Source organism: Chelonoidis abingdonii, chromosome 9 (genome assembly GCF_003597395.2).
Source record: "Chelonoidis abingdonii isolate Lonesome George chromosome 9, CheloAbing_2.0, whole genome shotgun sequence".
In the NCBI taxonomy this organism is placed as follows: domain Eukaryota; kingdom Metazoa; phylum Chordata; order Testudines; family Testudinidae; genus Chelonoidis; species Chelonoidis abingdonii.
The window spans coordinates 10,715,288-10,786,272 of record NC_133777.1 but is presented as its reverse complement, the minus strand read 5'-3'; the positions used below and the strand labels follow the sequence as shown (position 1 = coordinate 10,786,272).

Genomic DNA, 70,985 nt, shown 5'->3' with positions numbered 1-70,985 from the left:
TGTGCAGAAGGCTCAGGTAGTGGCCCGTTGCAAAAGGGAAAGATCCAACTGTACTGGGGGGAGCTGAGCCTTGAAACAAGAGGGCTACTGAAAGAGAGTGGATCCCCTGAGCAGGGGTAAGACTCACAGGCAGGGAGGCCTGGAATACTGCATGAAAGGGAGCCATACAGACCTGAGTGAAGGGCTGCAAGGAGACTGGTCACTCTCTGCCTGGCAGGGTGGCTTGGAGAGTGGGGTCCTGGATCAGGGACCAAAGGAACAGTGAACAAAATGCTGCTATTGACTCCAGGTGGGTCACTTGGAGGTGCTGTCCCTGGAAAAGGGAATGGAAAATGCTGCTGTATTTGCATATTCTTGCTGTGGTTGCTAGAGAATGGTTTTACTACAAGATTTTGGGGGAGTGATATTGATGTATATCAAAAAAGAATGTCCAGATGTGGGCTTTGTACTGGACACTAAGAATCTATATTCCTTTCATGGATGGAAGAAAGGGGAAAGTGAGGCAGGCACATCTGTTGTGTCATGGCCTGAGGTAGGAGAGTGCGCCAGATAGGGTTGCCCTATGACACCATGGTTGCACTGTCAGAGCTAGGAATTGAAGGCAGATTTCCTGAGTCCCAATCCAACACCTTAACGACAAGACTATCTGTCCTCCTCTCTCTTCACCTAGCACTTTAGTTTTCTAGTTTTTTGGCTGGAGAAGCCTATACACATTTGGAAAAGGTTGAATTTGTGCACCTGTATTGCTAGCTTCACCCAGCCTCTGTCCATTGAATTCACTGCGTGCCTCTCCTTGTGAAACTCTAGTGGTGGACAGTACATTTGCCTAACTCCTTTGTGCTCCATTTTATAATCCAAGTAGGTATCAGTGTGCACTGTCTAGGACATATGTGGGTGGGACACCGAGTTAAGCCTGCTGCAGCCTTTATGTTTATTATTAGTGTTATTTGTGTTTCCGTAGCGTCTAGCAACCCTAGTCATGGCTCAAGCCCCATTGTGTACGTGCTGTACAAACAGAACAAAAAGATGGTCTCTGCCTCAAAGAGCTTAACATCGAAGTCTAAGACAAGAGACAACAGGTGGATACAGATGGGGGCCTACCAGGAAACAATGAGACAACATTGGCCAGCATGACAGGCAGCAGTATCAGCACACCAGCGGCCTAGCTGTTGTCAAGTGTAATGGTCTCTATATTAACAGAAGAGCTAAAAACAAGCCCCTGGCTTGTTTTTTCTTCTTCTTTGTTTTCTTGGAAAATGGATTCTCCAACCAGAGACTGGGCCGAGTGTGCTAGGAAATCCAGTTCAGCTTGTCCTAGCTTTTCTCTTAAGTGACCAAAGACAACCCTAGGAATTCCATCAGGCTCTAATGGCGCATGGGTGAGAGATGAATCCCCAGTGAGCTCCGGGGACAAAGATTCGGGTTCCGACTCTTGCAGTTGCAGAGCTGATACTAAATATGGGCAAGCAGTGTAACCACAATGGCACTCCTTTGTCAGTGGCCCCCTGATGCGATGGGGATGGGCCTGGGACTGAAATCAGTGTGTTTTTCCTTCACTCTTGCTCTGCGCTATTTGTTAGACACTGACAGTGATCACCTCACTCTTCAGGAAACAGAAGCAGACCCAACTCCTGGCCTGAGCAGCCTGCAGTGTGAATGACAGAAAACACAAAGTGGGCACCAAGTGACTGGCAGACTCAGAAGAGGGGTCTGGTCTACAGCACTTCTTTGGGGGTAGAAAGTGTCCATGGATTATAATGTGTAGGTGAGCTAATGTCTGTGGATCTCAAAGACAAAGCCCCCAACCCAAAGGCCATTGAAGTCAATGGAAAAACTCTTAATGACTTCAGTGGACTTTGGATCAGGTCCAACATGAGCTTTGAGAAGGTATTTGAAAACAAGAGGAAGACAGCCAGGCAGGCTGCGACTGGAGGGAAAGCCAGGTGTGGCGGGACAGCAAGATAAAGGCACAAAGAGGAAAAGCAGGGCAGGGGCTGAGGGGTGCAGTGCTAGAGCAAAGGGAAAGAGGGAAGAAATACAAGTGGGAGCAGAGCTTTGCAGGCAAGGATGAACTTGCTGTGGAAGGAGAAAGGAAACCAATGGTGGGATTCTGCATCCTTTTCTCCTCAAGGGTGTGAAACCGTATAGGGAGAACAGCAGGACAGGGAGCTGAAGAGTTTTATGGTTCTGCATACTCACGGAAAAGTTAGATACAAATATAACTCTTTTGGAAGGCAGCAACATAACGCTACTTTTATTCTTAGACTCCAGTATGATAACACACAGTAACTAAAACCAGAGAAAGACAAAGCAGGCTGCTCCATAAAGCAAAAAAGTACAATTCACCCCACCTTGCTTTCTGCTGGCTCTCTGCAGACAATTGATCGTACACTTCCCTCAGAGTCTCCTAGCCTGCAAGCAGCACCAGAACCTCCTATACACACATTACACACACACACACACACACACACACACACACACACACAGAGTTAAAGTGACAGCTTGCAATTCCTACACTGTCCTCAATACACCACAGAGAGGAAAAGAAATCGCCCCATTGTGCAGTCCATTTTCACACTGTCTCTGAAAGCCTCAGGACAGCACTGGCTTTCCAGATACATCGAGTGGTTTCTCTTCTCTTCTCCGTCCCCCTTTCCCCTTCTATCGCTCTCTCCTGTTACCATTCCTCTCTTCATCTTTCCCTTCTGCCTTGTCCCATTTCCCTCCCATCACAGCCTCTGTGCTCTCTCCCTACCACTAGGGGCTGGCACTCTCCTTGCCCTTTTGTCCGCAAACGGAGGATTTCACTGAGAGGCTCCCGTGCTGTGCCTGTACGTTGACTTGCTGAAGCCATGAGGGCAAGCTCCTCTCCCCTCAAGCGGATGGATCAGATACTCATCTTTCTGGCTCACATTCCTCCGCTGCTCTCTTCGGGGACCCCCAGGTTGCAGTAGCAGATGGTAGCTGCAGAGGCCCGTTGACCTGTTAAACTGCCATCGGTCACTGCCTTCGAAACCCAGTGAGCGCAGAGATCTGTGTTTATTTGTCTAACACAGTAGAATCAGCTCATTTTCTCTAGGCCTGCTCCGTTGGCAGGACTCGGTACAGAGGCGTTCATACTTCTACATCTAGATCATGCAGCTTATTCCCAGGGCAGGGAGCCTCTGTTCCACAGCCAGACTTTCCCTGGCCTGGGAACAGTCTGTGAAGTTCAGCAAGGAAACAGGCTTCACAGGTTCATGGTAGCTATGGACACCCCATCTGTGACCTCTTTCTCCTCCAACCTCTGCCACACACACGCAGCAGGGATTAAAGGAGGCTGCACATTGCTGTGTATGGGAATGGACTGGAAACGTCCTCTTTCTCCTGAGTGGTCTGTTGATATGTTCCAACGGCCACCAGTGTATAGGGGATTGCTGTCACAGGAATGTGATATGCTGTGTATCAGCAGCTGCAGCAAGCTCTGGGGAGGAGCAAAGAGGGCATTTGCCTTTCCCCCCCATCTCTCTTTCCCTCTCCCACCCACCAAACTACATCTAACCATAAAGGATGATGTAGTGTCTACAGGCAGATAATCAAAAGGCATTTGTCAAATGTTACAGTAAAATGGATGTGTGGGGAACAACAATGAACTCGTGGTACTGCTGTGAAACCGTCAAGTGATAGGTAAAGCACCTGTGGGAACGCAGAGTTGCTCTGTGATATGTAACAGTAAGGAGGAGGTCACAGAGCTAAACATTGCACTGTATCTTAAAAGGGAAAGGATAATATAGCTAATAAGAATTTTTCATTATTCATGCTAAATAAGGGGTATCAAATCTCAAGGTTCAGGGTGTCATCTGAATTTTCCAGCCCCTTCAATGTTCAGAATGGCACAGAGGCATTATGGGGTCATTTTCTTTCCTCTGAAAGATGCTAAGGCAGGAATGTACTAGACCTCATGGTCTACTACAACAGCTCCTATGTCCTAATTAGAGCTGGGTGAAATTTTTTGAATGGAAACCTTTTTCGCTGAAGAATGCAAATTAGAGGCCACTGAAACTCTTTGAGACTATGTGCTGAATTTACCAGATGGTTTCAGTCAAAGGGGAAAATGCTCCAAAAAAACAAAACGTTTGTGTCAACATTTTGAAAAGAAACACTTTGATTTTTCGAGTCGAAATGACTCTACCTTTTGAAATTTGCTTCCGTTTCATTAAAGTTGGTTAAAGGGTTATAAAAAGGCAAAAAGCAAATGAAACATTTTGTTTTGGGGCGAAAAAAATGGTTTGTTGGCCTTGAAACTACATTTTTTTTTCAACATTTTTCAGTTTGCAAGAAAAAGGTCAAATATTTTGCTTCAGGTCCAGCCCAGGTGAATTGTATAAAAATGGTAGTTCGCTTCAGGCAGGGAAATGAAAAAGCAATTATTTGCACAGCTCTAGTCCTAATATAAATGTCCTAATTCCGGTAAGATGTGGTAACTGACGATTCCTTCCATAGACTCCCCTGTCTTGTTATATCCCTCAGTTGACTCGTCTCACTGGATTTAGTATTATTGTGATAGTAGGGCTTAGAGCTAGGTGCTCTGCGCGCACAGGCCCTGTCCCAAAGAGCTCACAATTTAAATAGACAAGACGAACAAAGGGTGGGAGACACTTGGGTATATGTTGTATAGGCAGCTAAATTCTCTGCTAGCACAACTCAAGACCACAGCACTGAAGTCAATAGAGCGACATCCGTTTGTGCGGGCTGGGGATCTAGTCCAGGGACTTTGCTCTAAGAGTAGATTTCGCACAGATCCTGGGCACTGGCTGAAGAAAGTGCAGGTTTGAGGAAGGTGGGAAATGGGACACATTCTGGAGCAGTGGAGGCACTGACATGGATTCATGAGTCAGTCATACCCAGAGAAACCTGAGTGGGGCTGCAACTCCATTTGCCAGGTTGCAATGGTATTCTCTCAGATTTGGCCCAGCTGCTCCTCCATCAAGACAGAGGGGTGCCTGGACAAACCTGAGTGGTGCCCTGACCCTGTGCGCCAGGTCGCAACACCTAGAGCAGGAAGCCGGGCCCACTCCAGCAGGACAGGAGCCACCACTGGGTGAGTACTGGACAGGTTCACTCTCCAGTCCCTCCTCCCACCCCCCAGGGCCTCACTTCCACAGTGGGCCAGAATTAGGGATGGGGTGAAGGGAGCTGCTGGGAGTGATCGCTGCTCCCTGGAGTACACCACCACCTTGTGTGGAAGAAGAGCATTCCATAGCGTCCCCTTTGAATGGGGAGGCTGCATCCATCCCTGTTCTGGAGGGTGTTTTTCAATCCTTGCCTGCTGCATGGAGAGACCCAGGCTGAATTTGGAATATGACACCAGCATGACAAAGACTGTCAGAAGGGGAGTGATTTTTCCATTGAAGCAGAAATGCTCTCATAGCTGCAAGCCAGAGGATCTCAGTGTCTCAGTTTGTTGCTTAATTAATGACAAGGTTTATATGGTTTTCTTTAAATAAATAAACCAATAAATTCCCCCTCCCCCGGCCTCCCCTGGGCTAGTGTGGTTCTGCAAGCCTCCTGCTGTCCTTCCTCCAGCCCCCTCCCCCACAGGACACTCTAAGTGGCCGCCCTCCTCTGCCGGCAGATGTGGGCTTCCCCAGGGCCCTAGCCCACATATCAGCATTGTCTGCTGTGGGAAAGGCCAAACCTGCTGCAGCGAGGGCCTGGCAATGTTTACAGCTTAGAGGAGGGAATATCCAGTGTCACAGTCAGTTCTGTTAGCTTCAGAACAATGGCCCTGCCAGTGCACCACATCTCCTTGTTAGCTGCACCTTCAACGGACATGAGAAGCACGTCGTCCCCTTGCTCTGTCTTTCATAGGTAGGAAGCAGCCTAGTAAATAAACAGCAGCTGCTGGTGAATTGGATATAATTGGATCTCAATGGTCATTCTGCATTCTCAGGAAGGCTCATTGATGGCATCCAGGTGGGTAGAACTGAGGCCAAGTGCTCATTGAATATAGAGACTTGGGGACAAACCTGGTGTGAGTCTGGAGTAACTATGCTGACAGAAATGGAGTTACTCTGGAGTGACCCCAGTGTTACTCAGAGCAAGACCTGGTCCTTAGTGGCGTAGAACAAATTCTATTATTTTTTTACAGAGGTGGGCCAGACCTACCAAACTGAGACCTGGGTCTTGAATACCCCAAAGTTCAAGAGTGTTTGAGTCCTTGGTTTGAGTTCAGCCCTTTGTAGGCAAACGGCTTGCTAGGAATTTCAGCTCTGGATCTGGAGTCAGAGACCACCCTGCTCCCCGAAACTGTGTTGGTTTTCCCATCTGGGTGTTTTGGTTCAGGCCTATCTCTAGTTTGCTAGGACTTAAGGTTTCCCATTGCACCTGGTTTCATGTAGTTAGACACTGGGAGTGCAGTGACTGCATATGGCAGTGCCATTGCCTTTGTGTGGTTAGCAGTGGCTCATGTTGTACATAGCATTGGATGTTAGGATCTGTTTTGTAGAGACCACTGATTGTCTGATATAGCCCACCCTTATTGGGGGAATGGACTCTAAGATATACCAGGTATTTTAGACTCTACACAGTGGTTTAGCAGTTCGAGCCCAGAGTTTAGCATCATCAGCTCCTGGGTTCTAAATCTACCACTGTCTATGGCATTGCCCAAGTCATTTATTTCATAGGGTCTCCAAAGCTTTTCAAAAAGTGCTGTGTGATCTTTAACTTCTTCATGCCCAGCCATCAGCATAGGGTGAGTGTATCACCAAACGTCAAGTGCAGCACCTCCCTGACTGCTGCACCAGCACTGGGTACCAGCCTAATCCCACTGTGGAGCTTGAACACATAAGGCGACCAAATGGTCCCAAGCGAACTGCAGGAACATGGATTAAAATGGGATTTAGGGTGGGGATTAGAACCAGTTGATTTGGTGATGGGATCACACAGTAGCATTTGCTAGTGTCCATTAATCCAAGGTCTCACTCTTGTGTGGCTCCAGGAGGTGCAGTGAGTGAACATACAAAGCTGCCGTTTGAGGCCTGGGCTCTGGTTACAAGTGAAAGGAGTTTGGGGGTCTCTGTCTAGCCCTGCTTAGTAGATGTTTGTCCCCATCACCCTTTCAAATGTACAAGAATTCCCCAATCTCACTCTCCAAATTACTGAGACGCCTACAGAAAGGGGATTCCCATAAATATGAATAAAGAAAGGCGATTTTCCATCCCACATGCCAGTGCTCTTTCTGGGCCTGTACAGAGCCAGCTGTCTCCCCATTCCTCTGCATCTGATCATTCTCCTGTTCCCTTCCCGATACCAAGGTGCACCTCGCTCTCACCCTGGAGCTGCATACAGGGCTCTGCTGCTGCCTGACAGAGCCCTTCCTGGCAAGAGCATGAAGCTGTTCCCCTGACAAGGGCAATGAATCACCCTCTCATTCCAACAGGCTCCCTCTCCATACCACACCTGCCATGCTTTAGTCTGGCCTTCCCCTTAACAAGTTTTTCTCCCTCCTTTTGTTAGTGGCTCTTTTCAGCCTCTGTGAAAGGGGCCTATTGGTAGCGTGATGGATTGCACCTTATTTCAATATCAATGCGGGGGGACAGACTCTGTGTGGAAGGCAGCCTGTTTAGCCAAAGTTTGTTAACAGGATCGCCCCCTCGCCCTCAGCTCCCCTCCTTCACCACCACCTCTTCCTTTACACAGAGAAGATGGGAACACAGGGCTGTGACTGATTCCATCTTCTGGAAACCACTTTTCTAACGGCAGGTCAGGGAACAGAAGGGGTGTGTGGGTGTGTGGAGCTTGGGCCGAGGGGAAGCGGGCGGGGTGGGGGAAACTGGGCCTCTTAACAAGATTTACTGAGGATTGTCCAAAATGAGTGCAGGCAGAATGTTAACATCAAGGCCTTGTCTGTGGAGTATTAAGTCCAAAGGACCCCCACTGTTGCTATGGTTTCTTCTTTTCCTCTGCTGCTTAAAAAAAAAAAAAATGAAAGAAAAAAATAAGTTAATCCTTTCTTTTCTCTTAGCCTTTCATCCTTCCCCTTCCAAGTCAGTTGCTTTTAGTTCTCTGTCAAATGCGGCAATCTCTAAAGGAGTCAGAGGATGCCATAAATTCAGCCCTCTCTGCATTATCCCACTTAGCCCACCACCCCTTGGTTACTACACATTGTCCACGGTTTATGGTCCTCAAACTAGGTCAGTTCCCAAGAGTGTTCTTCCCCCCACCGTGTCCCCAGGGCCAGCTTTAGGAAGTGTGGGGGCCAATTCGAACATTTTCGGTGGGGCCCTGGCAGGGATGACTTAAAAAAAAAGTGGAAAAAAAAGCCTCTCATTTCTTTCATGTATTATTTACTTTCCATAACTATATGAATAATAAAATTATATACATTGCATCATATATGCTATTGATTGGCTATTAATGACCGCACCGTTTCAATGTGTGGGTCACCCGCCTCTCCCTGGGGATTGCCCATGTGTTGGTTACGTGCCTCCCTCCCTCGTTGAGCAGGGGTGTGCAGGGTTATTGCCTGGAAACTGCAGGGCAGCAGTGGACATGGGGCTGGCTGGAGGCTCAGGCAGGGGGCTGACTGAAGGTAGGTCTGGCATGCAGGCAGGGCAAGGGTGTGGGGCTGGTTGGAGAAAAGGTGTGGTGGGGCGGGCTGGCTTCAGGCAGGGGGCAGGGGGGGTGCAGCGAGGGTTGCAGCGGCTGGAGACAGAGAGTGCGGACTGGTTGGCTTTCCGGGCAGGGGGTGCAGCGGGGTTGACTGGAGAACATGGAGCCGGGTCAGGGGCGTGCGGGCTGGGCAGAAGTGTGCAGAGCTGGTGCGGGCAGCAGTGTGTGTGGGGCTGGCTGGCTTTGGGCAGGGCTGCAGGAGTGTGTGGCAGGGGTTGGCTGGAGACAGGACGGGGGGTTTGGTAGGGGCTGGCTGTGGGTACGGGGTGCAGAGCTGGCTGCGGGCAGGGGGGGCCGGACTGGTGTGGGCAGGTCACGGGGTGCAGCAGAGGCAGCTGGAACCCCAGCCCTTTAGGTAGCCCCCAACCCCCTTCTACCCCAGGGACCTTTTAAATAGGCGCGGGAGCGCTGGGGAATGCATGGGGGAGGCGGGGCTCCGGCGGCTATTTAATGGACCAGGGTGGCAGAGGCAGCTGGAGCCCTGGGCCCTTTAAATAGCCCCTGGAGCCCCTCACTGCCCCAGGGCTCGGGGGGCTATTTAAAGGGCCCAAAGCTCCAGCCGGGGTTGCAGGGCTTCCCGTGCTCTGGCCGGAGCTCCAGACCGGAGAGTGGGGCTTGCTGCGCTCCAGCCAGAGCCGCCGGGCTTGCCGCACTCTGGCCAGACAGCGGCAAAGCCCCGCGACTCCGCTTTCCCGGCCAGAGAGCGGCAAAGCCCCGCCGCCCTGGCTGGAGCTCTAGCTGGGAGAGCGGGGCCACGCCGTGCTCCCGCTGGCGCTTCACTTAAAGGAGCGGGACCATGGAGCAGACCGCAGCCGGGGACCGAGGTAAGTTAAAAAAAAAAAAAAAATTAAAAAAGTGCCTAAGGCGGGGGGCCCTCTTAGGCGCTGGGCCTGATTCCCCGCAATTGGCCGAATCGGCCTAAAGCCGGCCCTGTGTGTCCCTGGTGAATGAGGCAAGGAAGAGGGGACTCTTACCATGCAAGCTTCTTCATGCAATACTGTATATGCGGTCTTCAAGCTGTCTCTATGCCAACCTCACTGGAAAGAGATGCATGCTTTCAACGAGACAGAATGGCGGCACATTAAACACCACATTAACATACACGCATGAGAGTATAACACCGGTCAGTGTGAATTGCGTGTCCTTTTCTGTGCTGATCCGCAGACAATCTGAGTCTGTTTCAGCCCTCAGCTAGAGAGCTGGGCTGTCTAACTCTAGCTGCTCTCAATGCTGGAGCCCCTGACTTCAGTCTCAAGTGTGTCAGCCAAGATGGTGGCCACCACAAGAGCAACGTGAGACAAGCTAGCCAGTGCTAGGGTAAGCAGCACCCGCAAGGCATTGAATAATCTGACCTGTAAGGTCTGAGGCCTGCAGCCACATTAGGACAGCAGCAGCCATGAGCCGAGAGGCAGAAAATCACATCCTCACATTCCATCTAAATTATATCAAAACAATGTAATATGGAGCTGTTAAGAAGGTACCCCGCCTAATAGTACCCACCATCACCAGATAAGAAAGGAATCTCTTAAGATGTTTAAAGAAAACTTTGTTTGATAGCAGTTTGTCCGGCAAGGAATCACTTATCAACAGTTCTGAGTGTGAAAGAGCTACTTCTTTATTTTTTTGCCTTTATGGTCCCTACTTCTCTATTGTTCATCTGTCTGGTTTCTGATTGTTACATAACTAATTTTGCAAGGTGTAAATCAACTAAGGTGGTGGGGTATGACTGGGTAAAGAATTGTTTCACAATATGTCAGGATTGATCAAAGAATTATTTTGTAAGACTTTAGTAAAATGATGCAGGACTCAAATTTCACTATATAAAATGGGGTCCAAAAGCAAGTTCTTTGGGACCAGCTTCAGGACACAGCCCCAAGATCAGAGCTACTTGACCTCAACACCCTGCCAACCACACTGTGCAGAAGCTGGAATCTTAGGATGACCTGATCCCGACTGGCCATCAGGAAACATTTGTCTGCCTTATTGGGAGGGGTGAGCATTGTGTGCTTAGGGCGCGCTTTCTGTTTTGGTAATTGTTAATAAATAGAGATTAAGGATATGACTGTGTAAGGCTCTTTCACTGGTAAAAGGCCCTGCAAACCTGCAGAAGAACACTCCCTGAGCCTAAGAACTGGGTATCTGTGGGTAATTAAATCAACCAGATTACATCCTGAGCCCTAGGAATTGGGTATGGGTGGCACTGGCCCTAAGCCCTAGGGAACTGGGTACGGGTGGGGGGTGCCAACATCAACCAGGTTATGCCTTGAGCCCTAGGAACTGGGTAAAGGTGGGTGCCCTATAATGTGCAGGTAACAGACCATTGCACAAACGTACAACAAGCCCATCACAGAGCTGGCTCAGCCAGAATTCATCTCATTGATGCCAATGTCATAGACTCCCCATCTGCTTGGCTCACCCGGCAGTAGCGCTAGACCTGCTGATCTATTGTCTCACCAGCTCACCCTAGGCTACTACAGACAAACTCAGTGCCTCTCTCCTGTACCTGGAGCGTACTGGCAGCATGAGCGCTGAACGATAATTCTACCAATGCCAGCATCTCACTCCCTCAGCAGGGGCTGCAGGCAGAATCAGATCAGAACCTGAACCAAAAGAACTGAGAACCCCACGGCGTGAAATAATGAAGAGTATTATTAATTCTGCAGCCACCCATTCCTGGCCTTAGGACAAACCCCCTTGAGCCACTCAGTCTGACAACACCTCAAGGGGCATTTTGAATCATGTCTATATCTCTGGAAAATTTAAAGAAACCTCAAAGCCCAGGAGATGCTTTGTCTCCCCTCCCTCCCCTGCCCCCCAACAGGATTTAATTCAGTTTCATGTCACTGGTGAGAGGAAAAGGCAAATAGAGGGAGAGAGAAAGCAGCACAAACTGTAAAAACAGTGAAGGAATCCTCAGGCTCTCAAGAGAGCACAAGCATGGAAATGAAGTTCTAAATTAGGGAAGCACCAAGGGAAAAATTACACCCCCCCCACACTGAGGTAGAGAAGTGAGTCCCTCCAGACAAGGTCAAGATGATCTGAAAATGCTGAGCTGCCAGCTGGCCCTTCCTCATCTGCAATACCCTCAAGTTTCTCCCACTAGGGATCCTGTTTTATACTGTATCTTTCATCTCATTTGCTAGCTACCCCAGTTTTCTCCTTAGGATTCTGTACCAAAGGCTGCTCTCAGGCACACTGGGGTAAATCTCCAATAAACCCACTTATGTCTATCGACTCTATTGCCTTAAGCGGATTTCAGTGGAGTTGCTCCAAATTTACACTGGAGTAACTGAGATCAGGATCTGGCTGATAAAACCTTGCCTGTAGAACCTCACTGTACTAGGCAATTTTTTTTTTTGGCATCAGCACTGGGTTTTGATGCCCCTGAGCATGTTATGGCTGATTTAATCCTATTGAGCTCTTGGGTGTGCCATCTCACAGCACTGAAAGGTCAAACCCACACAACATGGGCTCTCCTCATTCCTGCTGTGCTGAGGGAGGCTCTTCTACCTAGTTCACCACCAGGGCTCAATCTTCAGATTTAAATCCAGTTAGAAGTGAGCCAGCTTGGCTTTCTGGGCCCATTGTTCTTCTCTTTCACACCGGTGGCTTCAGTGGCATTACTCCTAACCAGTGTCAGAGAAGAACTGGCCTCATTGCTTCTTGTGGCGGAGGCAGAGCACAGCCAACCAGGCAGGTTTCATTTTGCCATTGTGCCTGGGAGCTCCCAGTGACTGCACACAGCCCTGTTTATTGACACCTGTTTTAGGTGTGCCTGGGCAGCACCAGTTGTGCCCACTCCTGGTTTGACCTGCATGGTGGATCTCCGTGGCTGTATGTTCCCGAGCGCTCCAGGTTCCAGCGATCAGAATTGTGCAGCACTGCAGTGTTCCATCGCTGTTAAAAAGCACAACGGCATGAGTGGTGTAGGAAGGCCCCACAGTCTGAGAGAGAGAGTTGACTTCTCTTCTGTTTAGTAGCAATGCTCCCATGCTCACAAGCGTGTGCCCAGGTTAGAACAGGGGAGGGGAGCCAGGAAAACTGGGTTCTATTCCTGGTTCTGCTACTGATTTTCCATGTGACCCTGAGCAAGCCGGTTAACAGCCTTGAGTCTTGGTCGCCCCTGGGGATAATCATCCTTGAGCCTTTTGTCGTCTCCAAGCCAATGGCTTTTGGGTCTATGGCAAACACAGAGCTTTCTAGCCAGAGGGTGCCATAAATTCAGCCCCTTGCTGCTTAATCCCACTACCCTCTCTATCCCATTTGACTGGGAGCCTTTGCTACTGCACATCTTATCTGGCTTATGGCCATCAGACTAGGACAGGTCCCAAGAGTCCAGGACCTGGAGCAGCAGAGGGCCAGGGCTGTAACTGCAAGCCTTCAGAAAGGCTAGCTCTTCTGGTGCCTTCCTAAATCAGATCCTCAGTTGAAAGTTCCTCTGTAATGGCAGGATGCAATGAAGATTAGGGTCAAGCAGAGCTTTAAGAGCTTCATTAGTACGTATATGGCCACCATCACCATAGTGCCTGAGCACCTCACAACCTTTAATGTAGCTATCTTCATGCAGCAGAGCAGTGCCACACAGGGAGCTCAGGTACAGTGACATTGTTACTGGGCCAAGATATCACAGGGAGTCTGTGGCAGCCAGCAGAACAGGGAACAACTGAGCCCTCAGGAGCTCCAAACCCCAGGCTAGCATCCTAACTGCTGACCAGCCTTCCTGCAAGGAAGTAACTGCCAGCTTATCTGCTGTGCTATGACCAGACCTGCTATGAGGGGCTGCAGCACAGAGTGGAATGTGGCTCCTCACACTAGTGTGTTTCCTTGGGGCTGATGAGGTGGAGGCTTTGTTTAGATTGTATTTGGATTCAGTTTCAAGGTTGGGATTGAGCAAATGTTTGAGGATCTGCCAAACTCTTACTTATTATGAAGGAGAGCACTCCGACAGCTATTATAAAGCAGAGCCCTGGGGCTGCTGGTGTGAAGGAGCAGCTGGGTTAGCAAGGCATTGCATCACTGGGGGAGGCGAGGTTTCTGTGGGTGGGGTCCCTGTGGCGGGCTGTTCATGCCCCGGGGTTACTCTTTATTGCAGTGTCTGACAGATGCTGGCAGGTAGAGGCTGGTCAACAGGATCAGCACTGTCTAAAACACAAACAGCACTTCTCCTCTTCAAAAAGGGGAGCTGCAGGGCAGGGATGGGTGAGCATGCTGGAGTCTTCCTGACAGCTGTATTTCCTGTGCCTGTGCCAGGTCCCCCACCTCAGTGTTGTTGGCAGCCTGAAGACCCCTCCATGCAATCGCTAGGCTAGAGTCTCTCTGCTGCTGTGCTCAGGATGAAGAGCCTGTGTTTGAGTAAAGTCTTGGGTACTGCCAGAGATGTACATCCTGCCTTGATGTGCAGGCCATGCAAGGCGAAGAGAGTTTGCTGCAAGGAGCTGGAACCCCCAGCACTCTGTCCTGTTTAAGCTATAGTCCATAAGGTTAGTTAAATGGATTCCACTGGCCACAGGTAATTTAGCTGAGACCAAAAACATTTATACTACGTGTGTACTTTCAGATAAAGAGATTACAAGTCCAATTCTGCATTGTCCTAATGCAACATAAAGGGGGCCTTAGAGGGACAGGTTCTCTCTCCTTGGGAATGCCCCATCAGTAAGCAAGTTCCACAGCCAGTTTAGAGACTCTACCAGGGAAACTGGTCTTATTTATTTAGTCTAAATGTAATTCTTTTTCTGTTTAACCCAGGCCCTTATGCCACGTTTCTTGCAACTGCATCCCAGCTCAGTTTACATGTACAGCAAAGCTGTGTTGCACTATGTTGTACTAAGCACTTGAAGGACTTCTAGCAAATTCTGGCACTAAGCAAGAACCAAGAAAATAATGACAGAATGGAAGTATCTCATAGAGAATTCCGTAATATTTTCCTGGACACTTTTGTGGCATGAAGGGCATCAGGGCTGTGGTTAATTAAGCTGCTCTTTCCATGGCAACAAGGCTGGAATATGAGTGCTTACTTTCATTTACAGTGGAAGCCGTAGTTTTAAGATTAACTGTGAATCAACACCCCCCCTCACCCCGCCCCCTCACAAAATGTCTGTGGTATTTTCTACAGCAGGAGAGGGAAGAAAAAGCCTCTTGTCATTCCAACTGTCCATTAGTATTCAAACTCCTTCTCTGTTTTTATTCAGCTGCATTCAAACCAGGCATCAAACAAGCCTCAGACTATTATGTGATGAAAGCTTTTCCTGTGAAGAAAGCTGCTTGGATCTGCCTTGTGTTTTCCCAGTACATCTCCCCAATGAGGCATAAAGACAAGTTAAAACAGGCGAATTTCAACAGGGCCCAGGAGGATGATGCTGAAGAATTCACCATCCGGCCAATCTGCTGTCTTCCCCTGTCCTTAACAACACTTACTGAATCCTGAGATGATCATTTCATTTCCACTGATTGAATCAGTGGCTCCATCCCCTATGTGTACCTGCCTGGCTCATGCCCACCGGGCTCTGTTGGGAAGGTGGGCAGAAGGGATTTCACACAGCTGGGACTGAGGCTGAGTGTGGGGCGGGGAAGGGTGCCAGGAGTAGAGACAAGGGGGTATTGCTGAGCGAGTGGTATCAACAGCGCTCTCGCTGAGAGTGGCCAGCAGCGCTTTGCTGCTAATGCTAGTTAAAAAGAGCTTCGAGGAGAGAGCAGGATTCCATTCCTGACTCTGCCATATATATGCTATGGGCCTACTCCCTTCCCCAATCTATGTACAGAGGTCACCCATGGATCGGAGCCAGGGCTCAGACCTGTACTGTATGGGCTCCCTTCCTGGGATGAGCATGGGATGGGAATTTTGCCTGTGTACAGACCACAGGATTTGTCTCCATTGGCACAGGAGGGTACAGTATGGGGGTGTATTGGGATGTATTGCAAAGCCCAGCCCTGCACACAGAGCACTGCCCTGCTGTCCATGCTTTCATTTAAAAACAAACCACATTGTCTCTAGTCCTTATGGTTGTAAAGTGAACCTTGCAAACAAGCCATGAATGCAAACAGATGCAGTGATGTCTGCCTGAGTCTGCAGACAGCTGGAAACAATAGCTCTCACACAAGTGCAAATGGCCCATTAGTCTCAAATGGGTGTTAACCCTGAAACCTAAAGATGTTACTCACCATGGCAACATTGTTAACTACTTCACTGCTGATCATTTTGGCAGAAGCACCCAGCTAATCTGTTTCTGCACAATTCCAAATTGCCTCCTATTACTCCAGAAACTCCAGCTGCCCCTACCCAGCTGCCAAACCTTCCAGCTTCATCCAGAACAATTTTTCCAGTGTAGCAATTTGCTGCCAATACAAACATTATGCAAACAAGTGCACTTAGGAAGAAGGAATCCCATGCACTGCTACAGGCTGGGAACCAACGGGCTAAGCAGCAGTTCTGCAGAAAAGAACCTGGGGATTATAGTGGACGAGAAGCTGGATATGAGTCAGCAGTGTGCCCTCGTTGCCAAGAAAGCCAACAGCATATTGGGCTGTATTAGTAGGAGCATTGCCAGCAGATCAAGGGAAGTGATTATTCCCCTTTATTCGACACTGGTGAGTCCACACCTGGAGTATTGCGTCCAGTTTTCATCCCCCCACTACAGAAGGGATGTGGACAAATTGGAGAGAGTCCAGCAGAGGGCAACGAAAATAATTAGGGGGTGGGGCACATGATTTATGAGGAGAGGCTGAGGGAACTGGGGTTATTTAGTCTGCAGAAGAGAAGAGTGAGGGGGGATTTGATAGCAGCCTTCAACTACCTGAAGGGTGATTCCAAAGAGGATGGAGTTCAGCTGTTCTTGGTGGTGGCAGATGATAGAACAAGAAGCAATGGTCTCAAGTTGCAGTGGGGGAGGTCGAGGTTGGATATTAGGAAACCCTATTTCACTAGAAGGGTGGTGAAGCACTGGAATGGGTTACTTAGGGAGGTGGTAGAATCTCCATCCTTAGAGGTTTTTAAGGCCCATCTTGACAAAGCCCTGGCTGGGATGGTTTAGCTGGTGTCGGTCCTGCTTTGAGCAGGGGATTGGACTAGATGATCTCCTGAGGTCTCTTCCAACCCTAATATTCTATGATTCTACGATCTATGGCACTGAAAACTGAAACAAATTGAATGTAACCTCACAATAAACAAGCTAGGGGGCACTGTGCTGAGTGTGTGATTCATTTTCACCTCTAATTAATTAAACACCTCCATTTTCAAAATTCAGATGAAGGTATTGTGGCATTTCCAGTCAGCCCAGAAGCTTGGCCCCCCGCCAAAGCAGTCAGCGCCAACTTGTCAGGGAGTAGACAGGCCCTTGATAACAAGGTACAGTCACTAAAACCCAGCAGAACAGGTGAGTTTGCAGAAGAAAGGAAAGGGTGGGACCTGACAGGCTGTGACAGTGACAGCCCTTAGATGGGAGGATGTTCCAGGCATGAAGACTGGCAATGGAAGCAAAAGGAGCTCTAGGGAGAAGGCTGGGGCTGGCAGGTGGAGAACAGAGCCCAGGGCAGGGTTATGAGATGCCTTGGACAGCAGAATGGACTCCAGGCAGGTCACTTAGCACGCAGTTTCTGGAAGCACCTTCTTACATTGGGTGTCCAGCCTGAGACTTTCTGGGGCCTGATTCTGAGCGCTCACAGCTCCCATTGACTTTGACTGAGTTTGGGGGACTCAGCACCTTTGACAGACCCCCAGTGTCTCAATCTGGGCACCCAGAAACTGTAGAACTCCAGCTCAGTGGCCACTCGTTGAACACGTTGGCCTTGCCCTCTCTGGGCCACAGCGTCCATGCCTGTGAGTAAGGCTCTTGTGAGGCACCGTGATATCAGTAATGTAAGGTGTGCATGGGCAGAGGAAGCTCCCTGAAGCTTCAAGATAAGAAGAGACGCCTGACGTTGGAATGTTACGCCTGGCAGCCCCAGATCTCACGGCCCCATTTCTCAGTGATTTCTCCTCTTCCCTCTTCCATGGAGATCTCGGCTCAGTGTTTCCACTTGAGAGGTTAAAGTCTGAATAGGCCAGGCAAGAGCTGGGGAGGGGGACAGCGCAAAGAGAATACATCCCATTGTTTTATCTTGAATGTAGGCCATGTGTTCCACTAATACCCTATTCACTGCCAACAAGCCCACCACAAGCTGCATATTCAGTCTTAGATTAGTGCAGCTATCAGGACACATTTAGATATGGACGATTTCCTCTGCAGTCACTGCAATGGGGGAACAGACTGTGGGAAAACACTTCCCAGGAACTAGCCCTTTTCTTGCCCAACTTTGCCCAATGCTGGAGTCAGTGCCATTGGCTAATCGGATTCCCACAACACCAAGTTAGACAGAAGGGAGATCATGTGACTCTCCAGGAGGCACATGTCTGCTGGAGAACTGTGTGGGAAGCAGCAGCATGGAAGGAGCCGGCAGAAAGGGCGAGATTTTTCAGGGTTCAGTAGTCAAGGCCTTTTCAAACAGGACCCTGAGCCTGAGAGGCTCACATCCCACCTGTAAGGTTCCCTGGAGTGAGACTTGGGACCGCAAAGGCCTTAGAGGGACTTCGTTATCTGGTGAAAAGGAATTTAGAGGGGAAAGAAGCAAATGAGAGAGAGTAATAGAGCTACTAAAGAGGGCTGCCTGGTTGGCTAGGGGGCTGCATAAAGGAATTAAAAGCCTTTCACCTGTAGGTTACTGGTTTGAATTCAAACCAGTTCAGGAACAGTCAAAAGTTTCCAACTCCCTGGTAAATACTTAGTGCCAATTTGACATGAGTTGGAGGTCCCAGCCATACATGTCCCCTGCCCCTAAATGGTCCCTCTAGCACAAAAGAAAAAAACCTAAATCTTGCCTACCACAGTCAATAATATAGCACGTATAGTTAACTAAGCCTCACTACACCCTCCTCAGACAGGCACTTTAGTGGTATTATGCCTACTTTGCTGATGGGGATGGGGAAAAACTGAGACACAACAAGGTTAAGTGTCTTGCTCAAAGCTACTCAGCTCATCAGTGGCACAGCCAATATTCAGTCTCAGCAGTTCTGGTTCCAAGTCACATAGTTAGTCCACAAGCCCCTTCTGTCTTTTGCTGCATGTACAAGGGCTAATGGATATGTTCGCATAGTATGCGCCAGATGCAGCTTTGCTAATACATGCTTGGGAGCCAGGATGTATAATTTAGAAAAATCAGCTGTTGAACAGTAAGCTAGCCCCAACCTTAACTCTTGTGAACCAGTAATATCTGTTTGATAGGACACAGCTATTTGCTATATACTGAAGATCTGCTTTGCAGGGGAATAGTTGTTTGCTACTTCAGGCTGTATCAAGTAACACTGCCATGCTGTTCAGTGTTCATCTCAGGTAAGGGAGCTTCTAGGGCTGCAGGTAAAGGGAAGATCCTGGTGAACGTAGGCTTACTAGTGAAACTAACCAATCCTGCAAACCTCTGCTCACAGGAGTAGCCTCTGCTCAGGCAAGTAGCACCGTTAAAGTCAATGGGCTTGATTACCCCATGCCTTACTTGGTATTATCGTTTCTGCCTGTGCAACGTAGAGGGTCCATGCGAGTGCATCACAATCGTAGCATTTTATGCAGGTGTAAATGGCTCCGTACGGGGCAAGGCCGTGGAGAATCAGACCCAGTGGGATGGCAGGCTCTGGCCTTGTAAGAGGAGAGGGAGTCCCTTGCAGTGGTTTGTATGGGTCACTCATCGTGCGTGGTGAGAGGAAGAACACAAGGAGAGAGAGGCAGCTTCTGTATCACAGGGAGACATTCCATCAAACTGGGATTTTCACATACCCCTTCAAAGTCTTTGCTGGCCCAGACAGAGCCCCCTTGATCCCCCAGGCAGCAGGCAGGCAGCTGACATGTTCAGTGTGTTTTTGTGTATGGTAGATGCCTGTCGGAATGACAGCGAATGTGAAAAGTCGCAGAGACAAACTCCGATCCAGAGTGTGGATCCACGGGGAAATCAAATAAGGCCAAATCAGCACCCAGCGCCCCCACGCCAGACTTCATTGTTTCCAGCTCTCACTAATTGGAGCAGAGCTGCTGGCTGTACTCTCTGGGGTACGGGTGACCCTGCACAATAGGCAGGGGATGGTAACAAGCAGACAGATTGGGCTGGACACCAGAGCAGCAGACAAATTACCACAACAACCAGGCTCATCTTCTCGCCCATCAGATCTGAAACACCTGGCGTCATAATCCTCGTTGCATTTCCAGGTTCTACGATGCAGCTTTGCATGGGACGGGGAATAGCTCCCTTTCCAATTCATCAGGACTTGGCGGATAACAAGGTGCCCGGAATGCTAAGTGATTTGCCATGTATGGTTGCAGCAGGGCCTCCCACCTCTCGCTCACCCCAGCTGTGCCCAAATTCAGACGTTAAAGGGCACTGTGCCATGTACTGGCTGTCTTTGAGTGAATGCTTATGAATTGCACACAGGGCTATGGGCGCTACTAATGGGACGTTCTACAGGGCTTTTCCTGCAGTTCAAGTGAAGGGATCTGTTTTTGGAGCTAGAGGATGAAGGTTCTGGTCCTGCCTCCCCACTGCATATTCTGATTGTGTTGCAGAATCCTTGAATAAAGGCCCGGACAGAAGGAGCTGCACTAGCTCTTGGAAATCAACCTATGAGGGGAGTAGGAGTGAGTCAGATTTATTTTTTAGTGAGCCACCACCAAAGTGAAATCCCATGTTACAATGCCCCTTTCCCATCTTCCTTCATCTCCTGCTGTACTGTATTGGCTTTAGATCCTTTCCCCTCTTGAACAATTGGGCGCCTGTATCCCAGTGGTTGTGTCAAAAGAATGGATAATAACAGTAGTCACTAATAATGATGCCTTGCAGGGCCATAGCACCTTCAATCTGAAGCTCCCACGCTGAGCTTAGCCTCATGCTGAGGTAGGGGATTAGTATTACCCACATTTTATAAGTGGGGAAACTGAGGCACTGCACTGTTAAGTGACTGGCCCAAGGTCATGCTGGAAGTGTGTGGCACAACCCTGAATAGAAGTCAGGTCTCCTGCCTCCCAGGCCTGTGCCTTAACCACAAGGCCCTCCTTCCTCTCTGGGCATGGCATTCAGGATGGCTGTGGAGCCACATGCAGCGAGCAGTGGCAGTGAAGAGGTTAATGTGCATGTGGTGGGGAAGGGAGTGTTCCCATGAACTGGGTCCAGGGTTTCTTCAGCCCCCTTAGCAAATCAGAGCATCTGGTCTTAGGATTCGTTGCTGTTTAAGCAGCCCTTCCCCCAACCTGCTGGTACTGTACACAGGCGCCTGGGAACCCTGTGCATCTCCCCAGAGCAGATGGGCCTGTCCTCCTTCCATGTGGCAAGATGGGGGGAGGGTCTGGTGGAGCATTTTAACTGATGCTGAACTAAGGCCTTTGTTAAGAGATTCCACAGGAGACGCTGCTGGGCCTGAACTGGGAGAGGTGGGGAGGCTTCAAACCCCATTTTAAAAAACCCTTCAAAGTATATTTTTAAAAGTCCTTTAGGCTCCGGGCTGCCCCAGTGAGGTGAGCTCCTGTCTCAATGGGAGGCAGCCCTGCTGCCAGCTGCTCCAGCCACTGACTATTCATGCATCTGACTCATCATGCTCGTGCTTGTCACAGTCCCTTTTTCTTATGGTTAACAGTAAATCACAGCTGTGCTGTCTGGAAATGCTCAGATCGTGTGACTCTGACTGCAGAGGGCTGAGATCCTGACTCTGGAGTGCTGTACGTGCCCAGCAGGTTCCAGATAACATCTTGTCATCGGAGGGGGCGTGGCACCCTCAGGCTCCTCTGGAAAGCCCAATCCTATCAGCTGATTCCCCTGAGAAAAGCCTGTTCTCCATGAGCTCACTCCCTTGGGCATGTCTTAGACACACGGAACCATCTGTGCCCTTGGCCATGTGAGTATGGTCCATGCATGTGGACAAAGGTCTATGTGATGCTGCAGAAAGATTTATGGCATGATGCTGTATTGCTGGAACTGGAGCTGAACTCATCAGGTCAAAGCTCAGCCAGCGTGACTCTTGGATTTTATCGAAGGATTCTCTTTGCTGTAAAGAGAGGCTCCTGGGCTGGTAGCCCCTAGAAAGGCAGTATGTCACAGCAAGACATCACCATGATGTTCCTGTTCACTGCAGGGTTAATCAAGCAGGTGTTTACTGTACATTGCATGGTGTTCTTAAGCATCTGTACCCTGGACTGGACCAGACCAGACTACATAATCCTGCAAAATCATTATGCGGAGCCTTGCTATGAGACACTAAAGAACTGATAAGATCTGGGGACGGATGACAGGGGGTGGATCACTTGATGATTACCAGTTCTGTTCCTTCCCTCTGAAGCACCTGACATTGGCGACAGTCAGAAAACAGGATACTGGGCTAGATGGACCTTTGGTCTGACCCAGTACAGCCATTCTTATGTTCAATCACGTGCTGTTTCGTGCCCCATTACTCAAAAGACTCCCCCTGCTTTCTAATGAAGATGACACACTGACTGGCTCCCTAGGTAGCAGGTAGTTCAGCCCCTTACGGAAAACAAGATGTAAAAATTACCCTTCATGAGCTGCAGCCTCCCACCCCCAAGTAGCTCTTAGATATAGCTGACTCTTGGTTCTTTGTAAGAAACATTTCCAGCATGAAAAGGAAACAAACGCGTTCCCATTTGCACATCTCCTTTCATCAGCATGCGCCCTCATGCCCCTTCACTGGCTTTTTTCCCCGGGATTGCTCACCAGTTCCCAGCATACATTTCTCTTGCCCCAATACCTCCAAGGGGATTGGAACACATCAGTGCTCTGGACCAGCTCTCTTCTGCATCCAGTCTAATTAAGAACTGACCGGTCCCATTGTCCCAGCATTCCAGAGCCTTGTACAGCAGCTCTCCCAAAGGCCACTGAAACAAAAGAGCTGGTGTAATTTGCAAGAGGCCGTCTGGCTGATTAACAATAACATGGCAGCACTTTCAGCTTTGATGGGGTTGGGGCACAAGGGAGAATTCCAGGCCAACACAAAGAATTTGAGACAAAAGGTGCAAATTCATTCCCAGCATCCTCCCTGGAGTTGAACCTCAGTCAAGCAAGAAGGGCTAGCTGTCTCCTGAAGCTGGAGAATAAGCTATTTTCTTATCCCCCTCTAGAGAGAGATTCAAGCTTCCTTATTTATCCAGATCTGGGCTTTCAGTTGCTAACAAAATAGCTGTGGGCCTCCTCCTCGGCAGCTGCAATGGAATTATTATTACCAGAGATTTAAGCAAATCCCCACTGTCTCTGCATAGAGTAAACCACTCTCTCACCAATTCTCCTTGTGAGAATGGGCAGCTCTGTAACAAGCTAATTTTTCCTCTTTCCATGTCCCTGTTGCATTGGCTTGCATACAGTTGGTGCATTATAGCGGCAGGCACCAGGCCATATGCTAACTTTCTTTCTTTTTCTCCATCTGTTGTGAATATGCTTTGAAAAAAATCCTACACAATGTTGAGTCTGAATTTGGTGGTCATAAAGAGTGTCAGATTGACACACCTGGAGACCTGCTGCCCTCTCTCTACACAAGGGGGGACATCAGCCAGGCAAGCCTCCCCTATAGATGGCCACACCAATGTGCTTCACACTTGATCTGGGGGTGGGGCGGGCCTGGAGGGCTGAGACAGAAGCTTCCATGTGTTGAGCGAAAGGAATGGTTTGCCAATGTGGACACAGGTCCACTAGAAACAAAGGCAAGGAGGAAACTCACTCCACATATCTCACTGCCTAGCCACCAAATGCTTCTTTGGGTCTGTTTGTCATCTCAGTTCAGTTTGACAATCCAAAATGTTTCCACTTGAGTCAATGGCACCCAGAATGGAATGTTTTGTTTTTATTTTTCCCAATGGAAAATTGAAACATTTTGGTGAAATCCAATCCCTTCCCCCCCCGCCCCCCGGAAAACTTCAATTTTTTAGAAACTATTTTCCATCAAAAACCATTTTGAGGGAAATTCCTGACCAGCTCCCCTCACTAACAATCTTTAGCCACCCAGTTCCACTCTCTCTCTCTTTCTTCCTTTTTCCTGGCATTTCCCTCAGCTTGTGGTTAAACACATTCCATGCCTTTGCTCATCCTGGAGCTGTGATTAGGGTACAGGGAAATACTCAGCCCTTTTCCTTTCTGTTTGCAGAGATTCTTCTTCCTCCCTGGTGCCAGTCCCTGCATCTCTCCCTAATATCCAACCCGCCTCCCTTTCATGTCCAGCACTTTTGTCCCAACTCCTTTCTTGCTTTGAGTTTCTCTCTGTTTAGGAAACAACTTCTTCCTTGGGTCCTTTTCGTAAGTGTGAAGAAAGTTCACTGGAATCAGTGGTTCTGACAACGCCCTTCATAATCCTTCCTCTTCAGGTCTCCTTGCTTGCAGTGTAAATATTTAGCAGGCGTTATAGTAGGAACAGCTTTATCCTCCACTCGCAGTGTGTTTTTTCCTACCTTGGCTCTAAAGGGAGGACACTGCTAGCCCAGTCCCTCCTCTGAAAGTCTGTTTGCCAGAAGATGGGATCAATTTTCCAGATGTGTTGGAGCCGGAGGGAAGTGGCTTTATCCAGGGACCTGCCCATTAGGCACGTATGCATATCTCTGCCAAGGAGCCTTTTTCTTGCACTGAGGATGTCAGCACAGGAGCTGGCCCAGTTTGCATCAGTCAGGACCAGCTCCCAAACCCCTGTGTCAGGTCTACATCTGCCCTGTGACCACACACTCACATGCTTCCCAAGGCAAGTTGGCAGCTGTGAGCAGGAAGCACTTCTGAGCCAAAAAGGGCAGCTTCTTATGGAGCAGAACCACAAGCTTCTTCCAGTCTCCTCCCCTCCCCTGAAATATTCCAGAATAGGGTAGAATTGCAGATTGATCTACCCTCTTCTACTAGCATAGGCACAGCTTCCCCCTCCCTGCCCCAAGATGGGATTGCCGACCCTTTGACTCTGAGCCATGATAACTCCTTCAGACCTATCACTTCTGGAAGACAATAGTGCCAGGACAGAGGTCCCACTGAGAGCCTGCTCCCTCCCCAAAGTGTGTGTGCCCCCAGTTTCCCCACTAAGCCTGCACATGGCTCAAAATGCTTAATTCACCTAATTCCCCCCCGCCCCCCCCCGGGTCCTGTACTAACATAAAAGTGTGCCTGGGTGTGAGGTGTGGGTGCCGTGAGACTATCTGATCATTCTTGAAGATACAGCAACACTCCAGCTTGGTCTGAATAAATGAAAGGAGAGTAATGTGAACTGTAACAAGGGAAAGTGCAATCGGAAAGGAGAACCATGATGATAAGCACAACACGGGGAACTCATTGGCTAACAGCTGTGATGCAGGAACAGCTCTGGGAACAAAGGCTGATGGGAAAAGAAAGCTGGGTGTTCAGTGTGAGTCTATGGCTAAAAAGGCAAATGCAGCCTGGGGACACACAAACAGGTTCCTCATATACAAGGAGGTAATTTTCCCCTCTCACACAAAGCCAGTTAGGCCACATATTAGAGAACTGCATATTCTCTGAGGCGCTGGGTTATAGAGGGGAGAAACTGGGGAAGATGCTGAGAAGAATAGCCAGGATGGCAAAAGGTTTGGAAAGTGCAGGCTATGCAGAAAGATTAAGGCTCTGATCATCTAGATACTTGAACACGGATTTAACTGTAAGCACATGGATAGCCCCATTGAAGTGAAGCTAAGCATGTGCGTAAATGCTTGGCTGGATCAGGGCCTGTGGAAATTAAAAATGTGACTGACACCCTGAGAAGCAGGATCCTGAGCGAGCCACATCCTTCCCTGCCTTTTGTGGGGTCAGTAGTGCCACTGTCAGCACTACAGTTCCTAGCCTCTCAGGGCAGTGGGAGTGCAAAGAGTGAAATGTTGTCCTCCAGGTGTTCTCTTCCCCCTTACAAAACCCTGCTGGGCTAAGCATCCTCAAACCCAACATTGGTTTGTGGAGTATAATTATTTCTCTTTTTATAAGCAAACATAGAATGTGTCTCTGGCAGACTTGCCCTTGGTGTGTGCATGTACTGGATGTGTGTGTATATGTTTGCATGTGGCATTGTGTGCTTGTATGCATAGGTGGTGGGGGTGCTGCCACACCCCCTGGCTGGAAGTGATTCACATTTTTATACAAGATTTACAATTTGGTTCAATGGCTCTCAGCACTCCCACTATACAAATTGTTCCAGCACTCCTGCTTGCATGTGTACATAACTGTTTGAATCTGTGTGTCTTACATATACAGAAAAGAGGGCAGGAAGAAGCAGATGTTGATACATGGCTACATTTATAGTGTGTGTGTGAGGGGGGAGGCCATCTGGGTTAAAAGAAGAGAGTTATCTCTGGCAAAGTAAAGATGCTGATGCTATTCTCCATTGTCTTAACCATCCAATCAAAACCTGTGCCTCTATATTCCCACAGCTGCCATACAATGGAGACACAGCAAGTTTCTCTGGGGATAAAACCTAATCTGAGAGGTACTGAGACTGGGAAAGTTCTTCCTAAAAAAGACGCAGTGAAAAGCTGCCGGGTGCCCTGCGCCAGCTGAGACCCGATATACTTGCCTGAGGTATTATTCCTGTCAGGCAGGCATATTCTGAATGTTACACTTGTTTCCAAATGCCGGGGTGGGGGGCAATGGGGCGGGGAAAGGTTGGGAGGACACAAGGCTCTAGTAAGCTCTTTCTCTCCAGACCTGACAGTCAGCATTAAAGGAGAAAAGTAAAATGCCAGTGAGGGGGGTGGGGAGGGGAGATGAGGAAGTGTGAAGAGGAAAAAGCTTGTGGTTGTGACATGCCACAGTGAAACTGGGTCACGGCTCTAGCGACACTCAGAAGGGACACAGTGCACTTTGGGGTGGCTGTGGTGTATGTCTTCACCACCAGCTGTTTGACCCCAGCTGTAGGATAGGTGAGCAACCCTGTCTGCATGTAAGGGAAGGGGAAATACTTGAGTGTGGATATCAGAGGCTGCCAAAAGAGGAAGAACAAGGCTGGATTCACTTCTCTTTGCTGCTACCGCCTTCCAATGCTGCCTTATGGTTGCTCGCTATTGCCCTGTTTAATGGCACCTGGGCCTGGCTGTGAACCTCCTTTATTCAGGTCTGACTTGGGGCCTCAGGCTGCCGATCTGTCTTTGTGACTCCTGGGATGTTCCTGGGGGAGCTCAATGTAGGCCAAGCCCCCTAGAGGTCCTCATGCAGACAGCCTGCAATTGCCCACTTCCTTTTGTAAGTCACAGAATACAGCCGATTTGCACACAGGGCATGGCAGTGAAAGGGTTAATCTACCTAAGGCCCCATTTCTCCAGTACCGCTATCCTTCTGTTCCCGTTTTGTTTGGTAGGGGGTGGGACACGGGGGGGTGGGTATAGTGGGGAGAAAACAAATGAGCATGGGTGGCTGAACTGATCATTCTTGCATGGAAAACATATTTCACAATGAGCATAGATACTGCCCACCCCAGCCTTTAAATCCAATTCAGACCATTAACCGGTGGATTTATGACCTGGGCCCTACAAATACATGCATTTAGGGAGTGACAACAAGAATTTTCACCATAAGCTGGGGACATATCAGTTCAAAATGACAAGAGAAGAAAGACCTGGGTGTATTAGTTGATCATAGGATAACTATGAGCTGCCCATGTGATGGGGCTGTGAAAAAGGCTAATGCAGCCCTAGGATGCATCAGGCAAGGTATGTCTAGTAGAGATAGGGAAGTGTTAGTACCATTGTACAAGGCACTGGTGAGACCTCATCTGGAATGCTGTGTGCAGTTCTGGTCTCCCATGTTTAAGTAGATGAATTCAAACTGGAACAGGTGCAGAGAAGGGCTACTAGGAGGATCCAAGGAATGGAAAACCTACCTTATGAGAGGAAACTCAAAGAGGGCTGATTGCTCTCTATGAATACATCAGAGGGATACATGCCAGGGAGGGAAAGGAGTTATTTAAACTCAGTACCAATGTGGACAGAACAACAAATGGATATAAACTGGCCATCAACAAGTTTAGGTTTGAAATTAGACAGAAGCTTCTATCAGAGGAGTGACGGTCTAGAACAGCCTTCCAAGGGGAGCAGTGGGGGGAAAAAACACAGCTGGCTTCAAGACTGTGCAGGATACGTTTATGGAGGGAATGGTATGATGGGACTGCCTGCAATGGCATGTAGCCAGTCAACAACTGCTAGCAGCAAATATCTCCAACAACCGCTGATGGGATGCTAAAAGGGGAGGGTTCTGAGTTACTACAGAGAATTCTTTCCCAGGTATCTGTCTGGTGGGTCTTGCTCACATGCTCAGGGTCTAAGTGATCACCATATTTGGGGTCAGGAAGGAATTTTCCCATGGGTCAGATTGGTAGAGATGGGGTGGGGGTGTCACCTTCTTCTGCAGCATGGGGCATGGGTTTAAACTAGTGTAAATGGCAGAGTCTCTGTAATTTGAAGTCTTTAAACCATGATTTGAGAACTTCAAAGTAACTCAGCCAGAGGTTAGGGGTCTATTACAGGAGTGGGTGGGTGAGGTTCTGTGGCTTGCGATGTACAGAAGGTCAGACTAGATGATCACAATGGTTCCTTCTGACCTTAAAGTCAATGAGTCTAAACACCTTCTCAGTGAGGAGTGACTTCCCCTGCAGGTACAGTGCAGTGCATACAGTCTATACAAAATCATATATATAGTGGTGCCCCTCTTTGGGATGGCGGAGGATGATCACCCTCCCTACCTAATGGCTGGAAATGTGTAACACTTGGTGCATAACAGGTTGGAACTGCCAAGGCAGGGATTTGTAATGGGGTGCTCTATGTCAGGAACGATCCCCTGGATTACCTAACAGCCTAGGAATGCAGAGAGGGCTCTCTGTGGGTGTAGGCATGACAGGCTGAATCTGCATGAAGAGGGGTGTTTCTAAATGTTTTCACTGGCCTGGATGAAGGGAATAGGAAGGCACATGATAGGAATACACAGGAGACATCTTAGGTAAGACATCCTCACAGGGCCCAGCAATGGGTTCAGCTACAAGATTACACCAGTGGCTTGAGAGTAATGGATCATAGCTGGTTTCTTTGGATCTGTTACTGAGCAAACATTCTTCACCCAGCAGCCAGAGAGGAAATAAAGGGCAGGTAGCCACAGTGACTGTGAAAGGGTTTACAGGATTCTCCAAGGGCACAGGTTCACCTTCTGTCTCCCTCTCCTGACTTTCTGCCAACCTCAGTCTACCAACCCTACCCAGGCATAGTGCATGTGGAGCTCTCAGTTCTGCTTCCCTCATAATGCCTGGACATAATAAGCTCACCAGACAGCAAGTGTGAAAAATCGAGACGGGGGTGGGGGTAATAGGAGCCTATATCAGAAAAGGACCCAAAAATCAGGACTGTCCCTATAAAATCAGGACATCTGGTCACCCTATGACATAAGCAGAGAAAAATCTTCTTTTTCTTCTCAGTCCTTCTGTTTCAGTCTAGTCCTCACTCAGGGGACTGCTTTAACTCTTACACCTCTTATAGGGCTACACTTTGGTTTCTCTTCTGTTCACTCCTTCCTTATTCCTGGTGGAGGGATCTGTGATTAGCTAAATGAGTCATGTGGATGTTTGGCTGGTCAGTCTCTGTCTCGAGTCCTCTCACAGATGGACAGATGGTTCTTCCTGTTCCCATGATTCCTGAAGCTTGTATAGTTCCAGCAGGAGCCTGCCATGTGGAACTTTATCAAAGGCTTTCTGGAAATCCAAACAAACACTTTAATGTGTGCAGCTACTATCAGCTGTGCATCTGCTTCAAACAGCCTTGGAGAAAGGCTCCTCACTGCCCTCTCCTCACCATCCTCTCCTCAGTCCAAGTGGAGAAAAGCAGATCAGCTCCATGTGTCCATTCACACATGGTCCTCTTTACCTCTGTTCTTCTCCCAATGCTTCCTGGGAAGCAGTGCTGAGCTCGTGCCCAGGTCAGCCCTTTCCAACAGCATTCAGAAGATGCAAGAACTAAGGATTTTCTACTAGCTACAGGATCTGATTCAAGGCTCACTGGAGTCAATGCTGGTCTTTCCATTGATTTCAAGGGCTTTTAAATAGCCACTGGAAAAAGTATCATTCGGTGGAGGGCTCTAACGATTCATCTAGCACAAAAGGAGGAAGAGCAGCAAAAGGTTAATGAAATAGAGGAACAAATCTGATCAAGCGGTAATCAGCACAAACAATCATAATGCACACAGTCTCCTCCTGAAAGGATTCCTCTTCCTACAGCTCACTGAAAAGACACATCTCACAGGAAAATGAATGAGTCTTGAGAAGCTCAATCTGGTTTTCTGGCATGTGATCCAAGAGGGATGATGGGTCTAATATAACTGCAAGGAAAAGATATAGTTGTTCTCTATTGGCTTCATAAGGGGAACTTCTGAAAGGATGCCAAACGCAGAGTAGCAAACCCCAAGACAAAGGCGCTCGGGATGTATTTACCCAATGGAATTCTACATGGTAGTGAGACTGCCAATGAGGTAATGGTGGTGGCATTCCAGGATGCTTCTTTGGAAGGAGACCCATGATGAATCGCTTTTGTGGCTAGAGTGGACTGTGCTAGAAAACCCGTCGACTGTGCTGTGACTACTCAAATAGGCTACTGCAGAGCTAAGTGGTGAAACAGCATTGCTGAGCCAAGTATTGGCCGTTATGTTGTTGCTGTTGATGGAAGACTTCCGGCAAAGAAATGACAACCCAAGAAAACCCCTTGTCCTTTGCCAAAATGTTTCAGTAACAACCACAAAGAAAATTTTGATCCTTCTTACCAGATCATTACATTTATTTTGGCCGTCTTATTGGATTTTGTACTTGGGACTTCTGTGTTTACTAATGTCAGTGGAGGTTCAAATGGCCAAAGTGGTAGCTCAGAGGACTATGGGACAATAGTGTATTTAGCCTTGACCTTGTGCTTCAAACAGAGATTTGTGGATGCTTCTTGACTTAGCAGAGCAAGAGCAGTCTGAACATACAACTGCTACTGACCAGACAACATGGGCAGAATGCTTCCTAACTGCCAACCTTAGATGAATCCAAAATAAATAGCAAACCTGATTCTCTGGAATATCAGGAACCCAAACAAACCATCTGACCCAAACTCATTTGGCTTTATAGTGGATTGTAGACCATCCCACTAGCGTCCCTTGCAGTCCTAACAGAGATTTAGCATAGCAGAAACTGTGATCTCACCATATGTTATGGATCATACTTAAATTCACAGCCAGGATGGCAGCTTGTCTTTCTCAAATTCATTCTGACTCTGGTCCATGTCCCATACTGATATTCAGTCAAGAGAAATGGCTGTTTTGAATGGCTTCAAATCCACATTCCCAAGGACTGAGACCCTTAGTGGCTATCACTCAGTATCTCTGTACTAAAGTCAGCAGAGCTACACAGTTTGACCTCAGCTAAGGCTGCGGCTCGCGCTTTCTAAAAGTGTAGTGTATAAGGGCCTCTATTAATACAGTGTAGACAAAGCCCCTAGATCCTGCTGTTTCCATTAAATGGGTTGCCCAACACAGTGTAAGGTCCGTATGCAAACTATAAGAATTTACGAGTCAGGGCCACTCACATTTTGAAACCCAGGGAATAGCTTGCACCACATAATACTTAATTATTTTTTATCAAACTAGCCATTTCCCTTTAAAATACAGAAAAATGCTTAGTGCTGTATAGTAGTATTATAGGTCAAATGATCAACCCTGGCATGACTCCACTGATTTCAGTGTAATCACATCAGGGCTGAATCTGGCCCTCTGTTCATATCAAATATAAATATTGGGCTAATAAGACCTTCACTGCCTGCACATCACTGAAAAAACAGGACACAGCTTCTGTAGCTGGGTGTAAGCATAACTTGGTCTTTTAGCTATGTTTGGAAAGTCTTACTACAATACTTCTGCTGTGATAACCTCACTGCTCTTATCAGCCTGCCCTTTTAGCACTTCCTCTGTCACTGCAATCTGGTTTTTCCTCTTATTTCCTCATATGTTGGGTAATCACCTTAAGCCTCTCTACATTTCTAGAATTCTTGTTTATCTCCTGAACATGTCTCTGGATTTGGAGAGGGCTCATGGCTTCCTATACCCAGTGTTTTGTTCTTCTCTTCACTTATACCACAAAGTACTAACTCTTTATACCAGGTTCAACCACCCAATAGCAGAAGCAATTTTTGTTTTAATGCTTTTCTTCCCCGGGTCCCTATTGTCCTGTCGTCTGTGAAGTAGCAGCCTGGTCTAAACAGCTTTGATATTCCTGTGTTGCTTCTTCCCAACATCCATTTCCTTTTTCTTTTCCCATCCCTGGTCTCCTAAGATGACATGGACTAGTGTTTCTGCTTCGCACTCTACTCAGGAGGCTCTGTGAAAGCTGGAATATTTTGAATGTCTCCGACTTTGTTCCCATACCAGCTGCTATTGTTTCTAGGCAAGAATAAACATGGATCCCAAAGGGACACCGAGGGGAAATGAAAATCTCTCCCCCCTTCCCCGATCAGCCCCCTGATTGACCTCCTTCCCAAAAATAATCCCACATGGTTCCCTCACAAAGCAAATTCTCCTGGATTATATTTTAATATCTGCAAAGCCTCAAGTTTAAAACAAAAACAAATGTGAAACTAGCTTACGAGTTTCCTTGAAGTGAAAAGAGGAGAAACACCCTCTGTTGCCCTTGAGAGATTTTGCAGGAACCCTATGAATGGACTGGATGGCCAGAGTTAACAGGAGTGCATTCCACATACACAAGAAGTAACTGAGACATCAGAAGCTTGAACTGAGAGGACTGGAATGAGAGGCAGCCCAGGGACAGAGCATGATGGCAGCCATCTTGGGAAGGTTTATCATCGCTGGTCCTCTACGTTTCTTATTTGTACCTGCTGCTACTTTGTGCCGCTGTGATGGGTCAGTCTGGGGAAGGGTAGACCACACTCCCGAGTTTCTGAAAGTAACCAGAGCTGCTTGTCCTGTCAACCCAGCGAGTTGTAAATTGACCATCATCATCCATTGCAGGAGGTGGTGTGGACCTGAACCAGTGGTTTCCTACCTTTTCTATAGCAGGGATAGACAGGATCTTCCCTCCTAGTTAGCAGTAAGAGAAGGGAGTGTGACTGTGACCCCCTGTCACCTGTCTGACTCCTCGTGGGTTTGCAAGTCCCAGGCTGAAAATCTCTCATCTAAATTATACCAATCCTTTCTTCACACACAGCTCTCCTGCCCAGCCTTCTGACATGAATCTGTCAAGTGGGTATGACTGTGTGTTTTAAGCACAAATCCCTCATGTTAATGCCAAGTATTATTTGGGTGAAATCAAGAAGGAAGCAGAAGGGCCTGGTTTCTCTGCTGCCCTGTTCTCCTGAGCTCTTTGCTGTGAATTCCACATTGATACTCTTTCTTTCTCTAGTCCAAGGACAATAAGAGGCCGCCAGGCTCTCTCTGTCCTATCCAACACCCCCCTTACCTGGCTAAAATTGCAGTTGTAACAGATGCAGTTGTAACAGATGCAGTTGTAAAATGATGCTTTGGGCCCCGGGTGCCCCCTGTACTTCCAGGTGTCATTGAGGATCCAGCAGCACCCCAAACTGAAAACTTCTTAAATAAAAGAAGGATAGGAAGGACAATCACCCCCCTTTCCCTTAACACACTATCAGTGCCTCCCTTATGTCCAAACTAAGCTGCTGCCAGCTTGCCTTTATCGAAGTACTGCTCTCCGCCAGGCACTAGGAAAGCAAAGATGCTGCACCATCTGGGTTTGATGGAAAAGAGGCATAGAACTGTCTGTGCCATGTGCATCTTGATAGAACTACAGCCCAAACTGTTTTATTATTTTCCTCAGCATGACATGGAGGAGAGGCAATCGAAATCAGCCTGGCAGAACATGCATGAGAACTGTCTCTGGACTGATAAGCAATTGATCAAAATCACATTCTCTGATCTCTTGGGGCCAAATCCTGTTCCCATTAAGATCAAAAGGAGTTTGGGCTTTAACATTTGGAGAGGAAAGAACAAAACCACTCAAGCAAGAGCTGTGTTGCTTTTACCACAGGTATCAAAGGCTGCTGGCTCATATGAGAAAGTCAGCAGACATCTAATCTTTGTCCATTGTAAGGGAGAAATCAGCAATCAATGAGGCTGGAACAGTTTTAGTACCATATCCAACTCATAAGTCCATCTGCAAAGGATCAAGGAAATACGAAGGCTTCAGATTACCTTAAAGTCCTCAGTCCCTTGGTTAGAATGCTCCCATTAGTAGATGTTCATAGTCCAGAGGCTGGAGCAGGAAAGAGGCACAATGGATATATTTCCAGGCCAGGGCCTTTTAGCTGCTGCCAAGGGCCAAGTAAAGGAAAATCTGTTCTTACTGTGGAAGAGGTGTTTGGAGTCACATGGGCAAGTTACATGTCCATCACCCCCACCCATGTTCTAGTTAGAACATTCACAAAAAGTCCATTAAGTGTAGACAGGCATTTTCCAAGGTCCACTGTGAGCTAAGTGTTCCTTCATGGGCCATTCAACTTGACATTTTTCTCCATGTTCTGGCTAAATACCTTGTGGGCGTTACCACAGGAGCAAACGTAGTAAACAGAGCTAATATTCATAACTTTAGATACCAAGATGAATAAACATGCATAGAAATAGCATAATCATAAGTACCAGCTATTTCACCTACATAACTACATTCCCAAAAGAGATTCTGAAAAATCACACTATGTTCCTGAGACCCTATGTGCCAGCACCATGCCCCACTGGAGTTTTGTTATCTGTTATGTAACGATAGAGATGGAGCCAGTGACATGACTCTGTTTAGCTTAAAAGGGGAAGGTTAATTTTCAGCTGTTCAGGTGTGACCACATCTTTAGTCCGTGAGGGCATACTGGCTGGCACGCATTCAGGTTAATGGGCTTCAGTGTTCCTTTGCCGTTAATTTTTAATGTTCATAAACCTGGTACGTGCTGAGGTGGTTTAAAGCATAACACAGGTTTTCAGGTTTGCAAATCTGTGAACCTCTGCCTCTTTGGGATTTGATTATTTCTTTTTTTTTTTTTGCTGGTCATAATGTGGGAGGGTCTCCTCTCCGCCCTCTGCGCATGAGGTTATGTATGTGTCTTGTAGCACTCTTCCGAACACCAGTTGGAAAGAATTTTTTTTCAGTAAGTGTGGACTGATTCTTCACTCTTAGAAGGCAGGTAACTTTTTTCAGGCTCACACTGATTACCACAGAAAACAAATGGGGCTGTTAAACTTTCTTCACATTCCATAGAAAATTAAGTTCAGCTACATTTTCCAGTACGGTGATGAAATGGGTGTTTGCTTATACAGACATCAACATGCTTAACTGCTCACTTGCCCCCCAAGATATGTAGTATTTCAGTCTGTTTATATGGAATATGGGAGTTGGGTGAGGAGTCATTTCAGCATATGTATGACTTATTAAAAGACAAATTTTAAGTAGAACTGTATCCTAAACTGCTTTATGATATTGGACCCAAACATTGCATTTCAATGGGAGATTCAACTTCCTTTATAGGAACAGAACAGACTCCTGAAACCCTTACCACAAAAGCGGTCCATAGACATACAAATAGTCCCATTGTCTTCAATGGGATTGATCAAATGATTAAGGGTTTACAGGATTAGGTTCCAAGTTTGTAAATTGTTCTAGATGAAACTGACAATGCCTGAGCTGTCAGATCACAAGGAGCTGTCAGATCAAATAAAGGTGGGCTGATGCTCCATTGCTAAGATGAGAGACATATTTTCAGCAAAGTTCTTGGCCGATTCCTGAGGCAGCTGGTTTAAGGTCGTCAGTGTCTGGCATTATAATCTTCACTTATAGTTCTCTCACCAACAAAGCTGGAAAATGAGGCATTTGTTTTCTCTGTTTTGCTTCTCCAGTTCCAGTTAGCAAAATGCATGTTAAACTAGTTTGGCTGCAAGGAAGAATTCTATGTACACTGCGGACAACACCTGATTCCTGTCAGGCTGCAGAACTGGGCTGACATCAGAATCCAAACATCCTCTGGTCAGTGCAAGCAGAGGCATTCCTCTAATGGTTTGGACTTGATGTGATGCAGTATGAATGTTGTGGATAATTCAGACCAATGGGGAGAAACAGAATAAAAAAAACTGTTTAAACATCTTCAGCCCCCCCCACACACAATTGAGGACTTTTGACCAATTTAACAGCACAATACATTTGCTAACAAACTTAAACAAAGACTTAAACAATATGCATTGTGCTGTTAAAGCCATATAAAGAATTAATGCCCTCCCTAGCTGTGTTCTGTTCCTTTAAGAAGCAGAGCGCAGCCGCACCCTTCCCCTGGAAGGCGGTGCTAGCCCCAAGTCTTTCCAGTACCCCGTGTCCCCTAAAAATCTCTTGCCAGTACTGCATACTGGAGAGTACCACCCTACTTGTACTACTGTTTGCAAATAAAGCCAGCCCTGGGGAAAGGGTCTTGGCCTGAATCGGTGTTGGGAGCTTTAGTTTACTTTCCTGGGCCAACAGACTGGCCCACTGGCTTCCACTTGTCTGATTAGATTAGAATCTGTTTGGGCCAAGACTGTATTTTACCATATGTATGCACAGCACCTGGCACAATGGGGCCCCGATCTCAATTGGGCCCTCTAGGTGCTGAAGAGCAAGCAGGAACATAGCCACCTCAAATCAGTGGCCATGGTTGAACATTTTGGCCTAGGAATCTGCAGGTACAAGAAACAATATTCAAGCCCATTTCCTCTGGGGTGTTCATTTGGCTACTCTTCAAAAAGCATTCATTTTCTGAAGGAATTTTCTGAAAGTTCATCTTGTTGCTGCGTAGATTTGTTCTGAGTTGTGTGTGTTTGGGGCTCAAACTATCCCCTTCCCCAAAAAGAACAGGAGTACTTGTGGCACCTTAGAGACTAACAAATTTATTTGAGCATAAGCTTTCTTTTTGCAGATACAGACTAACATGGCTGCTACTCTGAAACCCCTTCCCCAAGGGGCTCTTCTATTCTGAGTTAACTCTGATGGATTTGAACGGAGAGAAGGACTTGTCATAAAAGATTTCGACTCCCCGAGGGCTTTAAACTAATACAGTTTTAATGGAGTTTTACAATTGGAGCTGAGTACTTCTCAACTAGCCAGATCCAGGAGCAGCTGTGTTACAATATGTTTCTGTTGAGAAACTATTTCAGTGCATGCCAATATCACAAGAGCAGATATTGACTTACAAGTATTCAATTTGCATTTACATAGATTTTAAAAAAAAAAAAAGAGACACGCAGCAGTACTTTTTCACTCTGGAGCCTTTCTTTGGAATAAATCCCTTTATAATGCAAACAACATATTTGTGAGTAGACTTGACTTAAGGAATGGGTGTGCTCCTTTTAATGAGTGTAGGGACTTGCTCACCCTTGTTACAGTACAAATGTGGCAGGGAATTTGCCATCACCTGCATTCCCACATAGCCAGAAATGAATGGTTTTTCTTAGGATTTCTCCACGGTCATATCCACTGTATTCACTGATGATCATATATGCTCAAACATGATCTGTGTTCTGCCTTCCTCTGTCTCTGATAAATGCAAGATTAGCTTCCAGCAAAGTGATATTTAGCACACTTCCTACCAGCTGAGTTTCCATGAAGACTTCCACCTGGTATAGCAGCTCTCAGTGACCCATCAGAGTCTTGGTTTTAATCTTGGTTGTAGGGTTGCCAATCATCCAGGATTGCCCTGGAGTCTCCAGGAATTACAGATTAATCTCTAATTAGAATTTATGCCTTGTGATGAAACCTCCAGGAATACCTCCAACCAAAACTGGCAACCCTACTTGGCTGGTAGGATGCACACACAGCCGGGACTGTAATTGGCTAAAATGGAGTATCTGACCACAGGGTAAGTTCCATTAATGGCCTCAATTATCCAGTCTAGAGACAATCATAAGTAACATGGATATGCCCAGTGAGATGCACTCACCCATCTGATCTTGCTTTCACCACCCTTCTTCCAAAGCATACAAACGTTCACTGCTGCAGCCAAGTGCTGCAGAACAGGAACATATGCCCTTCTCGCACCTGTAGGCTCCCTTAAGCCCAGCCTGCGACTTTATTCTCCGGTCTGTTCTGCACTGCTAGTTTCAAATGGATAACCTGTTCTTCACGTCCTAAAGTGCCTCCTAACTAGAGTGACCAGATGTCCCAATTTTATAGGGACAGTCCCGATATTTGGGGCTTTTTGTGATATAGGCATCTATTACTCCCCGTCCTCTGTCCTGATTTTTCACACTTTCTGTCTAGTCACCCTACTCATAACATTGCTGTGTGGTGTGAAGCTATTGCTGGGTTCCACTCCAGAGGTGGCTGCATTTTAGTGATGGGCAAAGTGAGTCCAATATACCATATGCCAGAATGTCAGTGGCCCTTGTGGGAAGCTAGGTGGGAAGGAAGGAGCCATCCACCCCCCGAAAACTTGTGCAAGGGCCACACACATCACCCCAAAGGAGAAGGTGGAGCCAGCCACAGGTGATACCTCACTAGGTTGCTGAGGGAAGAATTATGCTGCCCACATCATGTGCAATCAGTCCATAAAGTGCATCCAGATGAAAGGTGCGATCCAAGCACATATGTTATGGAGGTGTCAGTAGCACCACTGTAGTTTAGGTTGCACTGAGGTTTGCATTTAGAGCAGCACCACAATACTGCTGTGTCACACTTGAATGATTGAGCTTAGTCCCCAGACCTGGCACAATAACGCTGCCTAGGAGAAGAGCTGGCTCTGCACCGGGGAGACTGCCACAAGGGAGAACCACACAGCCATTAGTTTTGATTAGGGCAAGGCTCATCTAAAGAGTTGCATGGTTGCCTGTGTGCACCACTGGGAACATTATGCACATGGAAAAGTAGTGGGTTACATGCATGCAAGAGGCACCAAACTGCAAATGGTAAATCAAGTTTCTCTGGCATAGGCAAGGCAGGCAACTTCTTGCCAACCACAGTAATCCTGTGGTGTCATGTAAGGTGAGCTATGAACCCCATGGAAGGAATTCTCAGCTACTGGAGCCACCCAATTTGCCTTTATAAAGAGATACCTTGTAGTGTTGCTGGATTTCACTCCAGAGATGGCAGCACTTCAGTGATGGGCAAAGTGATTCCTCTATACTAGCTGTTTTTTCTGCTCTAGATAACTGCACAGACTGGATGCAGGCTTACCAGGGACCATGGATATCTGGGAGATGAGGAAGGATCTATCCTTAGGAAGGATGGGGAGGAAAGACAGGGAGTCAATAGTAAACCCTGCTTGCATGGAGGAGATGAGTGGCTTCTGTGAAGCTCCCAAGACGATCCTGTGCTTTAATCGCAAAAGCAGGAGTGTAAACATAGTCAGCGGCTTTGCACTGAGTTTGCGATGACACAGTTCCCCAGTGGTACTGATAAGAAACCATATTCTTCTCTAGGGGATAGGTTGTTAACTCCGTCCCTTGCCTGGTAGTTTTCCTGCTCAGCAGCAGTCTCTTTTCGCCCTGTGTGGATTGGGGCTTTGGACATGTAGGGTGAAATCCTGGCTAAAACTCCCACTGATTCCAATGGAGCCAGGATTTCACACACAGGGTCAAATTTCCTCTGGGTGTAAATTGGCATTGCGGTCGATGGAGTTCCACAAATATACCCCAAAGGATACAGAGGCAACTGTTTATATAGACTATCCCAGGGCGCCTGGGATCTGCTCTGAGGAAATGTTGGTGAATGCAGGCTCCATCTCAATCATCTGCTCACCCTGATCTCTTTAAAAAGGAAGCACACACACACTGGAGTCCAATGCAGCAAAGGCCAAAGTGTCCACATGCATTAATCTGTGGAAGCTGTTTTACATGAATACCTGCAAGAGGAAGAATATAGTTAAACTTCTAGTTTCCCGAGAAGGTACAAAATGGTGAGCAGTTAGACAAACAGATCTTTTAAACTAAGCCACTTCCTGCACTTGCCTCCTTACCCCATTTCCATGGGCTGATGAAACCATTGTATCTGCTACAGCTCAGCATCTGCTAGTCATGGACTAAGGTGAAGAGTTAAATGGGTTTCAACTGGGTATTACCCTCATAGTGGTCATTGGGACAGCTGGAAGAAAATGCCTGATCTCTTTCAACTGTTTCTGGTTAGAGGGAGCATGTCTCCATTTAGCCTTTCCCATTCCTTCTATCCTGCAATGGGTAAGGCACCTCAAACCTCTGCTCTCTCCCACTGGGGCTAAACAGTTCCATACCATGAAATCTAGCATGCTGAAAGGTGTTGTCCCTTTCTAGCCAGCTACTAGCTTCAGAGAGTCCCTTGCAGATGAGGTTGGAAGGCTGATGCAGTATCCCTCTCTCTCTGGTTGGGTTCTCAACTCCTGGTTCTATTAGCTTGTTATATTTTCTGGTGTCAGCTTTTAATTTCCAGTTAAATTTGAAAAATGTGGGCTCCAGCCCAGTGCACTGAATCATTTCAGCTGAGCAATTAACAGCAGTGAATGGGGAACAATTAGCATTCCACATTGGAATTCATGCATTGTGCCTCTCATTGTATCTTGTTGCCTTAAAAGGGGGCCAGCTTGTTGCTAGCAGAGGGAGAGCCCCTAAACACAGACCGAGGCTGATATTTGCACTGCATTAGTCATGCTACATACAATATTTTTGTGAGCTTTCCAAAACCAGAAATTCTAATGAGTTGTTTTAATCCTGTCTTCCACCCCCCAACTGCTACCCCCATCACAAAGCAATATCAGCCTCTCTTCTACTCCAGTAAAGAGCTCCCTGAAATCATGCAAAGTCTGAGCAGTTAGATGCCTGTTTAAACTAACATTCAATGAAAAATGAAGTTACTTTATGGCCCTTTGCAAGGTGAATGGGAAAGGGGCAGGCAAATTCTGTGGTTTGCAGTAGAGAAGGGTCTTGCTGGGACTACAAAGGAATGGCAGGGGAAAGCTCTGACTAAATATCACCTCACCAATTCACCTATTTTCAGTCCTTTGACAAATCACAGACTGCCCAGCTGGGGACCTCAAAGTCTGGAAGAAGCCGAGAACTATGGGGGCCAGAGAAAAGCCAGTTATCCCAGGGGCCTGGGAGAAGCCAACATTTAGATGAAGCTTGTCAAGAGCATAATGAAGCCTCAGTGACATACAAATGGCACTCGTGATTGTAGAGGGTAGGACTGCCATGGGCCTACCCAGTAACCCCATCTGATCACAGCACAAAGAATGGGGCCTTTAGAGTGGCAACTCAGGAACTCTTGGGCAATCTGGAGTAGAGACTTGGGATTCTCTCAGCTCCCTGCAGCTGTACTCTGCATAAGGAGCAGGCTGGAGGTGCATGTCCCTGTGGGACAGCACTAAGGGGAGAGACACTGAGGCTTATTTCAAAGAGGGAAGAGCCGGGAGTGAGATTCCCATTATTCTTTCAGCCCAGTTCATTCCTGCACCAGCACTAGGGCTGGCACGAGGACTGCAAGGTGATAGTGTGAGTCTCCCCTATTTAGGAACTGCCAGGGCAGAGGCTAAGGTGGCCCTAACTTCTACCTCTCACTGCCCTTACGGGGCTTGTGGTGCAGAACTACCCCAGCCATGCCTCAACTCACTCTTCCCTCTGGCAGTATGCCCCTGTCTTGTCCAAAATGTCCCCTGCACTGGGGACTTCTGTAGGGGTGGTGCGTCAGTCCCCTGGGCCAGTGCTGTTCACCGGAGGGAGGCTGGAATTGAATCTGCATGGCTTCTATATTGTATGTCCATGGACTTCTAACCTCCATTGCAGCCCCATGCAACCCCAATGAAACACACGCAACCCCAGCGAAATCAAGGCTGAGGTCTGAACATGACCTGTCCGTCTTCTTGGCCTCCTCTTTCTCCTGGAAGGGTCTGAAGAGACAAAAGTATTTAAAACATTTAAAGAGACTCTGGCTTCAGTTCCAGGTTGATGCAGGGCAGGGGGCTGGAGGTCAGTAGGAGGGGGACACCAGCCTCTCTCTGCCAAGAGCTGCAGGCAAGTGGCAGAGAAGAGGCCGGGGGATGCCCAGGGGTGTGGATGGGTGAGGCCAAAGAGAGAGAGCAGCACTGGTTCGTGGAGAGCTCTGGAAAGCAGAAGGGTAATTTTGAATTAGTTCTGGAGATGGAGAGGAAGCCAATGAAAGTGACGAAGGCTGGAGACGCTGCGAGCTGCATTTGGAAACCACACACAGAAGCTGTGCCCATTAATCGCACAGACAGACTGGAAGTGACTGTACCAAGAAAGCATCTCCAGTGACCAGAGTCATTAAATAACCACAGCACACAGCCTGGCTCAGTGACTGCACATGGTGACTGTACCAAGGAAGAAAGCAAATACCCAAAACAGGGACTGCACTGAGTGCATAACCAACTCTGCTTTCAGTTGCATGCACGTAAATGAGGGCAGGAGCTGGCCTAGCAACTGCATCACATGTGAATCTACAGGAACATCTGGGCGTTAAAGCAACAGGTGCTGGGGCCCTACAATGTCCCTGCCTGTGGCTGCTAAGGGAATTATTGTGGCAGGATCCTTGGGACCCAGGCCTGTGATGGAATGGAGTCTTCCATGTGGCAGTGAGCTGCAGGCCGCCTGGGCACAGCTGAGCCCGTCTGATGGGCCACCTGCTCTCTGTGCAGGACCCAGGAAGGACCTTGGGGCCATAGTGCCTCCCTCCCCCTTGAGTTCATGTCACAGCCTGACAGAAAAAGGGGTGGGAGAGGGCAGGCAGCCATGGGGTGTCTGTGACTCCCACTCAGCCAGCACATGTGGGTGAAGTGGGGGGGGCTGGGGTGAAGTGTGGAGTGTCCAAGGCCAATAGTCTGACTACGCAGCACCTCCACCTGCTTCCACTTCATCCCTCCCTTATGTCCTGGTCCTGCCCTTCCTGGGCCCATTTGTCCAGGACTCAGGGCATCAGAAACCTACCAGATGCCATTTCTTGCTACTGCTACCTCTGCCTTGTCCGTAATGGGCTGGGGAACTCATTCCCTGCAGGTTCCCAACCTTAACACTTGCATCCAAAAGTGTGGCATCACCCCAACAGGTTGGTATCCATGCTATAGCACATGCCATCAAATCCTTTAACCCTTTGGGGACTGGTGAACGTCACCTGGGAACCAGCTGATTCCTTAAATGTTTATTGTGGAGCTGAGCAGGGATGCAATGAGAAGGCGGTAAAAGAGATTTGGTCATTGACAGGTGCAGCAGGCTGAGAGGAAGAAGAGCCAACATGCCCAAGCTCCCACTGGGACCCCTGCCCCCAGCCTGCCTGACCCAGCCTCCCTGCTCCCTACTCCTGACTCCGCTCTGGAAAAGCTGTAGGGAGGGGAACCGGTCCGGCGGAGGACAGAGAAGAACTGGAATCCAGGGGCTCCCCATTTAGGGAAGTCAGCACTGAATGGAATATCAGGCCATCAACAGTGAAAGTCTCCCGACTCCCATCACTGGTTACAAGGGCCAATTACTCTCATGACAATGAGGCCATCCTCCACGCTCAATGCCATAAACTGCGATGTCATCACGCAGCACTTTTGCCCTGCCTTGTACACGAGCAAATCCATGGCCTAAATGCAGTGTGCAAGCAGAGTTTGTGCCCCTCCAGCTCTCTGGGGATGTCTAGTTGGCCTCATTAGTAAATAATTTCAGCCGTTAGTAATATCAGCGTTTCAATCTGAAATATTCGAAGCCCTGGGCAAGCATTAATTAGGCTGTTCCACTGGACATTTGTAATTGCATTTGATTTACAGATCAGTAAACTGAGGCACAAACTGGCTGTGTGAGTTGGGCCTGCTCAGTGGAAGATCTGGGCATCCCTCACTCACAGTTCTGTGCTCTAATCTTAGACCATTGAACTATCAGGACAATGTCAGCACTGTGCTGTATGAGATCCTAGGAACTGCTCTAACAGGTCAGATCCACAGTCCACCCAGTCCAGGAGCCTGAGTCTGATAGTGGCCAGTGCTGGGGCTGTAGAGAAAGCGTAAACCCCTATAATGAATAAGTAGGCTCTAGTATAAGCCCATTGGGGAAGTTCTTTTATTAACATCCTGCAGTTACTTATCAGTGTATGTCCTAAAGCATGGACATTTTAATCCCTTCTCGACATTTACCCTCTTCAGGTAACTGCAGCTGTTCATGTTATTCAGAAAGGTGGGATTTTCAAAGGAGCTTAAGCGATTTAGGTGTCCAAATCCTCCAGAAATGCAATGAGATTTGGATGCCTAACTCTCATAGGCTCTTCTGAAAATCCCAGTCTCAATCTCTAATCCCATTCTGAATCCTACTAAAATCTTAGTCTCATTAATATCTTGTGGCAGTGAGTCCCACAAGTAAATTAAGCTTTGTGAAATTAACAATTGTTTTTTATTAGCTTAAAATGTGCGTTGCCTTTCAATTTAACTCTGTCATGGTAATGCTATGGCCTAGAACATTCCATCCCAAAAACATGCCCAGCCTCAGTTATCTGCTATCAGCTGAGATAAAAAGATATTGCCAGTGAGATGCAAGCTGCATGCAGTCTGATATCTCACAGCTCCTCCAGTCCCATCCTCTCCCAATAGGTATCACTGCCGGGAATGGTACAGGCATGCTGGCTCTGTCTAACCCCAGCCTTTATCGGTGTGCTGAATGAATGCTGTGTGGAGGGCCATGGACAGTCCTGTTCCAGCCTCTCCCAGCCAGAGTCACTGTTGGGAATGGTATAAATGCACAATCTGTGAACGCTAGATTAGCAATGCCCATACGGTTCTTGCAGATGGCTTCCCCTCCTTCCTCCTCCTTTTTCAGCTTGAATCATATTGTTAAAATTAAAAATGAGTTTCCCCAAGAAAGGAAAGCAGACACACAGAGACACACACACTTGCGCTGGCAAAGACCTTGAGGAGCAATCTTGGCCTTGCCTCGGAGAGAGCTGGAGAGCAGCCTTTAATCAGCTGGAGATGTTCTAACACCTTCTTTTCTTCCCCTTTCACTCTATTTAACTTTCCTTCCGCGCCAAAATCGGGCTGAATAGTGAGCATGAGAAACCAGGCCAAGCGGGGATGGCCCTGTGCCCCTCGCTTTCTTTTGGGATCAGCATTTTGGCGGGACCATTTTTGTTCCCTGAGCCAATCTCCCTCAGCAACAATGAGGGCTATAATCTCAGGGCAAGGGGGTTGTAAATGTCTCCACACAGAGAAGAATGCGGAGAGGAGGGGGAAGGCGGGGAGAAATCATCCCCTCCCACCCCTGCCACCACCAAAGAAAAAAAATTCTTAGACCTGAAGGAGTCACCACTAAATTCCATTCAACTGACAGAAAAGAAATCAAATCCCTTTAAAGAGAGCCCACTTTCACCACAAGAATGCTCCCTGGGCCTTTTGTCGTGCTGCTTCGCTTTCTTACAGCAGTGCTGAGGAAACTGCTCCAATACATTAACCAGTTTAACTTGCTTGTGACCCCCTCTGCCCAACACACAATGAGACTCTTCTGCTTTTTTCCCCAATTCCTTTTCAGTAGCTAAATCCCCTGCTGTTCCTCCTCTCACTGTGTCTTTTGCTCAACCTTTCTCAGGCTTCGTCTTCAGCCTGATGAAATAATAACGCTTTGCATTTCTATAGCCGCCTCCCTCCTGGGATCTCCAAGCGCTTTATGTGGAGCTCGCCGCACAAAACCCCTGTGGGGTAAGCGTTACTGGCCCCATTAGACGGATGTGTGAAGTTGAGGCTGGCAGGGCCTGAACCCAACTGAGGCCAATCCGACTTGCCCGAGGTCACACGTCACATTAGTGACAAAGCTGGAAATAGAACCCAGGAGTCCTGATTGTGCTACAGCAAGAAAGTGATGATGAGAAGTTAACTAAATTCAAGAGTAGAAAGTGCAGAAGGGTAAATATGGTGCCACCTTTTTTCTAACGGTAATTAATGCAACGTCTCTTGTGCTATGAGAAGACGAAAAAGATCATTACCCAAGGAGGAAGAAGGCTACATCTGAAACTGCATCTCATTGCTACCTTGTGCTCCTCTCCCCTGGTTGATGTATCCACCTGTTGTTTCTTGTCTTATACTTAGATTATAACCTCTCCAGGAGCCAATTTTTAATGTGTTAGAGCCTAGGCCAGTGAGGCCAGGGCCTCCAGGTGTGGTTGCACATAAAAATAATAATAAATAATAGAGCGACTGACGTATTCAAGAGAGAGCTTGGAAGCTATGACTGTGCAAGAGACCAAGGACATAAATGGCATCATGCTTGCAAGAACCCAGAAGAAGAAATGCTGACATCATAGAACCCAAATTCCCCTCTCCTCCAAGAGGTGGTTCCCCTAGATCAGGGCTGGGATACATCAGTGAGGCTCTGCGTGTATGTGTGTAACTTGCAGTCCTGCTTCCTGTGCTGGGCCTGTTTTGAGTATATAGAGGCAAGTCCAGTCTCCAGGGCTGTCTGTCTAGCATGTTTTCCTGCAGGTCAAAAGAAAGGGGCACTGTATTGGTTGGTGCAAGACAAATAAGCAATACTCCTTTCTTCTCCTTTAAGCCATGCATTTAGCTGGCACGTTAGCAATGCTAACCTCTCCCTGATTACCCAGGAAACAGAGAATACGTGGAGACAGGTTAATGCCATTGAATGCCAAACTCCATGGGGGCTACACAGAAATGAACAAGGCAGGAAAGAATTAACTTAGAGCTTATCACGAACACCAGTCTCCTGCTTCCAAGGCCTGGATGGTACCATGTTGATCTTGGGATGGGCACAAGCAGGTGCAGAACATGGTAGGAGGAGAAGAATCTCCCAGAGGCTGTTCCATTGGCTAGACCTTCCTGAGCTGAGGTGGGGAAACAGGTCCCCTACAGAAGACTTATCTACTGTGGGTGAGGATGGAATCAAAAGAGAGATGCCTGAAAAGGAAGTCTGTGGACATGCAGCTGCAGTTCAGCATATTCCCCAGAGAAGAAGGGAACAATGAAAACCAAAGTCAGGCGTCTCCTCTGCTAGGCAGTTGGCATCAGCTGGCTGACCACTAACCCTCGGTGGAAAGGTTCAATTCTGCATGCAGCTGAAACCTCCAGCTACTCGCCTGCAGCAAACAAGGACGGGGGGCTCCAGTAATCAGTTTACATGGTGCCCTGAAGACTAGGAGCTTTGTCTGGATGTTTGCAGTGTTGAGACTCCACAGACTCCCGACACATCATTCAGAGCCCAGCAGCAGACAGACTCGTTATTGTTGCTGTCATTGTGCAGCGACTGCTGGCATGGACGGCAGGCTGGCAGCCGTGCAGCAGCTGGCCTGCCAGGGACCTGAACATCTGTCTGCAGCGCTGATCCTCAGTCACTTCCGAGACCTCGAGAATGGGTGAGCAGCTGACTGAGGAGAAAGCACATTTCCTCCCTTTTGGCTCCTTTAGGAAGGGGCTCTGTTTTTATTCAGGATCTTGCCGATGGTGCTTTTCTGCAGCCTCTTCACAGGAGGTTTCTGTGCAATCAACTCAGAGACCCAAAAAATTCATCAAAACCCCAAGCTGCAGTAATAATGTTTAGTCAAGAATTTGGGATTCGGTTACTGTATTTGTTTGGTTTGATGTCTATTAAAATAAGGCTTCTCTGAGGGTTTTTTTGATGGTTCCCTCCTCAGACTCTCTCTGTGCCATGCAAAACAAACCCATGTCTAAAGGCTTCCTGTGCATCCCCTATACCAGGAACATGATTAAAGGGTTGAGCAGAGCAATGAATATCATAAATACGGGAAAATGCAGACAGTCATGCTTGCCTTGGAAAATATTCTCCCTGTCTTCGTCACTGTTGATATCAGTAGCATTATTTATACGGCATCAGAGATGAACATGGCACAAAACAGTGAACAGGACAAGGTCCGTTCCCCAAAGAGCTGTAGTCCATTATTATTTCTATTATGGTGGTGCCTACAGACCCCAGGCCAACTCAGTCCCCTTGTGCTAGGCACAGTGCAAATACACTAAGAAACAATCCCATGTAGCCGGCCAACGTCCGAGTCGCTGGATCACCCTGCCTATCTACCCAGCAACAGATTCCAGTAATAGTTCCAGGGAGGATTATGATAACTAAACACCAGTAACAATACTTTGCACTTACATGGCACTTTTCATCCATAGATCTCAAAGAGCTTCACAAAGAAGGATCAGCATTGTTGTCCAGATGGGGAACTGAAAGCACATAGCTGCATTGGAATATGTTTGCTAAAATGTCCCACCATCTCAGCTCCACTGTGTATGCAGAGCACCAGGTGGCAGCTGGTGTTCAAAGCACCAGGTCATCTATCCTTGCTCAGAGCAGAACATGACATGGTTAAAATGCCAGTGGGCACCATCTAGCCTAGCTCTCTACAGTAAATTGAAGCTGAGACAGTGGGGAATGACAGCAAATATCCTAGTACTGTACAGACAGGATCCAGAGAGGTTAACCTGTGATTTTTCCCAGGCTCTCATAGATAAGAATGGGAAGAAACTCCTGATTCTCAGTTTGATCAATATGAAATTAAGTGGTGTTGGGGGCAGGGTGGGCGGGTAGGGAAGGTTTAGTACTACCAGCCTTAGAAGAGGCTGGTGAGAAACTTTACAGTATGAATTGGGTATGTGATCTGGGTGGTCCGCTTCATGGTAACCTCTTGGATACAGTTGTGAGAAAACCCCACTGTGCCCAGTCCTGCTTTGGTCTCTGCTAATCAGTGTCCCTGTGCATTGACTGTTCTGCCTGCCATAATAAATCAGGCAGAAATTGAAAAGTGGAGGAAATAGAAACCAAAGAGGTAATTCAATTTATAACAAGGTTGTTCCCTGTTTGGTTTGGTCACACTACACAGCCATGTAGAAGTCCCAGATCAACACACAGCTTTAGATTCTCAGGGTCTGGGGCCAGCAATAGCTGGACAGAAGCCAGGGCAGGCAATGCTGACAGCTCCTGCACAAGGAAACAGGGAACAGTTCCACAGAGAAAGATACTGTGGACTGAGCTTCCATTCAGTTAAAGATATCACCATGCATGAGTGGAGGAGGATGGTGAGTCTGGGATTCGGAGGGACTGAATAGGGCTGTACGGACACTATTCAGCCATCACCACAGAGATCATGAGGATGAAGTTACCTTTGTGAAATAACAGCAAGTATAGACGCAAGGGGGAAAGAATCACTGGAGGCTAGAGACAGCTGAAAGTGGGTGGCAAGGGGATTGCTCAGACAGAGACTGTTTGGTAAAGACAGCATTGGTGTACTCCATGCAAAGTAGAGAAGACAATTTCTTCATGGCCTTCGCTGAGATGCCCCATCTAGGGTGACCAGACAGCAAGTGTGAAAAATCGGGACAGGAGATGGGGGGTAAATAGGCACCTATATAAGACAAAGCCCCAAATATCAGGACAGTCCCTATAAAATCAGGACATCTGGTCACGCTAGCCTCAATGGAATAATGTGTCTAGAAACTTTAAGAAATGCCCCCTATGATAATATTACATAATTCCTGAGCTCAGTTGACAAAGCTAAGTCGATTGGGCAATACAGCTGGCTCTGAGACTGATTTTCACACCTTTCCTCTGCAAATGTTTAACCATTAGAGATGAGCTCCTGCAGCAACATTTGAATCTGGACTTTGAAAGCTCTACATTTCAAAGGTATTCAGATCAGGAGTTTGGTTTAGTCCATTTAAAGAGAGAATCCATTTGCAAAATTTAGATCTGGCTCCAAATTTACATTTTTAAAACCTCCAACATTCAGGGGTGCTCAAATCTAGGGATTTGGCACATGCTCATTGCTACATGAGTGCTAGGAATGTTACAGAACAAATAGAAAGACATGGTCGACACCCCAAGGAGTTTACTCCCTAAGGCCCTGATCCTGCAATCGGATCTGCGAGTGCAGAAAGGTGGGCTCTGCTCCACCCAGGTCGGGGATGGGGGAAGAGAGGTCTGTGAGAGTAGATCTGAGCTAGCGCTAATGATGTGACAAGCAGGGAAGGGATGGGGTGGGGAAGGATTAGGATTACAGTAAGAAGATCACATGGTGATTTAGGGTAGATGTTTGCATATCTTGAGGCTACAGTTGAAAGTAGTTTATTAATAATAATACTATTATCATTATGCTTATTATTTGGCTCACTTCTTGGGGTTGTGTAACACTCCTTGCATTAGGTGTCATGCATGTACAAGCACTGTGCATAGGACTGGAGTTTCTGGACCATGCCCCTGAAATACTCTGCCTTAAAATGGCATTGCCAGGAGAGAAAAAGCTCTTGCAATAACCTCGGCGCTGGTCTGTAAACACTCACTGAGCGCAGCTCCTGCTTTGTCTCAAGAGAGGCTGTCACGGACCAGCCTCCCAACCTGCCTGATGTACAAGCGAGAACTTGGCAGTAGCCGGGCTAATACAGCGGTGGCTTCTGCTCCCAGCCCCCGGCAGCGGCCCCACCTGGGAGACTCGCAGCCAACTCACAACGAGTGAAGCCCCGCCCAAAGCACTGCGGCTACGTTCTGAGCCCGCCCCTTTAGGGGCGCGGCCTGGGCGAGCCCCGCCCCTCCAAGGGAGCCTGGCATAGGAGTTTGGGCGGGGGCGTGGGGAGAGGAGTTTTTAAATTGCTGCTGCCGCGGAGCTGCGGGCGGACTGGAGCAGTCGCTGCTGAGAGAGCGGGGCTAGGGGGCCGGGCACTGACACCTGCCAGGAGTTAGCGGGGCAGCTGATCTGCATTGGCAGAGTCGCTTCAGTCCAGCTGTGTGCGGCCAGCGTTGCCTTGAGCCGAGTAAAGGGAGCCGGTAAGATGCTGAAGAGCTGCGGAAGGAAACTGCTCTTGTTCCTGGTCGGGTGCATGTTCACCTGCCTCTTGGTCCTGATGGCGGATCAACAGAAGCGGCAGGTGGGGGAGCTGGGGGGAGAAGGGGGCAGGCGAGCTCTGCAGAGCTTGGCGAGCCCGCGCCGCCAGCCGCAGCTGCAGGAGGGCGAGCCCGGCTTGGCCCCCAGAGAGGTGAAGAGCTTCACCGATTACTTCAGCGAGCTGAGCCGGGGCAGGCGGGAGGCGCAGGGAGCCGGCAGCCTGGCCCCGCGCCGGGAGGGGACCCCGAGGCCGGCCCTGGAGGACATCACCGCCCAGGATGTCTTCATCGCGGTGAAGACCACCAAGAAGTTCCACAAGGCCAGGCTGGATCTGCTGCTGGACACCTGGATCTCCCGGAACAGAGACCTGGTGAGTGGCGGGGCCGGGGCCGGGGCCAGGGGGGCGCGGGGATTTGCAGCTTGCCTGGGGCCGGGGCTTGCTCTCCAGCCTTCGGTCAGGTGAGCTCCTCGGCCTGGGGGCAGCAGGGAGCCGTGCCCGGCCACGCTGGGAGGCACGAATGATCTGGCTAGTGCCTGCACGCCCAAGCGCCTCCAGCCAGAGCCTCCCGCCCTTGACCCAGGGAAGGGAAATTGAGGCACATTCCAACAATGACCCCTCCCCCTCTTCCTCTATTGCTATTGAGCTCTACTGACAAACCTGGGGGGGCCTTTGGGAGGATCATCTCTTCCCCTCCCCGCCCCTCCTCCCCCCAGCCTGGGCTGCCAGGGAGTTAACCTGAAGCAGAGGGGGGAGAGAGAGCTGAGTAGTTTGAGCATTGGCCTGCTAAACCCAGGGTTGTGAGCTCAATCCTTGAGGGGGCCACTTAGGGATCTGGGGCAAAAATCAGTACATGGTCTTACTAGTGAAGGCAGGGGCCTAGACTTGACCTTTCAGGCTCCCTTCCAGTTCTGTGAGCTAGGTATTAAAAACAAAAACGTTTCACCTCTTTTCAGCAGGGGCTCTCTGCTTTCCCCAGCTGGAGGATTCAGGTGCATCCTGATGGACTTAGCGTCCGTGCACAGCTGATAGGCACAATCTGCTCTGAGACAGATTCCTATCTTGGGCTGGGCTCTACACACTCCAGAGCCTTTTGGTTAAAGTGCCTCTGAAGCGTAGCCGTTCTGTTCTCTCAGCAGCAGGGATCTTTAATGAGACCTTGCATTCAGTGCTCAGGTGCCTGTTTATTCCTCCCCCTCTCACTGCCTCTGCCTGCCACCCCCTGGAGACTGGGGATGAGAAGCATGAAATGCAATTTGTGTCACTAGCCTGGATTTGTCAGATGTAAAACAGGGGCTGAAGTCCAGAGCTCTTTAGCATAAAGAAAAGGGGAGAGGACTGAGAGTTCTCAGGGTTGTTTAGAGACTGCTGAGGGGGACTCCGCAAACATCAAACCCTTTTTCTTCGTCTGGAGCATCCATGTCTAGGCTGTCAGCTCACTATTTAAAGAAAGAATTAAGCTGCGTTTTCAGAGACCTGTCACCTTCACTAAAAGCCTGTACACAAGGCTGTCTTAGCAGCATGCATGGCGGGGAAGTAGTATTTCTGTTTCAGAGGGCACCGTCTGGCCCATACCTCAATATGGAGCCTAAGCAGTAATAATGAAGCCTTATAGCACTTTTCACCAGTGGATCTCAAAGCACTTTACCACGGAGACTAACATTATCCCAGTCTTGCAGATAGGGAAAGTAACACACAAAGTTGCAACAGCAGAGCCAGAAATAGAACCCAGCATCTGTAGACTGTAGCACCTTGGCTCTGATGCCTAAGGAGATGTCTTTCCTCTTGTGGTAGCCTCTCAGAAGCCAGGCATGTACTTAGATACTTCAGTGCGAGGCCAAGTCTGAATTACGACATCATTTGCAGAGCACTGGGTAGATTTCTGGTACCCAGATACTGCAGTGGTGGGTGTGCTCAAAATGCACAGACAGAGGGAGAGATCAGCTGACCCTGGGTTCTGGGGCTGAGAGAGCTATGGAATACAGTCAGTTTGGGTGGAAATTTTGGTAACCAGAAATACTGTGGCATTTTGTAGAGTTTAAGGCCAGAAGAGACCATTATTAGTCATCTTGTCTGGCCAACAGTACATACTTTGGCTGAGAGAATTCATCACCAGCCTGATCTGTTCTCCCACTCCCCCCAAACCCCCTGTATTTATGAGCAATTGTCTCACACTCTCCACCAGTGTCTTGTCCATTATTCTAGTACTTCAAAAAAAAAAAAAAAAAAAAAAAAAAAAAAAAAGTAAATCCACTTGTTTCCTTAGGAAACTTGCTCTTGCCATTTGCTCTCCTTACTCTGGAATTATTTTGATCATCAAACAGCTTCCCAAGCAGATTATGCCTGTTCCTAACAGAATGAGACTTTCCCATTTTCTCGCCCCAATTCATCCCCTTCCATCGTCACCCATTTCCTTACGGGCTCTCTCTGGGCCTGCCATGCAGTGAGGTGGACTCATGTTTCTCACTCAGGAATAATTTCCAGCCGACTTGCAGCATTACTTCCATTGGACACTTCAGTCACACATTGCTGCTGACAAGCTGTAAGGTCTCTGAGTGCCACTGGCTTCTATGGGAGTGGACCTGCTCCTTTACTCAGGAGATCTCAAAGGCCTGGCAGTGGCTCTGCTTCCTTCTCCCTGCCATGGTTAGTTAGTGGAAACTCTTAGCTGCTCTTTTACGTTCAGTAGCTTCTGAGAAGGGGGGTGGCCTGGAGGTTGAGAAATGCCCTGAGTACCTACAGACGATCCTGGGAATGGCTGTTCTTTTTCTCATGGGCTCTGGCTTTCTTCTGGGTTTTTGTTTTGTTTCGTTTGTCCGTTTGGATTCCCAGAGTCCTGAGTCTCAGCTCTCACGCTGTCCCCCTGGGCAAGCTAACAAAGCCTCTTTTCTCCCAAGCGCAGAGAAAAGGCTTCACAGCCTCTTGTGTGGTGCTTTCCATGGGAACGGGGAGCTGGAGCTTGCAGTGTCCAGGTCAGGTTGCCTAGAGATGAGGGCCAGGAAGCCAGGCGGCTGCAGCTCAGAAAGGTGCCCAACTGACAAGCTGCTGAGTGATGCTCTTGTACAGCACTTGAGGGACAAGCCTTGGAGAGAGAGTTGAAGTTACTGAAAACTCCTGCAGGCAGAAGGACAGTGAACTGGCGAGGGGGTGGTGGGAATGTGTCCCAGTCTTTCCACACTGGCCTGGCTGCTGTAACCAGGAAACTGACCCTCCATCTCAACGGGCCTGACAGCTTTTGTTGCCCTTCCAGAGAGGCCACGGGGAAGCACCTCTGTCTCTTGCCTGCACAGTTTCCTCTCCGAGACCCTCTCCTACGAAGAAGCCCTGCAACAGCAACTTTAGGGCCCCCTGGCTTCCCGAGCCGTTAGTTCCTCTTTTGCTTTCGCTTAAGGTCTAGCTGTGCACCTTAGAGTGTAGTGTGTTTGTGGTGGGGGGGGCTAGAGATGTGGGTGGTATAGTGGTGAGTTCCTGCCCTTGGGTAAGCTCTGTGCTTTTGCTGGAAGCTTCTGCTTGTGAGAGCTGGCTGAAGCTCTGGGCTTCATACGAACAATGCTCTGGATTAGTTAAGGGGGTTTTCGGCTGAGGAGTTGCCTGTGCTAAAAGTATGGCTCTCAGTCTGAGTCAGGCCTCCCTTCTCTGGGTCCTGGACCAGCTCTCTTTTTTGTTTTGCCAACAGCCTCCCAGCGTTCATGCTACTCTGCACCCTGGCTGCAGGGCAAGAGTGGAAATTCTTAGAGACTCGCCCAGAATCCCTTTGGCTAATAAACACATGTAGTTCTGCCAAAGCAGAGAACAACCCTCTCTGTCTGTTCGTCCATCCCCCTTTCCCCTTCTGAATCAAAATCGGAACCTTCCTCTTTGTAATTACACTCAGGGTCATGTTTGTTTTTAAAGAGTTAAGTAAAATAGGAGAGAAGGGGTTAAATCTACCAGGTGGTTCCAGTTTGGAGAGATGATAGGAAGGGGGAACTGCTATTGTGTTGTCTTCATGGGTACTCTTTGTTCAACATACAATAGCCTCAGTTTCCTGTGTTCTGTCTGATCCAAGATACTGCAATGATATGTGGTAGGGACCTCTCCCTCCTTTTATCTGAGCAGAGTGGATAGGCCTTGGCTTCACCCCTGCTCCCCAATCCTGTGCCTTGTCCCCTGCTTCAAATGAGCTAGCCCAGACAGGCTGTTTTTTGGAGAGAGGTTGTTCCTCCTCCCCAGCATCTTTTGAAGAGAGTTTGCAGCTGTGGCTGACGCAGCACTTGAATACTTTGCATGCAACAGAGTGGTCTGGGGAGTGTTTGCACTTAAAAAAAAAAAAAAAAAAAAAGCCCCAACATTGTGAAAAAATCATAAATGCAAGTTCATCCAGCCCTCCCCCCCCCCCCAATTCCTGCTGAGGAGTTGCAGTGACAGGACTGCACAAGGACCATGCTCCTTGTACAGGGCCCGGAGTGAATGTCCTCCAAGCAGCTTGGTGGGCTTGCTCCCGGGATATGCATGGAAGAGCAATGTGATTAACTCTGTTGCAAGGATATTCTCATTTCCAGAAGTCTGGCAGATAATTGCAGGTCCTGATACCTATTCCAGCTAGTTTACTCAAGAGGAATGTGTTTACCTTCCAGAGAGCACAGGCAGTTCCCAAATTTTCCTAGCTCCTTGGCCAGAATCCCTGTCCTCCGGGGTAACGGCCTGCTGGGGTGTGCTGTGTGCTGACATGCTCCCAATGGGCCTTATGCATTCATGTGTACACAGCAAGTATAGCTGTGTGTCCTGTTTACACTCCAAACACAGGTGTGGGCTCTGTCCAACCCAGCAGGTGGAACTTGGCTGTCGGAGCTATGCCAAGCCCGTTCTGGCCACTCCACTGCAGTTCCTGTCCAGAGGGGAGTGACAGCTCCCTGGGTTAAGTGCACAGCTCCTCTCCCTTCAGACCTGGGCAGGTTAAAGACAAACACACATGGGGCCTGAATCTGGGAGGTGCTAAGCCCCCTGCAACACCAGCTGACATCTACAGGAGCTGTAGATGCTCATTCCTTCTCAGGCTCAGGCCTGTATGAAGGCAGATATCCCAGGCAGGGGTATATTCTATGGGAGATGGTATTTGTTTTAAATGGAGGGCAGGGTTATCCTTGGACACCCAATGATCTGGGGGCGTGTAATGCTGTTAATTACATGCCCCAAGCAATGAGGTATTTCTACTCAGACTTCAATAAAAGCACTTGAAATATAAGTCTGCAAAAGACACGTGTAGAGCGTGAAGTAGGGTGGGAGAGGGGTGAGTCCCTCATTGCACAAGGAGCTCATTGTTCAAAGGGGGATTATTAAAAATAATAGCGTTTTAGATTAGAGAGAAGGACTCTTCCCGTTACTGAAAAGCGAAGGGGCGAGAGCGAGCACAGCTCCTGTTTGGGGATGCCTTGTAACCTCAGGATTCACATGCTCCTGTTGGTTAAAAGGATCATGTTTGGAGATTAGGGGTCTGTGTGCCAGCCACAGCCCCCGCAGCAGGGAAAGTCACAGCTCAGACAGCTAGGCAAGAAAGAGGCCAGGACCATCAAACTAATCATTGAAATGAGCTGGTGACTTTCTCTCCCGCTGCCTTTTTTTTTTTTGTTTAGCTTTGTACTTGCTGTTTGGCCCATCAGGGCTTGAGCTGTGTTTGTTTGCAGTAAACGTGCTGCAAGGGGACAAAAGCCAGGCAGGAACCTGTTCCAGTTGCTAATTCTCTCCTCCTTCCTCCCCTGAGTAGTGACTTTTCCATCTGGAGGATACAGCAATGAACTGGAACCATCCAGCCAAACCTGCTGCAATCCTCCCCCTGCCAATTTCAAAATGACACAGTTGCCACCTGACAGATCAGACAGATCAGCACAGGTGTCTCCCCCCCAAAACATCCTAGGGCCAGGGAGAGCTGTCTACTTTTAGGCACTGTCCTCCAGCTTAAAGTCATTGCATTCTTTCTTGCAGGAGAGCATGGTGCTTTAGACACATAACACTGGCAAGCCCCTGCTCCCAGGACCCCAGCCTGGGCCCTAGAAGCTGTATTCACCTGAGCTCTTCTTGGGTTCAATGGGAGCTGAAGGTGCGCGGCCCCTTACCAGATCAGGCCAAGCATGTCACATGATGGAGGGGAAATGACACCAGTACCGGGAAAGGGAAGAATGAGACTTATGCAATGCATGGTCATGAGGTCCTTTGTGCAATATGCATCATGTTGGTTCCTGTTTTCAATGCAATTGATGCAGGAGTGGGTGAGGAGAGGGTCAGCAGTAAGACACAGCCTTTTGTCTCCTGAGAGTGTGTCATCCCTGAAGGTATTTCTGGTGCATTTTTAAGATGCAACAAAATTGAGATTTGCTTTTGGACAAAGGACAAGAGCAGAGATGGTCGGGACCAATTTTGCCTGGTTGCTAGATGGGTAGAATAGGAGCCTTATGGCTGGATCCTGCCAGCTACCCTGTTCATCACCAAGTCAGATCAGCTGAGGAGCTGTGAGCAACTGCAAGGGCTGGGCTAGGATTTCACTGCCAATAAGGGGAAGTGAGTCACTAAGAAAAGAGAAATGGAGGAAAAACCTTTCCCCCATGTGACAGTCTGGACTGGCAGTCTCTCCTTCCCCCATGCAGGGAGCTGGGCCAGACTGAGCAGGACATGCTGTGCAGCAGCAGAACAGATAGGATAGCACCCTGTGCTGGGAGCTGAGTTCCTCTAGCAAATCCCTATGGTACAGAATGCGGGGGTGGAGAGGGTGCATGCCAGTGGCCTGATGTCTCTCTCCAAGCCCCATTATGCCGCAGTTTAAGGAACCTGGCGGGGTAAAGTGCATTGTCCTGGCCTTATTCTTTGGTGGCCGCTATTGTTAGAGAAGGATTTGGCATCCTGTGTTTCTTTAAATTGCAGCTTTTAGAACAATGAGGCTTCCTGTGTGTCCCAAGTCAGGGTCCCTGGCCAGACAATGCAGCCACTGAGCAAGCGGAGACAAGGGGACTTAAGCGTGGGGGAGAAAAGAGCAATGTAACTCCTTGCTCTCCTAAAGCAGAAGTAGCTCTAACCAATGCCAAGCGAGAGACTCTGAATGAGAGGGGAAGGGAGAGTGTTCACAGAGCCCAGAGCACCTCTGCCAGCTAACAGTAGCCTGGCCTGTGCTTTGGTCCTCCAGACATTTATGGAACTGAATCCTGGATTTAGGATGGTGCAACTCACGACTGAGCAGAGGCCTAGGGAGCCTGATTCACCTTCCATTTATACAACTGTCAATCAGGAGTAACTTTGTTCAGGTCCAGCATCTTGCTCTGAAGTCAGGGGAGTTACCCTGGGGGGAGAGAGGAATCAGGCTCAGAGCTGATAGATGCACTGTGTGTGTACACGTGCACAGGCTAATGCTTGCATCTTACAGTTTACACTAAAAATCAACCATCTCCCCACCTATCACCAAAGATTTCCTTGCAGACGATGTAGTGAGCTACCTCTGACTAGGACACTGTGGCTTTTACACAATACACTGCTGCTGTGTATTTGCTGGGATCCCCACGAAGGCTCTTCAAGTGTTAGATGAGGCTTCCCAATGAACAAAGACCGTGTTGGGGCGCACTGTCCTGGCGTTTCATTTTATCCATCTCCTAGCAGCTTCGAAATACATGTTGAGTCTCAAGTCATCAGTGGGAATGTGCAAGGTTCTGTTGTTGTTGTGGTTTAGCAGGAGAGCGTCAGCTGTGCATATGCCCTGGCTCGGTTCCTGTGAGGGTGAACTGAGCATCACAGCTGGAGATTTGGGTATCTGGGATGTGCAGAGAGAAAATAGAAAAGCTTTTAATGTAAGTTAGCAGTTGAATGTAGTGGCCCCAGCCTCCACCCTCCCTGCCCCAGTCTCCTTCCAATGAAGCGACCTTCCAGCAGCCACAAGGAGTAGAGGCTCCGAATCAGGGGTTCTCAAACTGGGGGGGTTGTGAGGTTATTATATGGGGGGGGGGGGTCACAAGTTGTCAGCCTCCACCCCAAACTCTGCTTTTGCTCCAGCATTTATAATGGTGTTATACATTAAAAACACTTTTTTATATATTTAAGTGTGGGTCGCACTCAGGGGCTTGCTGTGTGAAAGGGGTCACCAGTACAAAAGTCTGAGAACCCCTGATCTAAATCGAAGGGGAGTGTTAAGGATGGAGTGCTGCATCCACTGAATATCTAACCACATAGCATATCTGAGACCATAACTGCCTTAAAGAGGAGACTCTCCAGGCTGAACTATGTGGCTGAGAAGCAGCAAATCCCCTGGCTTTGTTGTAATCCTGGCAGGGAACACACACACATACCCCGCCCCCCCCATCTGCCTTTCTTTTCCACTTCTCTTCTCTTCTGGTCTATTTCCTCCCTTCAGTTCTCCCCAGACATCTTTCCTCCCAGCTGACCTGCCTATAGAGCCCTGTGTCCTATAACGGATCCTGGAAACCTGCCCATGAGGGGGGGAGGTCACAGAAATGGGAGATCTCATCTACAAGAAATGTAGACAAGCTAATTAAAAAAGAGAGAGAGGCTGTCAGTGTTTTGGTTTTAATTGAAACTTCTGGCTGGGTTCCTGCTTTGCAGAGATGCAGGAAGGGGATGAGAGGCAGTGAACCTGCAAAGGCGAGATAGTCCCTCCGAGGTATCATGTAGGGCTGGGTGCAGGCTCTACCCTTCCTGGCCAGGCAGCAGGGAGACAGGCGGGCAGGCTGACTTTCCGGAGTTTCCTTCCAAGGGGTCACGCAGTTCCCTGCCTGTGAGGAGTAGTGACAGAGTGCTCCTCTGAGAGGCTGGGAGATAGTTATTGTCTCCTGTGTGTGGGAGGGGTGGCATCATCAGAATAACAACTTTCAGTGCTGGCTAATAAACAAATGTCCACTTCAGTCTATTTATAGCAGCTGAGCTGGAGGATTAGCTGGGGAGTTATTTTTGGAGCAGGCAAAGACACAGTTGCAGGAGACATCTTTCCTGATCTAATCAAGCAAACATTTTCCTCTGTATTAAATCCCCCGTGGGCATCCTGCAAGGGTTCTGGTCTCCCGCCCCCGTCTGCTGGCCCCCTTTGACACATTCCAAAGAGATTGATTAAATGGATAGTGGGCGGAGGGGGAGGATACACACCATTGGCAGTCACCGTGACTGAGACCAAACCAACTCATCTCTGAATGCAGTCACAGCCACAGGCCTCGTCCCTCCTTGGGGCGGCTTTATAGACTCCCTCAGTCAGGAGAAGGCCCCAGTCCCAGTCAGGGTGTGTATCTCTCTCTCTCTCTCTCTCTTTCGCCTGCCCTCTCTCTCCACACCCCCAAGGCCAGGTGAGCGATCTCCGTTGTGCCACAGGGAGGATCAAGCCATTCTGTCCCGTTCCCCAGCCCTGAACCTAGCATGGGTCCTACAACCGCTAGTGCAGCATCCTGCTCCTGACGCTGACAGCTAGGTGAATGCCTATGCCTGCCCTATGACACTCCCTCCAACTTACTGCTCCATGCCTGTTAAGCCCATGTTATGAGGGGGCATTCCCCGTGGGCCCTGTAACTGAGCAGCTAATGCCGTGAAGCCTGAGAGTTGAGCCTCCTTATTTTGCTTTGCGTAACAAACTTTCTTAGGTGTTGTAACACTACCCAGCCCTTTTGTTTGAAGTTCCCCCCATGTGGGATCCCCTTTCGTCAGGGAAGGAGCAGAGCCCATGTGCACTCTTGCCCTCTTCCTTCCCCCCCCCGCGCCCCCCCCCCCCCCCCGGCTCAGGTGCTGTCTGTCCAAGCCATCTAGTGCCTTTCCTGGAAGCACTGGCAAATATGCAATTGCACGATGGCTACATGCCCTCATTGGTAGATTGGCTTTCATGCCGCAGGTCAGCTCTGCTCTCTTAGACCGAAAAGGCCACTTGCAACCCCCTGCCCCTAGTGAGTCCAGGGCCCAGACCCCCCTTCCATTCAGGAGCCCTGCAGTGTCTGTTCTTCCCAGCCACTTCCCTTCCCCAGGGACCTGAGCAAACAAACTTGGCTTCCCCTCCCTCTCCCCCGAGTTAACTAGCCCAGCTGTATGCTAATAGAGGAGCAAACACATTGCTGCTTAACTCTCCTGGACTGAGTAAAGTCAGGCAGACGCATTCAAGCTATTGTCCCCCTCTCCTGGAACAAAAAAAAGCCCACTGCGGGGCTGGACTAACTGATGAGTGGCGACGAATTTCCAGTTCACTTGTAATTCATCGTTCCCAGGCCTCTGCCCCCCCTCCAATTTCTCTTTGTCTTTCTTCCTTTGCGCTTTTGTGCATGTCTGGTTTTTACAGCGCTTGGCAGCTGGTTGTGGTTTCTTCTCTCTCTCTATGGCTTTGTTTGCTACACGCTGATTGATTGAGATTGCTTTCTCACCCCTCCCTCCCCCTCCATTGCCTCCCTCCCTCCGGGCCCCCCTAAAAAAGTCCAGGGTAAACCAGTAAGATGGTCCCCTGGAGCCAGCCAACGTACGCTGAGAATTAGCTATGTAAATAAGGGAGTGCGGCCAGGCAGGTGGCTCAGGTAATTGGGGTGCGTGTGTGTGGAGTTTGCTGTTGGGCACCAGTCCAAGCGGCAGTTGAAGGCGATTCAGTTACCTGGGAAGCTGGCTGAGTGCAGGGGTGGAGGTGCGCCCCGCTCTGCACACACGAGCACACAGACAGGTGCAGGGAGCTGCATTGATCAAGGCTGACAGCCTGGCCCCAGCAAGCTGGGCGAAGCCGGGCTCGTGCCAGAGCTAAGCAGCTGCTGCCACCTGACCTCCAGCTCAATAAACAAAGGCTCTGAGATGGGCTTGGAGGCTGCAGAAGGGGGGGATGCTAGCTCAGGGTGCTGGGACAGAGCCAAGTGGGTGCATGCTGTTGACACAGGTGTGGGATGAAGCCTCCGCACACCATGGACAAGCAGTGCAAACACACCTGCTTATAGCCATGCAGAGAGAGGCCTGTGCACACGGTATTTAGGAGAGCCAGGTGGGCTGACCAGGGCAAGCCTTTGGAAAGACACAGTTCCACTCATGAGCCTCAGGGCCTGAGCCAGCACTGAAGTCAGTGACAGAACCCCACTGGTTTCAATGGGAGCAAGAGAGGCTCCTTAGCATGTCGTCTCTCTAAGTGAGGCCACAGCTCAGCTGCATCTCATTACATGTGACTGTAGGTCCCTCCACTCAGCCCCACATTCCTCTCCACCCCACATCTGTCTGGTGCAATCCCACTGCCTGGTACTGGTGCTTATTCACAGCATGTGCTGTAGCTTAACAGCAAGATCATGGAAAACTCAATACAATTAAAGAACCTAAGGTCTCCGCTTTGCAAGCGGCTGCCTCTGCTGCGTTCTTAGGTTGTGCCCCTTGCCCTGTGGCTTTGTGCTGAAGGCCCATGTTGTTACACACTTGGGCCCTGGCAGTGAAGTGACGTTCCAGAGATGTGGGCAGACACACACATTAAAACCCAAGTAACACTGACTGCAGCTCAAACCAGGGTGGGAAGGCCCTCCACCACAGAGGAGGTTGGGAAGCAGAGGGTGCAGACACTGTTTCCATTTTCTCTCCCCTGAGGCAAGGAAAGCATTAACCCTTTGCTTCCCTGTCAGGCCTTCTGTGCTGTTTATTTTTTTACGGGCGGGTGGGCAGAGATGGGGATTAAAATGAAGACACATGGCTCCCTGCAGAGGAAGGCACAGCGGGTGTGCACCTTTTCCTACTTTTAAGGGGAAACACCTGCTTTCAGGGTGAAACCTTAGGCACCTTTCCTTCTTGTCAGGGAGGAGTTTGCTGTGTGTGTTTCAGTGAGATCCTTCAAATCTTTCCGTTTTCCAAAATTTCCTTCAGTCCAGCGATCCCAGCTCACAGCCCTGGAGCCCACCCTCTTCCCACTTCCAATGAGTGTATTGATTGTTATCCTAGCTCTGTGATGGGCTGTGATCAATATGTTCATTAGGCTGAGATTTTTAACCCAACAGCTTCCTTAAAGAGAAGCAGAGACGGGCTGGAGCCACAGAGCTCAGAGCTAGCCTTCAAATTGCCTCCAAGTTTAGGGGTGCTTGAATCTAGGGTTAAGGTTTGGGCCTTAAGAAGAAATGAGTGACAAGCACCCACTCCCCCGATCCCTCGATTGGTATTGAATGGTTTAGCCTCTAGTGCAGCTAAGACAGAACTATTACAAAAAGCTTGATCAACACCACCTTTCAGCAGGCCTTGATCATGCTGAAGTCACTTTCTGCCCTTTCCTACCCCGCAGTTAGGGCAGTCGGGCAATAGCCATGGTCAGTAGCCGGCCCTTTTCCTCCAGCAGCACCTGCTGCCTGGAAATCTTTGGAAAATGGAATGCAGCAGAAGTCCCAGGGGAAAGGCACGAAGCTGCAGGCCTGCGGTCATGTCAATTCTAATCACGTGTTATCGTCTCTTTCAGACCTTCATCTTCACCGATGGGGAGGATGAGGAACTGAAGAAACGCACAGGTGAGTCAACCAGTCCCATGCTAGTCTTCTTGCTGGCTGGCGCAAGCCTGGTAGGAGTCTAGGCACCTCAGTGGGCTCTTTGAATCCAGCAGTAAGCGCGAGATGAACCTGTGGTTGCCCTCTGAGGCTGGAGTAGTTCAGCCTCCCAAGTTACTTCCCTCCCTCCTGCTCCATGATTTCAAGAACAGGGGGACGAAACCATCTGGGGGGGTGGGATGGGGGGAGCTTTAGATGGTAGAAAACTTTTCTTAAATAGTTAAAAGGGGCAACTTTTGCCCTTGGGCTGGATTTTTCAGAGGTGCCCACAGCTGGCACCAGATTTTTGAAGCAGCATTTAGGCGCAAAACAGGCAGCCTGATTTTTCAAGCCAGCTGAGCAGTTTGGACGCAGACCTGTTCTGAAAAAGCTGGTCACAAAGGGAGCTGGTGGGTGCTGGGCACTTGTGGCTGTCTGGCCCTCTGTTACGTCAGTGTGACACCACTGAAATCATTGGCTGTCCCCTTTACTAATTCACAGTACCCCAATTTGTGCCCTTTGGCCTGGCCTTACTCCAAGCCAGGAGTCAGGAGGTGGCTTTCAAGGCTGGGGCAGAAATTGAATGGGGTGATGGCGCCGCCTTGAGGATCTCAGGGTGAGGACGAGGTGGCTTGTTACAGTGGTGGCCTCTGGGGAAGATACCCAGCTGAGATTCCCCTGTCAGAGATAATGGAGGTCACAAACGACACTGCCACCCATCCCTTCCCCCACCTGCCCTTGGTAAAGCAGTCAGTGCAGCCATCTGCCCTGCAGCGGTTTGATCTGTCTCTCCCTTCTGAGGCAGGGGAGAGCAACAAGGTGCCTTTCTAGGGATTTTTCCCATCAGAGCCCTGTAATTAACTGGAACCCAAGCAGCTTTCACCAGAGGGCGGGAAAGGGACTTACTCAGTGAGTGTTTATTCAGCAGCCCCTCCCTTCGAGTCTGGGGCAGGCCCTCCCTATTCTTCTGATGTAAATGATTCCCTTTCAGTCCCTGAATCAATTCCCTTTGAGATGGCCCAGCAAATAACAGGTGGCCAGCCGGTGCTGGGAAAATGCAGCATGAATAGGCCAGGATTCTGGCTAACAGACCTCAGCAAAGGGGCTAGAGGATCCAGTTCACAGGCTCCACCTGCCCCCTTTCTGGGGGCTGAGCGCACAGCCTTGCAATGGAGGGATGTGGTAGCCAAATGTGTGCTTAGCATGGTTAGTGCTGAGATAGGGCCGATTCTTTTTTCTCCTTCTTGTGAGTCGGCAACACTCCTTTGTAAGAACTCTTAAGCTCACTTTATCTCACCCAGCCTTGGAAACAATTCCCTTTGCCCCCTAGGACGCTCTCTGCTGTATACTTTAGACAGGGGCTGTGCCAAGCCTTTTACAAGGATATGCAGTCCCAGTACAGAACACTGCAGTGTCTTGGACTAGGCCTGTGAAATACGGTCGTATTCTTTTCATTAGGATCTGAGATTCCTGGCCTTACCATGCTGTAGGTTAGGGGGGTCTTGGCCTTCCTGGGCCAGCTGCAGAGAGGATAACAGGACTGTCTTCGTTCTGCCCTGCCCTTCCCTTTTATGTGCGAGGAAAGTACCTGCCCCTGCTGTTGCCTGTGAACCCTGCACTCCGTGAGGGGGCTGTTCCCTGCCACCTCGCAGCTTGATTGTGGTTTTGGAGCGAAAGAGAGACTCATCGGACTGACTGTCCCTTTTCTCTCCCCCACTCTCTTCCCACCGCAGCCAATGTCATCAACACCAACTGTTCCGCCGCCCACAGCCGCCAGGCTTTGTCTTGCAAGATGGCCGTGGAGTATGACAAGTTCATCGAGTCCGGGAGAAAGTAAGAAGGAAATTAATGTCCGGAGAAAGACAGCGAGCGAGAGAGTGCGTGTGGGGTGTGTCCGTATGCATTGCAGTTTGTACACACATGAGACCACATGTGTGGCCAGGTGAAAGTGCTGGGAATGTGGGGGAGGACTCAAGCTGCAGAGCCTTCTGGTGACCAGTTACAATGTGGCTGCCTGATTCTTTCAGTTTCCATGGACAGGCCTTGCCCCAGGATGGGCTAGTGACTGGTGCAGGGGGTTAGGAGCGGGTTCTGCTTGCCTGGCCTTGATTAAATCACTCGGACTCTCTGCACCTTATTTTCCCTGTGCTGAATGGGGATACCAGCTACCCACCGTTGCGCTGTAAAGCACTCTGCTGGAAGGAGCTCTGGGAGTGCTGAATATTACTGGACTAACTGAGTTGCTTCTGTTGCTCCAGGTGGTTTTGCCATGTGGATGATGATAACTATGTAAATGTCCGGACCCTGGTGAAGTTGCTGTCTGGCTACCCCCACACACAGGACATCTACATCGGCAAACCTAGTCTGGACCGACCCATTCAAGCCACAGAGAGGATCAGTGAGAACAAGATGGTAAGAGAGTAGGACAGTGGGTTTACTTGGGCTAACAGGAGGCAAAAGTCCAGTGGCCAACTGAGCCCAAAGAGGGGGGGTTTCCAGCTTTCACTGAGCTGGTGATATGTTGAAAAATGTCATCATTTCGGAATGGAGATGGACTTGAACAGGGACCCACTCCTCAGCACCAGGCTTGGATGTGCCTCCTGTGTGCAGATGGAGGTTTGGGTCAGTTCAGCCCACCCGGGAGCAGTTGAGACAATTGGGAGAATTCTCTTTGTGTTGCCTAAGTCAGTAAGAAGTCCACGAGGAGACAGGGAAAAGGACCGGCCTTAAGCCTCACTCACTGTTTTGCTTCCCGTCTGTTTCGCAGCATCCTGTTCATTTCTGGTTTGCCACTGGGGGAGCAGGTTTCTGTATTAGTCGTGGGCTAGCGCTGAAGATGAGCCCATGGGCGAGGTAAGGGAATCAGCATTTGGCACTGTTGTTTCATAAAACTTCTAGGAAGTCCTGGATTACCTCTGTGCATGTCAGGATGGGGGAGGACACAGGAGATCAGAAATCACTGGTGATTTGAAATTCAACTGCATCCTGAAGTCCAACTCTTTGTGGACTTGGTTGATTCCATCCCAACATCTGGTGGACTGAAGTCCACATCATCCAGCTGGGTATTCAGAAGAGACCCACAAAGAAGCTAGGAGGGAGACTAAATTGCTCTAATCCTAAAGACATTTCTCTCTGTAAGCCAGGGTTGAGGTCATTTGAAAGGGCAGAGAGGCTGAATTCCTCCCACCCCTGCCCCATCAGGAGGTAGGGCGTGTCTCCAACTCCGAGGTGGGACCCATTGGCGCAGCGTTGAGGATAGTTAACTTAGTGCAGGGTGAACTCACGTGCTCCCTTCTGTCTCTTACAGTGGGGGTCATTTCATGAGCACAGCAGAGAAGATCCGCCTGCCAGATGACTGCACCATCGGGTACATCATAGAGTCCGTGCTAGGAGTGAAGCTTATCCGGAGTAATCTCTTCCACTCTCACCTGGAGAACCTTCACCAGGTGCCCAAGACAGAGATTCACAAACAGGTAAACCTGGTCGCATCCAAGAAGCACTTTAGAGTTAGTGCAAAGGCCAGGGAGAGGCCACATAGTCAATCCTAGAGCCCTGGTAATGATCACAGGTAGAACAGGAGAACGGGGTTATTTCTGTTCTCACCCCTTCCTGCATGAGCACAGAACCAGGATAGCTGTGTGCAATGAGCAGCAGGCCTCTTACCCCAGTGCACAATGGGCCAAGAACTTAGGAAATTACTCTTGAGAACCTGGGACTGAACCCAAAGTGACACCACCTCAGCAGGAAGGAGGCTCCAAACCCCTGGGTTATCTCTGCTAGAGCTCTCCTAGTGTTGTAAATGAGACGACAACCTCGCTACTGGACCTCATCACAGTGTCTGAGTGCCTTGCAGTCGTTACTGTATTTGCCTTCCTACCCTGCCTGTGAGGCAGGGCAAGGCCGTTATCCCCATTGTACGGATAGGGCACAGTGACTTGCCCAAGGTCACACAGAAAGTCTGTGGCAGAGCACGATCTGGAACCCAGGTCTCCAAGATCCCGGCTAGTGTCCTAATCACTGGGCCATGCTATCCCTCTGTCAAGAGCAGCGTCTTGCCCTAGCAACACCTTCACCTTTGTGCTCTCCAGGTGACGCTGAGCTATGGCATGTTTGAAAACAAGAGGAATTCCATCCACATGAAGGGAGCTTTCTCCGCTGATGAGGATCCATCCAGGTGAGCTGCATCTTCCTCAAACCCCCCACATTCTTGTGCAACCAGATGCGTTCCTCCTTTTACCCCTGTACAACAAGGATGCCTGGGCTTTAAAGACAGGCAAAGAGCAATTGAAATGATCTTCAGGCAATCAGGAGGTGGGACTGCAGCACTTGTAGATGTACCTGAGCTAGCTGTAAGCTGCCTGCCTAGGATCCTGGGTCCATACTCACATGGCCACCACCCATGCTGGTGCAGCTTCGCTGCGATTGTTACTCAAGCTAGCTTTGCCCAAGTGCGGGTTTGTCTACACATGCTGCAGTCCCACTTCAGAGCTGCAGTGTAGACAGACCCTCAAAGAACTAGCCTTCGCCTGACTGCTGCATGCAGCTATGGGAAAGAGGTGTAAGTGTTGTGAGCAGATCTTGGCTCGGGTGCTGATCGCTGTCTTTTCCCTCTCTTGCAGGTTCCGCTCCATTCACTGCTTGCTGTACCCAGACACGCCATGGTGCCCCCCGAATGTGGTGTACTAGGAGACGCATGTCCCCATCAACCTCGTCCCAAGTTTCCCTGGTATCCGAAGGGCTTGTGGGACCTGTATGTGTGCATGTGATTTCCCTGCTGCGAGGCGAATGGTTATTATTGCTGTGATAATGCACAGTGTGTGTGGTTTATAGGCTGCTGTGCGGCCCCTCATCTCCCCTGCAGGCAGAGAGAGCAGATCTTTTTGGTGCTGTCTGCCGCCTCCTCTGACAGGCCGGGGGTAGGTGGGAAAAGCTCGGCCCTGAGCACTTACACGTGTGGCCCAGGGGCCAGGCTGGCTTGTGAAGGGTAAGTGTCCTGAACACCAGCCTGCATGGCTCTACGTGTTGCTTTGCAGTGTTTGCAATTCTCATAGAATGTATGTGGAATAAGTGTGTGCCCTGGGCCAGCTCTTTACTGCTGTGGCTTTCTTTTTCTGCTGGAATTTTACTTTTAAATGTTCTCTCTCTCCCATTCTGCCCAACCTTCGCTCCCTTCTCTTCCTGCTTCCCAGAAAGCCAACCTGCTTTATTCCACTACCTACCCAGCCCATTCACTTGCCTCCCCCAACCCTTCATCCTTCGGCTCCGGATACTGTTTCAGATGAAGGTTCATTGACAATAGTTGTGGCAGGAGGGGGGGTTAATACGTCCCCTCTGTTCCCCTTTCTTGCCTCCCTCCAATGCTGGGGGGAGCAGGGGAAGTTTGCTGGCTCCAGGGGCAGTTCTTTGGACACACTGGATCTGAGTCCAGGAAATGCCCTGGAGGAATTTTGTACTTTGTCGTGTTTAGAGCTGGACTCTCAGAATCCCAGCTCACTGTAGCACTGAAGGGAGACAGGCTGGGGGAAGAGGAGCAAGGAGAGGAGTTGGTGGTGGAAGCCGAGAATCAATGTTAACTCTGTTCACTGGAGTTCCCTATGCCTCGCTGAAATATTTTCAGTACTATAAAGCTATGCAGTATTTATATAGGATAATTTAAAGACATTTATAAAGAGGGTGGGGGAGGGTTGCAAAGAGATGCATACATGCTGTGTCCATGTTTATGCTATATTTATATGGAGACATAATGTCGCCCTTCAGTGCAAAGTTTCTGCCCACTTACTCTTGCCTCTGGAGCATCTTCGCGGAGGGGGAAAAGTGCTACAAATGTTTTGTCCCTAACACTAGCGTCCATCAGGGCCAATTATTAACGTACGTAGACTGCACTGTGTATATCAATAAATACTTCAGGTTCAGTGGAGCGAAAACATTTAGGCTGGGTCTGTCCGGGGGCATTAGATGCTCATGCATAGGGGGAATAAAGAGTATTGAGAGGATTGCCACTAAGGGTCCAATTTGGGTGTCCCACTGGTGCAATTCCACTGGCTACAATGGAATTAGTCCCGTTGGTATTGTGAGATCAGCATTAGCCCCTGAATGCATAAGTCTCTGCCACAGCTATTGGTCCATTCACCACTGAACTCGAGGGGAGGAGAGAAGTTGGGCAAGCTGCTGTCAAGAAACACCCCTTTCTCCCAAGCACCATGTCTGGGCTGGCCCAGTAGCTAGGGGCCTGGTGGAGACTCAAGATAGATGCTGGATCATGGTTGCTGACCTGCTGAATGCAATGGGAGTCAGAAGCCTGAATCCCTGTGAGGATCTGGGTCCTAGTGCTGTGGAAGCTCTGTACTTAGCAGCTGGGAAAAGGAGCGCCTTGCGCTGCTCAACAGGGCCCCCTCTGGTCAATGGAGGATCCACAGCTGAAGGGAGACAACTGTAGTTCGCTGCATAACCTGCTCCAGTGGACAGACGCTCCTGACTCTGCAAATCCCCTGCTCCTGCACTAACATTGACCCAAACCTTCCTCGCCCGGGAGGTGAGGGCTAATTGTGCTCTGCATGGGTAAGTGGGCAGAGGCAGAACTGTATGTTTCTAATGAGAGGCTGAGTGAAAATGGCCCATAATGGGTGCGTCTGTAAATATCTTATTGCAACAGTAATTTTTTTTTACTGTGCTGTTTTTTTAATTGAGAATGATCTAGGGTTGAAACTTTTTTTATACGTTTTCTGTGGATCGGAAAAAAAACAAAACCTTCTGAGAAATCTGTTTGAAAATGAAATTGAAATGTCTTATAACGCTCACTTACCTTAATTTATGTGTTCCAGTATCTGGAACGTCACTCTCTGCTTTTCATAACTAGTATGTGTTTAAAAGAAATAGATTGGAAAAGAAATGACGTGTTCTCAGGGAATTAAACCTGATAGTTACCATGGAAACCCTGTGGTAGCCATCATTCTTTGCTTTCAATAAAGCAGTTTATTTGCTGATCACTGGCACATGGTTATTGTCTCTAGTTTGAACTGCATCCTGAGTATTTGGCATCACTCCCGTACAAAGACGTACCACAAACCATTTCCTGCATAAATATCCTCAAGGATGGCTAGAGCTGAAGGTTTTGCAGCCCATACCCCTCTGACATGATAGACCAACAACAAACTCCCAACAAGGCTGTTCTGTGAACGTGCCCCACAGGCTGCAGTAGCTAACCTAAGCCAGCGTTGCATTCTCTCCACCCTGGATCTACATCCAACTCTCAAGAAGAGGCTTGTCTAATGGAGCCCTCTTCCAAAAGCCTGCACCTGTGGTGACTGCCAAAAATACAGGGAGATTCCTATGCAGCCAAACTCCCATCATCACTCCGGGGGCAGGTTTGCTTGTCCCTTTTCCCCATGAGTGACCAGCTGTCCAGCCAGTCCTGTTTCAGCGTACAGCCCTCTCTTCTCTCATGCCTGTGGAGAACTTGGTTGTGCTGTGAAGGAGTTAGGACCACACCAGCTGAACTGTAGCTCCTCCAAACTGCAGGGGATAGGATACTGCAGCATGAGCAGAACTGAGGCTGGCTCCCAGCACCTCAGAAAGGGGAAGGAAGGGTGTTCTCAAAAAGTGTCTGTGGGGAGCTGGCAAGGAGAAGGGGGGGTTGGTTTACACGTAAGGAAGCAGTGGTATGGGACCCTGCATGCCATACTTTGCATGGGGTCCATGCAAATTCTAGTGCTAATCTTACATTTATGAACCTCAAAACTAGGACAGTCTGCAGGGGTGTGCATAGGAATTTGTTTGACTGCCTTTGCAGGGGCATATGCTGTGGCCTCAGGGCCAGGAAGCTCTCTCTGCTCACTGCCTGCCATGCCATGGCCCTGGAGTCGGAGGAGTACTGTGCCCCCACTGATTATGGGGGAGGCTCATGGTCCCACTTCCCTCCTCCTCACACCTCCATGCACATTCCTGCCAGTCTGTGTACCACCGGCAAGCAGGCACAGCCCTACACCCCTTTTTGGTAGGGGGCTTGCTGCAGAGCTGCTAACCCCTAGTACTTCACCCTAATGAACAAGGACAGGCGGAAAGCTCCTGC

The 70,985-nt window shown here is 48.9% G+C and overlaps 1 protein-coding gene across 2 annotated transcripts; it reads left to right on the top strand.

The window, feature by feature from the left end:
* Window positions 1-50,213: 50,213 nt before the first annotated feature.
* On the top strand, window positions 50,214-69,900 carry LFNG (LFNG O-fucosylpeptide 3-beta-N-acetylglucosaminyltransferase). Of its 2 annotated transcripts, none has more exons than XM_032794107.2 (8): window positions 50,214-50,828; window positions 62,854-62,902; window positions 64,651-64,750; window positions 65,176-65,329; window positions 65,685-65,770; window positions 66,225-66,390; window positions 67,006-67,091; window positions 67,537-69,900. In XM_032794107.2, exons 1-8 carry the CDS (start codon window positions 50,406-50,408, stop codon window positions 67,601-67,603), a joined length of 1,131 nt encoding a protein of 376 aa, XP_032649998.1. In that variant the 5' UTR covers window positions 50,214-50,405; the 3' UTR covers window positions 67,604-69,900. The 2 variants fall into 2 exon arrangements, with proteins under 2 accessions (XP_032649998.1, XP_032649999.1); XM_032794108.2 differs by lacking the exon at window positions 50,214-50,828 and adding an exon at window positions 56,436-56,764.
* The last annotated feature ends 1,085 nt before the right edge of the window (window positions 69,901-70,985 follow it).

Bases quoted from the DNA above. Each gene is read 5' to 3' on its own strand.
- LFNG (XM_032794107.2), top strand. From the start codon at position 50,406: ATGCTGAAGAGCTGCGGAAGGAAACTGCTCTTGTTCCTGGTCGGGTGC. The intron at 50,829-62,853 runs GTGAGTGGCGGG...CGTCTCTTTCAG, and splicing joins TCTCCCGGAACAGAGACCTG to ACCTTCATCTTCACCGATGG. The intron at 64,751-65,175 runs GTAAGAAGGAAA...CTGTTGCTCCAG, and splicing joins TTCATCGAGTCCGGGAGAAA to GTGGTTTTGCCATGTGGATG.